The sequence below is a fragment of the Symsagittifera roscoffensis genome, chromosome 1 (assembly GCF_963678635.1).
Source record: "Symsagittifera roscoffensis chromosome 1, txSymRosc1.1, whole genome shotgun sequence".
NCBI lineage: Eukaryota > Metazoa > Xenacoelomorpha > Acoela > Convolutidae > Symsagittifera > Symsagittifera roscoffensis.
Genome location: NC_087062.1, coordinates 46,056,942 through 46,129,030, shown reverse-complemented (window position 1 = coordinate 46,129,030; position 72,089 = coordinate 46,056,942). Strand labels below are relative to the sequence as shown.

General features: G+C 32.0%; 1 protein-coding gene across 6 annotated transcripts; it reads left to right on the top strand.

Moving 5' to 3' along the window:
• The first annotated feature begins 41,916 nt into the window (after nt 1–41,916).
• On the top strand, nt 41,917–68,473 carry LOC134845098 (protein dachsous-like). 6 transcript variants are annotated; one of them, XM_063861969.1, is made up of 4 exons: nt 41,917–42,044; nt 49,536–53,380; nt 60,457–60,687; nt 67,451–68,473. In XM_063861969.1, exons 2-4 carry the CDS (start codon nt 50,509–50,511, stop codon nt 68,176–68,178), a joined length of 3,831 nt encoding a protein of 1,276 aa, XP_063718039.1. In that variant the 5' UTR covers nt 41,917–42,044; nt 49,536–50,508; the 3' UTR covers nt 68,179–68,473. The 6 variants fall into 6 exon arrangements, with proteins under 6 accessions (XP_063718039.1, XP_063718064.1, XP_063718047.1 ...); XM_063861994.1 differs by lacking the exon at nt 41,917–42,044 and adding an exon at nt 47,086–47,228; XM_063861977.1 differs by lacking the exon at nt 41,917–42,044 and adding an exon at nt 47,209–47,318.
• The last annotated feature ends 3,616 nt before the right edge of the window (nt 68,474–72,089 follow it).

The window sequence follows — 72,089 nt, the reverse complement described above, 5'->3', positions numbered from 1 at the left end:
CTCAGAATTTTGGCCATTTTTTTGTTGCTTCTGATGTAATTAAAAAATTATACTTAAGAGCAGAGTTTAGAATTAAGCTCAAAAAAATATTTTAAGTCGCATGATATTGAGACAATGATTCAAAATTTTGAACAAAAATATAGATTTTTCCACAATTTTCACTCAAAATTTCAAAATACGATAAAATACGATAAAATTTCTCTAGTTTGAGCTAAAAAAGGGGTTATATACGGCTCTGAACACTAAAATAAAAGCACTTATTAGCTGAATCAATATTGAACCGACTTCTATGGAAAAATACTCGTAATTTTCGAGTAAGTAAAGTAAAAATGAATAAAATATATCAAAAATTTTTCATTTTTTATGCTTTGATTTGTGTAATTAAGTGGTTTTTTGTTCAATTCAGGAAGAATTTACCTAGGAAAATAATTCAAAGAACAATTAGCATTATTCAGAGAAATCCTAGATCAAACTCCGTGATTCAAGTCTTCCTCAATTTTTTCTTAAGGATCAACCAAAACTGTACAAAAATTACTGAGAAGTTTTTCACTTAACAATAATCATAAGGCTAGGCTCATTGATGGGAAAAGACCATTTTTCTGCTAAAATTAACTAAAAATGGGGTCATTATTTTTCTCAAAAGTCTATTAGATTGGATGAAATTCAACAAAATCTTCTTCAAAACTGATGATTATCTCTCTGTTGCTTCTACAACATAAATTTCATATTGTTTCTGTAGAAATTTTCTATGTTTCAAGATTATTATTGCTCCCTGTTTAGTTAATTTTTTCGCTATTGAACTCACTTTGTGGGAAAATTATGTCAGAACTGTTGAATTTAGGAGGAAATCTCAATTGAACGATTAATTTGTTGGTTGAGATAAAATTAGAACTAATAACGTCTGATTATAGCTATGTAATTTTTAAAAGTTTTCCTTTAGGGCCCTTGTTCAGTTGCTACAGTAAATCATTTAAGCAACAGAACAATTTTTGAGATCAATAACTATCACTTTCTTGCAAATTAATTAGTAAATCAATTTTTATTCTTGATTTTTGTCGGAAGTTTTTGTAAAAGAGATAGAATTGGTGCTAGGTAAAGCAATCAAAAGTACATATATACTGGGAATACAAAAAAGGAATTTTTTTTAAGAGCAGCTCAATTGGTTAAAATCTGAATACCTTCGGAAGTACAAATACGCAAGGGAACCTAGCTCTTAATTTCTGCAACATCTATAAACTTTTAAAAGAACGCTTCTTAGAAAAACCGATATAAAAAAGTAAATCCAGGGGCAAACTGTAACAATTGAATAATTTTGCCAAACTTATTAAGCGAAAAACTGTATAGTTCTACCTAATTTTCTAATTGAAAACAATTGAAGCTAACCAGAACAAAATCTTTACTCTCTGTCTAATTGAAATTTTTCAAGTTAAATTTTCTATAAATAAAAGATCTTGCATCTGGTTTTACTATAGTATCAGTTCTTTTTAGAATTTTTTTAGAAAACTCCATATTACTTTCTCTAAAAATCTGTCTGCATCAATTTTTTTTGTTTTTTCTCTAAAACAAAGAAATATAGATCTTGAGAGCAAATTTTTTGATTTATGCTTCATGTATCATCTTCCAAAAGATGTCGGAGTTGAGTTTACTTCAATTAAATTATCCTCAAAACATTTGAATTTTCATACAAACTTACCTAACATATCAAATGATAACAAATTTTTCAATAAAATACACATAAATATAAATCTTCGACACTTTTTATGTTGGATTTTTTCTCAAGATGTAATTTATAAGCTAAATTTTGGTTAAAAAATCTCAGAACCACTAGTGGGTTAAATTGAGTTTGTATATCAATTTAGTACTTTCTACTTCATCTACTATCTTCCAACGTTATGCAATTTGAACAAAATTTTACTTGAAAATTGAATTTTAGATGGAAAAATGTATCATTTAAACGAAAGTTCTATCCTAAAAATCTTTAAATGGTTTTCTCAGCCTGATTATTTTATGTTGCTGTTTTAAATCTGAACTTTTTTATTGAAGTAAATTTTTGGTTCAGAATGATGTATAATATTATCTTGAAATTTCCAAAAGCTAGTAAAAACATTTGTTCATCTTTTCCAGGTCAATTGTCAATTGTTTTTCTGAAAAAGTCGAAAACAGGTAAAAACCACAATTCTTGATAAATCAACCCTCACTATCTGCTGAAAAATGCCCAACTCTATTAACACTTTTACAAGCACTTAACAAGGAAAACTTCAAATTGGTGACTAGGCAAAATGTTTGATTTAACCAATGTTTTATATATAACTAGTTTTTTTTACACTTTTTAACAAATTCCGAACCACACATTAGCATATGTTTTGCACTTTTACTACAAACTTATTGCAGCAAAATCTCCGCAAGCTTGCAACCAATGGAGTTTTTACTGTAGATTCAAGATTTTCAAATCGATTTCCATTGAAGTCTTCGCAACAATTTGAACTCAATTTTTGCTGCTTCTATCGTCATAAAGAACCTATCAATAGAAAAAATTAAAAGACAGAAGAAGAATTGTGATGAAAAAACTGTATGAATTTTGCCAACATTTTTTCGTATCTATCACAATTGTATAGATTTTTCAGATTCAGTAAAAGCAACTATTCATAGTATTTTCTCGTATAATTTTAACTTAAAAAACTAATTTTACCTTCTTTTGAAGTGTGTTTGGAGACAATTGAGCGTCTTTTCCATATTTAACATTATGTTGACAAAGAGAATGCTTCTTCTTGATATGATTAAAGAGTTCCTCGCTGCTGTATAAATGAAAGTTACAATTGGAACACTTCAAAACACCACAGGTTGTGCGATATCTTGACGAGTCTGTATGTTTGTATTCTCTGCCACACTCAAAATATGCAACTTTTTTGTTTCTAATCAGTGACGGCAGCTCAAAAAGTAAAGAACTTGAGAATAAATGGGTGATTTAAAAAGCCCTAGATTTTTGGATAAGGAGAGTTGAATAGCCTCATGAAAAGATTAAAAAAACAATTATGTAATTTTCCTAACCAATTGTTTTTAAATTGAAAGAAAATGGGAAAAATATAGTCCACTTGTGCCAAGCTCAAATGAAAATCATCCAATCTTACTCTGAACTTTTCAAATGTTTTGAAATCAACCAGTCAGAATCGAAATTTACTTATAAGGAAAATTTTTGTTTTTTTTTTGATATCAATCAATCAAAATCAAACTTTCACTCTAAATGAAGTGTGCAGCAATTTGATATCACAAAATCAAGCATTCCTTCACAGGTAATATTTGAGGTATTAACCAATCAGAATGAAGTGTTCATAGATTTTAAAACGTTTTTTATATCAGAACAAAACTATGTTCATGAAACTTCCCATTCAACGGTTTTTTTTTGAGTTTTTCTGACAAAACAAAAATATAAACTTGACACCACAGTGAAATAAACCAGATTTGTTGTCTGATTTTTTTTATTTTTTCGATACTCAATTCAAACTTTGAAATTTCGATCAAATTTTTTGCGATTCGTTCTGTTTCTATCCAGTGAAATAAAATTACCAAAAAATACATCTTTATCGCTTTCTCTTTGGTATATTGTAATACAAACAACCAGCAGGAAGCTTTGTGAATTTGGACAACTGACTAAAAAATTTTCTGAAAAATCTAGATTTGGTATTTGTAACAATCTCAAAACAGTAATCGAAATGATGTTTCTTCTTTTCATTTTTAGTTTCCAAAGCTCTTCATTTTTTTTTGTTTTTTTTGTTGATTGACCACTCAGTATGAGTTAACTCTTCTAAATAAGAACATTCTTGATGAATCTGGTAGTACTCTTTTTTTCTGAAATCTCGTCTCTATCTTTTTATCGAGCTTTCTGTGTTGTATACAAGTTAAAACTAATACAACCTCCATCAACGTCATCTGTCTACCAATTTTTTAGTTTTTGTAGTAAATCAAGCTTAAAATCTGATGAATGTCCATACAATCAATGTAATATAAAGTTTTGAAAAAATCATGACAATTTTTCCAACTACATAGATATTCTAGTTTGTAATTTTGTTCACAGAAAACAACTTTTACTTAATTTTTGATAAAAACAGTAATTAAATATGTTTTTCTGTAACTTTTGAATGTTTCTTCTTGAAAACATTTTCAAAATTAAATTTATTTTATTTTGAATGCTTTTCAACGAATAAATTTATGTTACTCATAAACATATTCAAAAAATATGTATGAGTCGAACCCATGATCCCTGGTGTACCAGTGGCATATTTAACCACTACGCCACGGGTGCTTTTGTGAATATTTGTGTTATATAATGTAGATTAATCAAAATTAAACACGACGAAACTGACAGTAAAAAACCAGTTGCTTTAATGGTATTATACATCTTTATCGATTTTGAACCTATGGAACATTTTTCCAGCTTGATCTTCCAACGGGAATAGAAAATAAGATCTGCAATTGATCTCCGAGTATGTATAGAATTGGTTTAGAAAACGAAAAGATACTTAGGATAACTTTCCGAGTGAAATCATTTTTTGGCTTCAAAACAATTTTTAGTAATTCGTAAATATGAAGCTCATAGACTGACAAAGTTTGTTTTTTTTTTTAGCAAAAAGACCGTTTGCGTTGTTGCTGCGCTTCCGATATAATTAAAATTGTTTTTTTTTCTAAGTGAAAAATCACTTTTAGAGACGAGAAACTACAACAGCGATATAAGTTGTAGATGTTGGAGGTTAAGTGGTGGGAGGCATGGGGACCCCATGTTTTAAGATACGTTAAAGATTTCAGGTCTGCATGCTATGCATTAACATTGAGTATAGAGTCTAAAATGTATTAAGATAGAGAATAAAAATTGTAAGGTTTCATGGTTTGTGTGATGGCAAGAGAATGATAAGAAAAACGAGAGTATTTTGGATTTTGTGTGGAAGTGTCTAGTTTTTTCGCAAACATTTCCGAGCATGTTATCTAATTGGAAAAAATTAATGGTTAATTACGTGTAGATTGTGGAATGAAGGTAATGTAAGTAGTTTTTGGTACATGGTAAGTCAATGATTAGAGAATTTGGGCAAAAATTGAGACTTTCAACAAATTTTTTCGAAAAAACTTCAAAACACGATACTTTTTGATATAATTCGATCTATTAACTATTTGATTAGATGATCATAATTTTCAAAAAAGTATGATCATCTAATTAAGGTTTCTTGTATGATTTGAGAAACTGTATGATAGTATGATTTGAGAAACTATGCTCAAATCTACTGAAATTTCAAAAAAATTCAAGTCTTTGGAAAAAATGCAAAACTTTCAATTTTTTGAAAAAAAAATAACAAAAACTTTTTTTTGCAAAAACGTTTTTTTTTGGAAAAAAACTGCAAAAATCTCAAGATTTTGGCCATTTTTTTTGTTGCTTCTGATGTAATTAAAAAATAATACTTACGAGCAGAGTTTAAAATTAAGCTCCAAAATTATTTTAAGTCGCATGATATTGAGACAATGATTCAAAATTTTGAACAAAAATATAGATTTTTCCACAATTTTCACGCAAAATTTCAAAATACGATAAAATACGATAAAATTTCTCTAGTTTGAGCTACAAAAGGGGTTATATAGGGCTCTGAACACTAAAATAAAAGCACTTATTAGCTGAATCAATATTGAACCGACTTCTATGGAAAAATACTCGTAATTTTTGAGTAAGTAAAGTAAATATGAATAAAATATATCAAAAATTTTTCATTTTTTTTGCTTTTATTTGTGTAATTAAGTGGTTTTTTGTTCAATTTAGGGAGATTTTACCTTGGAAAATAATTCAAAGAACAATAAGCATTATTCATAGAAATTCTAGATCAAACTCCGTGATTCAAGTCTTCCTCAATTTTTTCTTAAGGATCAACCAAAACTGTACAAAAATTACAACTTCTGAGAAGTTTTTCACTTAACAATAATCATAAGGCTAGGCTCATTGATGGAAAAAGTACATTTTTCTGCTAAAATTAACTAAAAATGAGGTCATTTTTTTCTCAAAAGTCTATTAGATTGGATGAAATTCAACAAAATCTTCTTCAAAACTGATGATTATCTCTCTGTTGCTTCTACAACATATATTTCATAATTTTTCTGTAGAAATTTTCTATGTTTCAAGGTTATTATTGCTCCCTTTTTAGTTAATTTTTTCGCTACTGAACTCAGTTTGTGGGAAAATTAAGTCAGAACTGTTGAATTTAGGAGGAAATCTCAATTGAACGAACAATTTGTTGGTTGAGATAAAATTAGAACTAATAACGTCTGATTATAACTATGTAATTTTTAAAAGTTTTCCTTTAGGGCCCTTGTTCAGTTGCTACAGTAAATCATTTAAGCAACAAAACAATTTTTGAGATCAATAACTATCACTTTCTTGCAAATTAATTAGTATATCAATTTTTATTCTTGACTTTTGTCGGAAGTTTTTGTAAAAGAGATAGAATTGGTGCTAGGTAAAGCAATCAAAAGTGCATATATACTGGGAATACAAAAAAAGAATTTTTTTTAAGAGCAGCTCAATTGGTTATAATCTGAATACCTTCGGAAGTACAAATACGCAAGGGAACCTAGTTCCTAATTTCTGCAACATCTATAAACTTTTAAGAGAACGCTTCTTAGAAAAACCGATATAAAAAAGTAAATCCAGGGGCAAACTGTAACAATTGAATAATTTTGCCAAACTTATTAAGCGAAAAACTGTATAGTTCTACCTAATTTTCTAATTGAAAACAATTGAAGCTAAGCAGAACAAAATCTTAACTCTCTGTCTTATTGAAACTTTTCAAGTTAAATTTTCTATAAATAAGAGATCTGCATCTGGTTTTACTAAAGTATCAGTTCTTTTTAGAATTTTTTTAGAAAACTCCAAATTACTTTCTCTAAAAATCTGTCTGCATCAATTTTTTTTGTTTTTTCTCTAAAATAAAGAAATATAGATCTTGAGAGCAAATTTTTTAATTTATGCTTCATGTATCATCTTCCAAAAGATGTCGGAGTTGAGTTTACTTCAATTAAATTATCCTCAAAACATTTGAATTTTCATACAAACTTACCTAACATATCAAATGATAACAAGTTTTTCAATAAAATACACATAAATATAAATCTTCGACACTTTTTATGTTGGATTTTTTCTCAAGATGTAATTTATAAGCTAAATTTTGGTTAAAAAATCTCAGAACCACTAGTGGGTTGAATTGAGTTTGTATCTCAATTTAGTACTTTCTACTTCATCTACTATCTTCCAATTTTATGCAATTTGAACAAATTTTTACTTGAAAATTGAATTTTAGATAGAAAAATGTATCATTTAAACGAAAGTTCGAAAATCCGAAGCAGAATTATTATCAAAAGCCTATCCTAAAAATCTTTAAATGGTTTTCTCAGCCTGATAATTTTATGTTGCTGTTTTAAATCTGAATTTTTTTATTGAAGTAAATTTTTGGTTCAGAATGATGTATAATATAATCTTGAAATTTCCAAAAGCTAGTAAAAACATTTGTTCATCTTTTCCAGGTCAATTGTCAATTGTTTTTCTGAAAAAGTCGAAAACAGGTAAAAACCACAATTCTTGATAAATCAACCCTCACTATCTGCTGAAAAATGCCCAACTCTATTAACACTTTTACAAGCACTTAACAAGGAAAACTTCAAATTGGTGACTAGGCAAAATGTTTGATTTAACCAATGTTTTATATATAACCAGTTTTTTTTACACTTTTTAACAAATTCCGAACCACACATTAGCATATGTTTTGCACTTTTACTACAAACTTATTGCAGCAAAATCTCCGCAAGCTAGCAAACAATGGAGTTTTTACTGTAGATTCAAGATTTTCGAATCGATTTCCATTGAAGTCTTCGCAACAATTTGAACTCGATTTTTGCTGCTTCTATCGTCAAACACAACCTATCAATAGAAAAAATTAAAAGACAGAACAGGAATTTTGATGAAAAAACTGTAAAAATTTTTCCAAAATTTTTTCGTATCTATCACAATTGTATAGATTTTTCAAATTCAGTAAAAGCAACTATTCATAGTATTTTCTCCTATAATTTTAACTTAAAAAACTATTTTTACCTTTTTTCGAAAAGTGTTTGGATACAGTTGAGCGTCTTTTCCATATTTAACATTATGTTGACAAAGAGAATGCTTCTTCTTGATATGATTAAAGAGTTCCTCGCTGCTATATAAATGAAAGTTACAATTGGAACACTTCAAAACACCACAGGTTGTGCGATATCTTGACGAGTCTGTATGTTTGTATTCTCTGCCACACTCAAAATACGCAACTTTTTTGTTTCTAATCAGTGACGGCAACTCAAAACGTAAAGAACTTGAGAATAAATGGGAGATTTAAAAAGCCCAAAATTTTTGGATAAGTAGAGTTGAATAGCCTCATGAAAAGATTAAAAAAACAATTATGTAATTTTCCTAACCAACTGTTTTTAAATTGAAAGAAAATCGGAAAAATATAGTCCACTTAGGCCAAGCTCAAATGAAAATCATCCAATCTTACTCTGAAGTTTTCAAATGTTTTGAAATCAACCAGTCAGAATCGAAATTTACTTATAAGGAAAATTTTGTTTTTTTTTTTGATATCAATCAATCAAAATCAGACTTTCACTCTAAATGAAGTGTGCAGCAATTTGATATCACAAAATCAAGCATTCCTTCACAGGTAATATTTGAGGTATTAACCAATCAGAATGAAGTGTTCATAGATTTTAAAACGTTTTTTATATCAGAACAAAACTTTGCTCATGAAACTTCCCATTCAACAATTTTTTTTGAGTTTTTCTAACGAAACTAAAATATAAACTTGACACCACAGTGAAATAAACCAGATTTGTTTTCTGATTTTTTTATTTTTTCGATACTCAATTCAAATTTTGAAATTTCGATCAAATTTTTTGCGATTCGTTCTGTTTCTATCCAGTGAAATAAAATTACCAAAAAATACATCTTTATCGCTTTCTCTTTGGTATTTTGTAATACAAACAACCAGAAGCTTTGTAAATTTGGACAACCGACTAAAAAATTTTCTGAAAAATCTAGATTTGGTATTTGTAACAAATTCAAAACAGTAATCGAAATGATGTTTCTTATCTTCAATTTTTGTTTTAAAAGCTCTTCTTTTTTTGATTTTGTTTTGTTGATTGAACACTCAATCTGAGTTATTTCTTCTAGATAAGAACATTCTTGATGAATCTGGTAGTACTCTTTTTTTCTGAAATCTCGTCTCTATCTTTTTATCGAGCTTTCTGTGTTGTATACAAGTTAAAACTAATACAACCTCCATCAACGTCATCTGTCTACCAATTTTTTAGTTTTTGTAGTAAATCAAGCTTAAAATCTGATGAATGTCCATACAATCAATGTAATATAAAGTTTTGAAAAAATCATGACAATTTTTCCAACTACATAGATATTCTAGTTTGTAATTTTGTTCACATAAAACAACTTTTACTTAATTTTTGATAAAAACAGTAATTAAATATGTTTTTCTGTAACTTTTGAATGTTTCTTCTTGAAAACATTTTCAAAATTAAATTTATTTTATTTTGAATGCTTTTCAACGAATAAATTTATGTTACTCTTTTACAAGATGCAAAAAGGGTAATTGTTTTTTAACAAGTATGCGTATTTTCGAAAAAAATTTTTGCAAGACGCAATTTTTTTTATGAGTTTTTAAACTAATTTTGCAAAAATCTAATTTCTTTTTTTATGCAAATGCGAAAAACGCAAATTTTTAGTGTAAAAAACTTGTTTAATTAACTGAAACTTTTTATTATTGGTATCTTCGAGTGCTATTTCCTATGTAAAATTATTATGTTAAAAATGTAAGAAAAAATTGAATAATTTTTTTTTGACATGCGAAAATTTATATATCAACAACACAAAGTTTCAGGTAAAATTTTTTTACAAGTTGTCATAAATTGTTTTCATTTTTTCAACAACAATGCAAAAAAATTTGTGGAAAACATTGCAAGATGCAAAAACTGTAATGATTTTTTTAACAAGATGGCGAAAATGTTCGAAAAAATTTCCTGCAAAGCGCAACTTTTTTCTTATTTTTTCAAAAAGTATTTGCAAAAACTTATTTTCCTTTTTATGAACAAGCACAAGTCAAAAATATCCTTGTAGAAAATTTTTAAATAATTGTTTAGAAACTATCATTATTGATGACTTTGAGTGCTATTCTCTATCCTAATACAATGTTTTTCTGATGTTTTTGATGAACATACATATAAAAAAAAGTTTTTTTAATTATCAAAATTAGAACAAAAAATTTCATAAATTTTATTTTTCAACAGTGCAAGAAAATCTTCTTACATTTTTCTTTAAAGTGCAAAAAAGTCTGAAGAATTTTTTTTGTACGAACAGGTTGTACGATGTCTTGACCAGTCTTTACATGTGTATTCTCTGCCACACTCAAGACATACAACTCTTTCCTTTTGATTCAGTGATGGCATCTCAATAAGTAAAAATGAACTTGAGAAAAAATGAGGGATTTGAAAATTCCCAAATTTTTGGATTAGATGAGTTGAATAGCCTCAAAAAATGATTAAAAAAACGGTTATGTAAACTTCTTAACCGTTTGTTTTTAACACGAAAGAAAAACAGAAAGAATATCATCCTAATCGGCCAAGCTAAAAAAAAATTATCCAATCTAACTTTGAAGTTTTCAAATATTTTGATAACAAGCAATCCAGCATTCCTTCATAGGTAATATTTGTGGTAGTAACCAATCAGAATGAAGCAATCAAAAATTTTTAAATATTTTTAGATCAGAACAAAACTATAATCATGAAACTTCCCATTCAACGATTTTTTTTGAGTTTTTCTAACAAAACTAAAATATAAATTTGACAACACAGTGATATAAACCAGATTTGTTGTCAGATTTTTTTTATTTTTTCGATACTCAATTCAAATTTTGAAATTTCCATCAAATTTTTTGCGATTCGTTCTGTTTCTATCCAGTGAAATAAAATTACCAAAAAATACATCTTTATCGCTTTCTCTTTGGTATATTGTAATACAAACAACCAGAAGCTTTGTAAATTTGGACAATCGACTTAAATATATTCTGACAACTCTAGATTTTGTTTTTGTAACAAACTCAAAACAGTAATCGAAATGATGTTTCTTATCTTAAATTTTTATTCCAAAAGCTCTTCCTTTTTTTTATTGTTTTTTGATTGACCACTCAGTCTGAGTTATTTCTTCTAAACAAGAACATTCTTGATAAAACTGGTAGTACTCTTTTTTTTCTGAAATCTCCTCTGCATCGTTTTATCAAAATTTCTGAGCTTTCTGTGTTTGTTAACAAGTTAAAACTAATACAATCTCCATCAACGTCATCTATCCACCAATTTTTTAGTTTTTGTAGTAGTTCAAGCTTTAAATATGATAAATGTCCATACAACCAATGTATTACAGAGTTTTCAAAAAATCATGATAATTTTTCCAAATACATAGACATTCTAGTTTGTAATTTTGTTCACATAAAACAATTTTTACCTAATTTTTGATAAAAACAAGAATTAAATATGTTTTTCTGTAATTTTTGAATGTTTCTTCTTGAAAATATTTTCAGAATTAAATTAATTTTTTTTTGAATGCTTTTCAACGAATAAATTTATATTACTCTTTTACCAGATGCAAAAAGGGTAATTGTTTTTTAACAAGTATGCGTATTTTCGAAAAAAATTTTTGCAAGACGCAATTTTTTTATGAGTTTTTAAACTAATTTTGCAAAAATCTAATTTCTTTTTTTATGCAAATGCGAAAAACGCAAATTTTTAGTGTAAAAAACTTGTTTAATTAACTGAAACTTTTTATTATTGGTATCTTCGAGTGCTATTTCCTATGTAAAAATATTATGTTAAAAATGTAAGAAAAAATTGAATAATTTTTTTTGACATGCGAAAATTTATTTATCAACTACACAAAGTTTTAAGTAAAAATTTTTTAAAAGTTGTCATAAATTGTTTTCATTTTTCAACAAGAATGCAAAAAAATTTGTGGAAAACATTGCAAGATGCCAAAATTGTAATGATTTTTTTAACAAGATGGCAAAAATGTTCGAAAAAATTTCCTGCAAAGCGCAACTTTTTTCTTATTTTTTCAAAAAGTATTTGCAAAAACTTATTTTCCTTTTTATGAACAAGCACAAGTCAAGAATTTCCTTGTAGAAAATTCTTAAATAATTGTTTAGAAACTATCATTATTGATGACTTTGAGTGCTATTCTCTATCCTAATACAATGTTTTTCTGATGTTTTTGATGAACATACATATAAAAAAAGATTTTTTAATTATCAAAACTAGAACAAAAAATTTCATAAATTTTATTTTTCAACAGCGCAAGAAAGTCTTTTTACATTTTTCTTTAAACTGCAAAAAAGTCTGAAGACTGTTTTTTTGTACGAACAGGTTGTACGATGTCTTGACCAGTCTTTACATGTGTATTCTCTGCCACACTCAAGACATACAACTTTTTCCTTTTGATTCAGTGATGGCATCTCAATAAGTAAAAAGGAACTTGAGAAAAAATGAGGGATTTGAAAATTCCCAAATTTTTGGATTAGATGAGTTGAATAGCCTCAAAAAATGATTAAAAAAACGGTTATGTAAACTTCTTAACCGTTTGTTTTTAACACGAAAGAAAATCAGAAAGAATATCATCCTAATCGGCCAAGCTAAAAAAAAATCATCCAATCTAACTTTGAAGTTTTCAAATATTTTGATAACAAGCAATCGAGCCTTCCTTCATAGGTAATATTTGTGGTAGTAACCAATCAAAATGAAGCAATCAAAAATTTTTAAATGTTTTTAGATCAGAACAAAACTATGTTCATGAAACTTCCCATTCAACGATTTTTTTTGAGTTTTTCTAACAAAACTAAAAAATAAATTTGATAACACAGTGAAATAAACCAGATTTGTTGTCTGATTTTTTTTATTTTTTCGATACTCAATTCAATTTTTGAAATTTCGATCAAAATTTTTGCGATTCGTTCTGTTTCTATCCAGTGAAATAAAATTACCAAAAAATACATCTTTGTCGCTTTCTCTTTGGTATATTGTAATACAAACAACCAGAAGCTTTGTAAATTCGTACAATCGACTTAAATATATTCTGACAACTCTAGATTTTGTTTTTGTAACAAACTCAAAACAGTAATCGAAATGATGTTTCTTATCTTAAATTTTTATTCCAAAAGCTCTTCCTTTTTTTTATTGTTTTTTGATTGACCACTCAGTCTGAGTTATTTCTTCTAAACAAGAACATTCTTGATAAAACTGGTAGTACTCTTTTTTTTCTGAAATCTCCTCTGCATCGTTTTATCAAAATTTCTGAGCTTTCTGTGTTTGTTAACAAGTTAAAACTAATACAATCTCCATCAACGTCATCTATCCACCAATTTTTTAGTTTTTGTAGTAGTTCAAGCTTTAAATATGATAAATGTCCATACAACCAATGTATTACAGAGTTTTAAAAAAATCATGATAACTTTTTCAAATACATATACATTCTAGTTTGTAATTTTGTTCACATAAAACAAAATTTACTTAATGTTTGATAAAAACAGTAATTAAATATGTTTTTCTCTAACTTTTGAACGTTTCTTCTTGAAAATATTTTCAAAATTAAATTTATTTAATTTTGAATGCTTTTCAACGAATAAATTGAAGTTACTTTTTTACAAGATGCAAAAAGGGTAATTGTATTTTAACAAGTATGCGTATTTTCGAAAAAAATTTTGCAAGACGCAACTTTTTTTATATGAGTTTTTAAACTAATTTTTGCAAAAATCTAATTTCTTTTTTTTTATGCAAATGCGAAAAACGCAAAGTTGTAGTGTAAGAAACTTGTTTAAAAAGTATAACTTTTTATTACTGGTATCTTCGAGTGCTATTTCCTATGTGAAAATTTTATTTTGTTGATGATTTAGAGCCAAAGACGTGTGATTTTGTCTATGATAAAAACCAGAACAAAAAATTTCATACATTTTTTTGTGTTAAAAATGTCAGAAAAAATTGAATAGTTTTTTTTTTGAAATGCGAAAATTTATTTATCAACTACACAAAGTTTTAGGTAAAAATTTTTTACAAGTTGTCATAAATTGTTTTCATTTTTTCAACAATAATGCAAAAAAGTTTGTGGAAAACATTGCAAGATGCAAAAACTGTAATGATTTTTTTAACAAGATGGCAAAAATGTTCGACAAAACTCCTGCAAAGCGCAACTTTTTCCTTATTTTTTCAAAAAGTATTTGCAAAAACTTATTTTCCTTTTTATGAACAAGCACAAGTCAAAAATTTCCTTGTAGAAAATTCTTAAGTAATTGTTTAGAAACTATCATTATTGATGACTTTGAGTGCTATTCTCTATCCTAATACAATGTTTTTCTGATGTTTTTGATGAACATACATAATAAAAAAAGATTTTTTAATGATCAAAACTAGAACAAAAAATTTCATAAATTTTATTTTTCAACAGTGCAAGAAAAACTTTTTACATTTTTCTTTAAACTGCAAAAAAGTCTGAACGAACAGGTTGTACGAACAGGTTGTACGATGTCTTGGCCAGTCTTTACATGTGTATTCTCTGCCACACTCAAGACATGCAACTCTTTCCTTTTAATTCAGTGATGGCATCTCAATAAGTAAAAATGAACTTGAGAAAAAATGAGAGATTTGAAAATTCTCAAATTTTTGGATTAGATGAGTTGAATAGCCTCAAAAAATGATTCAAAAAACCAGTTATGTAAACTTCTTAACCATTTGTTTTTAACATCAAAGAAAATCAGAAAGAATATCATCTATATCGGCCAAGCTGAAATAAAAATCATCCAATCTAACTTCAAAGTTTTCAAAAATTTCGATATCAAGCGAAATTTCGATATCAAGCGAAGTTTCGAGGTAATATTTGTGGTAGTAACCAATCAGAATGAAGCATGCAAAAATTTTTAATTGTTTTTAGATCAAAACAAAACTATGTTTATGAAACTTCCCAATCAATCCGTTTTATTCAGTTTTTCTAAAATAACTAAAATATACATTTGACACCACAGTGAGAGAAATGAGATTTTAGGTCTGGTTCATTTTTTTTTTCGACACTCAATTCAAATTTTGAAATTTCGATCAAATTTTTTGCGATTCGTTCTGTTTCTATCCAGTGAAATAAAATTACCAAAAAATACATCTTTATCGCTTTCTCTTTGGTATATTGTAATAAAAACAACCAGAAGCTTTGTAAATTCGGACAATCGACTAAAAGATACTCTGACAAATATAGATTTTGTATTTGTAACAAACTCAAAACAGTAATCGAAATGATGTTTCTTATCTTCAATTTTTGTTTCAAAAGCTCCTCTTTTTTGATTTTTTTTTGTTGATTGACCACTCAGTCTGAGTTATTTCTTCTAAATAAGAACATTCTTGATAAATCTGGTAGTATTATTTTTTTCTGAAAACTCCTCTGCATCGTTTTATCAAAATTATTGAGCTTTCTGTGTTTGTATACAAGTTAAAACTAATACAACCTCCATCAACGTCATCTGTCTACCAATTTTTTAGTTTTTGTAGCAGTTCAAGCTTAAAATCTGATGAATGTCCATGACTTTTTTCCAAACTTTCATACAAACTTACCTAATATATCAAATAATAATAAATTTTTCAATAAAACACTTATAAATATAAATCTTCGACACTTTTTATATTGGATTTTTTCTCAAGATATATTTTATAAGCTAAATTTTGGTTTAAAAAAATCTCAGAACCACTAGTGGGTTAAATTGAGTTTGTCTCTCAATTTAGTACTTTCTACCTCTTTTACTATCTTCCAATTTTATGCAATTTGAACAAAATCTTACTTGAAAATTGAATTTTAGATGGAAAAATGTATCATTTAAACGAAAGTTTGAAAATCCGAAGCAGAATTATTATCAAAAGTCCTCTCCCAAAAATCTTTAAAAGATTTTCTCAGCCTGATAACTGTATGTTGCTGTTTCAGATCTGAATTTTTTATTGAAGTAAATTTTTGGTTCAGAATGATGTATAATATTGTCTTGAAATTTCCAAAAGCTAGCAAAAAACATTTGTTCATCTTTTTCAATTGTCAATTGCTTTTCTGAAAAAGTCGAAAACAGGTAAAAAAACACTAATTCTTGATAAATCAACCCTCACTATCTGCTGAAAAATGCCCAACTCTATTAACACTTTTACAAGCACTTAACAAGGAAAACTTCAAATTGGTGACTAGGCAAAATGTTTGATTTAACCAATGTTTTATATATAACTAGTTTTTTTTTACACTTTTTAACAAATTCCGAACCACACATTAGCATATGTTTTGCACTTTTACTACAAACTTATTGCAGCAAAATCTCCGCAAGCTTGCAACCAATGGAGTTTTTACTGTAGATTCAAGATTTTCGAATCGATTTCCATTGAAGTCTTCGCAAGAATTTGAACTCAATTTTTGCTGCTTCTATCGTCATAAAGAACCTATCAATAGAAAAAATTAAAAGACAGAAGAAGAATTGTGATGAAAAAACTGTATGAATTTTGCCAACATTTTTTCGTATCTATCACAATTGTATAGATTTTTCAGATTCAGTAAAAGCAACTATTCATAGTATTTTCTCGTATAATTTTAACTTAAAAAACTAATTTTACCTTCTTTTGAAGTGTGTTTGGAGACAATTGAGCGTCTTTTCCATATTTAACATTATGTTGACAAAGAGAATGCTTCTTCTTGATATGATTAAAGAGTTCTTCGCTGCTGTATAAATGAAAGTTACAATTGGAACACTTCAAAACACCACAGGTTGTGCGATATCTTGACGAGTCTGTATGTTTGTATTCTCTGCCACACTCAAAATATGCAACTTTTTTGTTTCTAATCAGTGACGGCAGCTCAAAAAGTAAAGAACTTGAGAATAAATGGGTGATTTAAAAAGCCCTAGATTTTTGGATAAGGAGAGTTGAATAGCCTCATGAAAAGATTAAAAAAACAATTATGTAATTTTCCTAACCAATTGTTTTTAAATTGAAAGAAAATGGGAAAAATATAGTCCACTTGTGCCAAGCTCAAATGAAAATCATCCAATCTTACTCTGAACTTTTCAAATGTTTTGAAATCAACCAGTCAGAATCGAAATTTACTTATAAGGAAAATTTTTGTTTTTTTTTTTGATATCAATCAATCAAAATCAAACTTTCACTCTAAATGAAGTGTGCAGCAATTTGATATCACAAAATCAAGCATTCCTTCACAGGTAATATTTGAGGTATTAACCAATCAGAATGAAGTGTTCATAGATTTTAAAACGTTGCTTTTGTGAATATTTGTGTTATATAATGTAGATTAATCAAAATTAAACACGACGAAACTGACAGTAAAAAACCAGTTGCTTTAATGGTATTATACATCTTTATCGATTTTGAACCTATGGAACATTTTTCCAGCTTGGTCTTCCAACGGGAATTGAAAAGAAGATCTGCAATTGATCTCCGAGTATGTAGAGAATTGGTTTAGAAAACGAAAAAATACTTAAGATAACTTTCCGAATGAAATCATTTTTCGGCTTCAAAACAGTTTTTAGTAATTCGTAAATATGAAGCTCATAGACTGACAAAGTTAGCTTTTTTTTTAGCAAAAAGATCGTTTGCGTTGTTGCTGCGCTTCCGATATAATTAAAATTGTTTTTTTTTCTAAGTGAAAAATCACTTTTAGAGACGAGAAACTACAACAGCGATATAAGTTGTACATGTTGGAGGTTAAGTGGTGGGAGGCATGGGGACCCCATGTTTTAAGATACGTTAAAGATTTCTGGTCTGCATGCTATGCATTAACATTGGGTATAGAGTCTAAAATGTATTAAGATAGAGAATAAAAATTGTAAGGTTTCATGGTTTGTGTGATGGCAAGAGAATTATAAGAAAAACGAAAGTTTTTTGGATTTTGTGTGGAAATGTCTAGTTTTTTCGCAAACATTTCCGCGCGTGTTATCTAATTGAAAAAAATTAATAGTTAATTACGTGTAGATTGTGGAATGAAGGTAATGTAAGTAGTTGTTGGTACATGGTAAGTCAATGATTAGAGAATTTGGGCAAAAATTGAGACTTTTCAACAAAAATTTTCGAAAAAGGTTCAAAACACGATACTTTTTGATATAATTCGATCTATTAACTATTTTATTAGATTATCATAATTTTCAAAAAAGTATGATCATCTAATTAAGGTTTCCTGTATGATTTGAGAAACTGTATGATAGTATAATTTGAGAAACTATGCTCAAATCTACTGAAATTTCAAAAAAAATCAAGTCTTTGGAAAAAATGCAAAACTTTCAATTTTTTATTTTTTGAAAAAAAAAGAAAAAAAATTTTTTTTTTTGCAAAAACGTTTTTTTTTGGAAAAAAAAACTGCTAAAATCTCAGGATTTTGGCCATTTTTTTGTTGCTTCTGATGTAATTAAAAAATTATACTTACGAGCAGAGTTTAGAATTAAGCTCAAAAAAATATTTTAAGTCGCATGATATTGAGACAATGATTCAAAATTTTGAACAAAAATATAGATTTTTCCACAATTTTCAATCAAAATTTCAAAATACGATAAAATTTCTCTAGTTTGAGCTAAAAAAAAGGGTTATATAGGGCTCTGAACACTAAAAAGAAAGCACTTATTAGCTGAATCAATATTGAACCGACTTCTCTGGAAAAATACTCGTAATTTTTGAGTAAGTAAAGTAAAAATGAATAAAATCTATCAAAAATTTTCCATTTTTTTTGCTTTTATTTGTAAAATTAAGTGGTTTATTGTTCAATTCAAGGAGATTTTACCTAGGAAAATAATTCAAAGAACAATAAGCATTATTCATAGAAATCCTAGATAAAACTCCGTGATTCGAGTCTTCCTCAATTTTTTCTTAAGGATCAACCAAAACTCTACAAAAATTTTAACTTCTGAGAAGTTTTGCACTTAACAATAATCATAAGGCTAGCCTCATTGATGGAAAAAGACCATTTTTTTTTGCTAAAATTAACTAAAAATGGGGTCATTTTTTTCTCAAAAGTCTTTTAGCTTGGATGAAATTCAAAAAAATCTTCTTCAGAACTGATGATTATCTCTCTGTTGCTTCTACAACATAAATTTCATAATTTTTCTGTAGAAATTTTCTATGTTTCAAGGTTATTTTTGCTCCCTGTTCAGTTAATTTTTTCGCTATTGAACTCACTTTGTGGGAAAATTAACTCAGAACTGTTGAATTTAGGAGGAAATCTCAATTGAACGAACAATTTGTTGGTTGAGATAAAATTAGAACTGATAACGTCTGATTATAACTATGTAATTTTTATAAGTTTTCCTTTAGAGCCCTTGTTCAGTTGCTACAGTAAATCATTTAAGCAACAAAACAATTTTTGAGATCAATAACTATCACTTTCTTGCAAATTAATTAGTAAATCAATTTTTATTCTTGATTTTTGTCGGAAGTTTTTGTAAAAGAAATAGAATTGGTGCTAGGTAAAGCAATCAAAAGTACATATATACTAAGAATACAAAAAAGGAATGTTTTTTAGAACAAATTAAGAGCAGCTCTTTTGGTTATAATCTGAATACCTTCGGAAGTACAAATACGCAAGGGAACCTAGTTCCTAAATTCTGCAACATCTATAAACTTTTAAAAGAACGGTTCTTAGAAAAACCGATATAAAAAAGTAAATCCAGGGGCAAACTGTAACAATTGAATAATTTTGCCAAACTTATTATGCGAAAAACTGTATAGTTCTAATTTTCCTAATTTTTTAATTGAAAACAATTGAGGCTAACCAGAACAAAATCTTTACTCTCTGTCTAAATTTTTGTCTAGTTAAGTTTTCTAAAAATAAGAGATCTTGCATCGGGCTTAACTAAAGCATCAGTTTTTTTAAAATTTTTTAGAAAGCTTCATATTACTTTCTCTAAAAATCTGTCTGCATCAATTTTTTTTGTTTTTTCTCTAAAATAAAGAAATGTAGATCTTGAGAGCAAATTTTTTGATTTATGCTTCATGTACCATCTTCCAAAAGATGTCGGAGTTGAGTTTATTTCAATTAAATTATCCTCAAAACATTTGAATTTTCATACAAACTTACCTAACATATCAAATGATAACAAATTTTTCAATAAAATACACATAAATATAAATCTTCGACACTTTTATGTTGGACTTTTTCTCAAAATATAATTTATAAGCTAAATTTTGGTTAAAAAATCTCAGAACCACTAGTGGGTTGAATTGAGTTTGTATCTCAATTTAGTACTTTCTACTTCATCTACTATCTTCCAATTTTATGCAATTTGAACAAATTTTTACTTGAAAATTGAATTTTAGATAGAAAAATGTATCATTTAAACGAAAGTTCGAAAACCCGAAGCAGAATTAATATCAAAAGTCCTATCCTAAAAATCTTTAAATAGTTTTCTCAGCCTGATAATTGTATGTTGCTGTTTCAAATCTGAATTTTTTTATTGAAGTAAATTTTTGGTTCAGAATGATGTTTAATATTATCTTGAAATTTCAAAAAGCTAGCAAAAACATTTGTTCATTTTTTCCAGGTCAATTGTCAATTTTTTTTCTGAAAATGTCGAGAGCAGGTAAAAAAACAACAATTCTTGATAAATCAACCCTCACTATCTGCTGAAAAATGCCCAATTCTATGAACACTTTTACAAGCACTTAACAAGGAAAACTTCAAATTGGTGACTAGGCAAAATGTTTGATTTAACAAATATTTATATATAACCAGTTTTTTTTAACATTTTTTAACAAATTCCGAACCACACATTAGCATATGTTTTGCACTTTTACTACAAACTTATTGCAGCAAAATCTCCGCAAGCTTGCAACCAATGGAGTTTTTACTGTAGATTCAAAATTTTCGAATCGATTTCCATTGAAGTCTTCACAACAATTTGAACTCGATTTTTGCTGCTTCTATCGTGAAACAGAACCTATCAATAGAAAAAATTAAATGACAGAACAAGAATTGTGATGAAAAAACTGTATAAATTTTTCTAGATTTTTTTCGTATCTATCACAATTGTATAGATTTTTCAGATTCAGTAAAAGCAACTATTCATAGTAATTTCTCCTATAATTTTAACCTAAAAAACTAATTTTACCTTCTTTTGAAGTGTGTTTGGAGACAGTTGAGCGTCCTTTCCATATTTAACATTATGTTGACAAAAAGAATGCTTCTTCTTGATATGATTAATGAGTTCCTCGCTGCTATATAAATGAAAGTTACAATTGGAACACTTCAAAACACCACAGGTTGTACAATATCTTGACGAGTCTGTTTGATTGTATTCTCTTCCACACTCAAAACATACAATTTTTTTGTTTCTAATCAGTGACGGCATTTCAAAAAGTAAAGAAGAACTTGAGAATAAACAGGAGATTTAAAAAACCCTCACTATCTTTTTAAACGGGAGATTTAAAAAGCCCAAAATTTTTTGATAAGGAGAGTTGAATAGCCTCATAAAAAGATTGAAAAAGCAATTATGTAATTTTCCTAACCAATTGTTTTTAAATTGAAAGAAAATCGGAAAAATTTAGTCTACTTTGGCCAAGCTGAAATGAAAATTATCCAATCTTACTCTGAAGTTTTCAAAAATTTTGAAATCAACCAATCAGAATCGAAAATTACCTATAAGGAAAATTTTTTTTTTTTTTTGATATCAATCAATCAAAATCAAACTTTCACTCTAAATGAAGTGTGCAGCAATTTGATATCACAAAATCAAGCATTCCTTCACAGGTAATATTTGAGGTGTTAACCAATCAGAATGAAGTGTTCATAGGTTTTAAAATGTTTTTTATATCAGAACAAAACTATGTTCATGAAACTTCCCATTCAACGATTTTTTTTGAGTTTTTCTAACAAAACTAAAACATAAATTTGACAACACAGTGAAATAAACCAGATTTGTTGTCTGGTTTTTTTATTTTTTCGATACACAATTCAAAATTTGAAATTTCGATCAAATTTTTTTCGATTCGTTCTATTTCTATTTAGTGAAAAAAAATAACCAAAATATACATTTTTATCGCTTTCTCTTTGGTATATTGCAATACAAACAATCAGAAGCTTTGTAAATTTGGACAACCGACCGAAAAAAATTCTGAAAAATCTAGATTTTGTATTTTTAACAAATTCAAAACAGTAATCGAAATGATGTTTCTTATCTTCAATTTTAGTTTCAAAAGCTCTTCAGTTTTTTTCGTTTTTTTTGTTGATTGGCCACTCAGTCTGAGTTAACTCTTCTAAATAAGAACATTCTTGATAAATCTGGTAGTATTCTTTTATTTCTGAAATCTCCTCTCTATCTTTTAATCGAGTTTTCTGTGTTTGTATACAAGTTAAAACTAATACAACCTCCATCAACGTCATCTGTCCACCAATTTTTTAGTTTTTGTACTATATCAAGCTTAAAATCTGATGAATGTCCATACAACCAATGTAATATAAAGTTTTGAAAAAATCATGATAATTTTTTCAACTACATATACATTCTATTTTGTAATTTTGATCACATTAAAAATAAATTTAGTTAATTTTTGATAAAAACAGTATTTAAATATGTTTTTCTGTAACTTTTAAATGTTTCTTCTTGAAATTATTTTCAAAATTAAATTTATTTAATTTTGAATGCTTTTCAATGAATAAATTTATGTTACTCTTTTACAAGATGCAAAAAGGGTAATTATTTTTTATCAAGTATGCGTATTTTCGAAAAAATTTTTTGCAAAACGAAACTTTTTTTATGAGTTTTTAAACTAATTTTTGCAAAAATCTAATTTCTTTTTTTTGCAAATGCGAAAAACCCAAATTTTTACTGTAAAAAACTTTTTTAATTAACTAAAACTTTTTATTATTGGTATCTTCGTGTGCTATTTCCTATGTAAAAATATTATTTTGTTGATGATTTAGAGCCAATGACGTGTGATTTTGTCTATGATAGAAACCAGAACAAAAAATGTCAAACATTTTTTTTTGTGTTGAAAATGTAAGAAAAACTTTAACAATTTTTTTTGAAATGCAAAAATTTATTTATCAATTATACAAAGTTTCAGGTAAAAATTTTCTACAATTTGTCAAAATGTTTTAATTTTTTCAACAAGTATGCAAAAAATTTTGTGGAAAACATTGCAAGTTGCAAAAATTGTAATGATGTTTTTAACAAGAAAGCGAAAATGTTCAAAAAAATTTTCTACAAAGTGCAACTTTTTTTCTTATTTTTTTCAAAAAGTATTTGCAAAAACTTATTTTCCTTCTTATGAACAAGCACAAATCAAAAATTTCCTTGTAAGAATTTGTTAAGTTATTGTTTAGAAATTATCATTATTGATGACTTTGAGTGATATTCCCTATCCTAATACATTGTTTTTCTGATGTTTTTGATCAACATACATAGAAAAAAAAGTTTTGTTAGTGATCAAAACTAGAAGAAAGAATTTCATAAATTTTATTTTTAAACAGTGCAAGAAAATCTTGTTACATTTTTCTTTAAAATGCAAAAAGTCTGACAAAAATTCCTAAATTTTTGGATTAGATGAGTTGAATAGCCGCGAAAATGATTAAAAAAACAGTTATGTAACTTTCTTAACCATTTGTTTTTAACACGAAAGAAAATCAGAAAGAATATCATCCTAATCGGCCAAGCTGAAATAAAAATCATCCAATCTAACTTTGAAGTTGTCAAAAATTTTGATATCAAGCAATCGAGCATTTCTTCAGAGGTAATATTTGTGGTAGTAACCAATCAGAATGAAGCATTCAAAAATTTTTAAATGTTTTTAGATCAGAACAAAACTATGTTTATGAAACTTCCCAACCAATCCGTTTTATTCAGTTTTTCTAAAATAACTAAAATATACATTTGACACTATAGTGAGATAAATGATGTTTTTGGTCTGGTTCATTTTGTTTTTTCGACACTCAATTCAAATTTTCAATTTTCGATCACTTTTTCTCCAATTTGTTCTATTTGTATCCAGTGAGAAAATTTTTTATTTTGAATGCTTTTCAACGAATAAATTTATGTTACTCTTTTACAAGATGCAAAAAGAGTAATTGTTTTTTAACAAGTATGCGTTTTTTTGAAAATTTTTTTGCAATACGTAACTTTTTTTTATGAGTTTTTAAACTAATTTTTGCAAAAATCTATTTTTTTTTATGCAAATGCAAAAAACGCAAACTTTTAGTGTAAAAAACTTGTTTAATTAACTAAAACTTTTTATTATTGATATCTTCGTGTGCTATTTCCTATGTAAAAATATTATTTTGTTGATGATTTAGAGCCAAAGACGTGTGATTTTGTTTATGATAAAAACCAGAACAAAAAATGTCATACATTTTTTTGTGTTAAAAATGTAAGAAAAACTTTAGAAATTTTTCTTGAAATACAAAAATTTATTTATCAATTATACAAAGTTTCAGGTAAAAATTTTCTACAATTTGTCAAAATGTTTTAACTTTTTCAACAAGTATGCAAAAAATTTGTGGAAAACATTGCAAGTTGCAAAAATTGTAATGATGTTTTTAACAAGAAAGCGAAAATGTTCAAAAAAATTTTCTACAAAGTGCAACTTTTTTTCTTATTTTTTTCAAAAAGTATTTGCTAAATTTATTTTCCTTCTTATGAACAAGCACAAATCAAAAATTTCCTTGTAAGAAACTTGTTAACTTATTGTTTAGAAACTATCATTATTGATGACTTTGAGTGATATTCCCTATCCTAATACATTGTTTTTCTGATGTTTTTGATCAACATACATAGAAAAAAAAGTTTTGTTAGTGATCAAAACTAGAACAAAGAATTTCATAAATTTTATTTTTCAACAGTGCAAGAAAATCTTGTTACATTTTTCTTTAAAATGCAAAAAGTCTGAAGAAATTTTTTTGTTCGAATAGTTTGTACGATGTCTTGACCAGTCTTTACAATTGTATTCTCTGCCACACTCAAGACATGCAACTCTTTCCTTTTTATTCAGTGATGGCATCTCAATAAGTAAAAACGAACTTGAGAAAAAATGAGAGATTGAAAAAGCCCAAAACTTATGGACTAGAAGATATGAATAGTCTCAAAAATGATTAAAAAACAGTTATGTAATTTTCTTAACCATTTGTTTTTAACACGAAAGAAAATCAGAAAGAATATCATCCTAATCGGCCAAGCTGAAATAAAAATCATCCAATCTAACTTTGAAGTTTTCAAAAATTTTGATATCAAGCAATCGAGCAATCCTTCAGAGGTAATATTTGTGGTAGTAACCAATCAGAATGAAGCATTCAAAAATTTTTAAATGTTTTTAGATCAGAACAAAACTATGTTTATGAAACTTCCCAACCAATCCGTTTTATTCAGTTTTTCTAAAATAACTAAAATATACATTTGACACTATAATAAAATAAATGAAGTTTTTGGTCTGGTTCATTTTGTTTTTTCGACACTCAATTCAAATTTTGAGTTTTCGAACACTTTTTCTCCGATTTGTTCTATTTCTATCCAGTGAAAAAAAACTTTATTTTGAATGCTTTTCAACGAATAAATGTATGTTACTCTTTTACAAGATGCAAAAAGGGTAATTGTTTTTTAACAAGTGTGCGTATTTTTGAAAAAAAATTTTGCAAGACGCAACTTTTTTTTATGAGTTTTTAAACTAATTTTTGCAAAAATCTAATTTCTTCCTTTTGATTCAGTGATGGCATCTCAATAAAAAAAATTAACTTGAGAAAAAATGAGATATTCAAAAATTCCCAAATTTTTGGATTAGATGAGTTGAATAGCCTCGAAAATGATTAAAAAAACAGTTATGTAATTTTCTTAACCATTTGTTTTTAACACGAAAGAAAATCAGAAAGAATATCATCCTAATCGGCCAAGCTGAAATAAAAATCATCCAATCTAACTTTGAAGTTTTCAAAAATTTTGATATCAAGCAATCGAGCATTCCTTCAGAGGTAATATTTGTGGTAGTAACCAATCAGAATGAAGCATTCAAAAATTTTTAAATGTTTTTAGATCAGAACAAAACTATGTTTGTGAAACTTCCCAACCAATCCGTTTTATTCAGTTTTTCTAAAATAACTAAAATATACATTTGACACTATAGTGAGATAAATGAAGTTTTTGGTCTGGTTCATTTTGTTTTTTCGACACTCAATTCAAATTTTGAGTTTTCGAACAATTTTTCTCCGATTTGTTCTATTTCTATCCAGTGAAAAAAAACTTTATTTTGAATGCTTTTCAACGAATAAATGTATGTTACTCTTTTACAAGATGCAAAAAGGGTAATTGTTTTTTAACAAGTATGCGTATTTTCGAAAATTTTTTTTGCAAGACGCAACTTTTTTTTATGAGTTTTTAAACTAATTTTTGCAAAAACCTAATTTCTTCCTTTTGATTCAGTGATGGCATCTCAATAAGTAAAAATGAACTTGAGAAAAAATGAGAGATTCAAAAATTCCCAAATTTTTGGATTAGATGAGTTGAATAGCCTCGAAAATGATTAAAAAAACAGTTATGTAATTTTCTTAACCATTTGTTTTTAACACGAAAGAAAATCAGAAAGAATATCATCCTAATCGGCCAAGCTGAAATAAAAATCATCCAATCTAACTTTGAAGTTTTCAAAAATTTCGATATCAAGCAATCGAGCATTCCTTCATAGGTAATATTTGTGGTAGTAACCAATCAGAATGAAGCATTAAAAAATTTTTAAATGTTTTTAGATCAGAACAAAACTATGTTTATGAAACTTCCCAATCAATCCGTTTTATTCAGTTTTTCTAAAATAACTAAAATATACATTTGACACTATAGTGAGATAAATGAAGTTTTTGGTCTGGTTCATTTTGTTCTTTCGACACTCAATTCAAATTTTGAGTTTTCGAACACTTTTTCTCCGATTTGTTCTATTTCTATCCAGTGAAAAAAAACTTTATTTTGAATGCTTTTCAACGAATAAATGTATGTTACTCTTTTACAAGATGCAAAAAGGGTAATTGTTTTTTAACAAGTATGCGTATTTTCGAAAAAATTTTTTGCAAGACGCAACTTTTTTTTATGAGTTTTTAAACTAATTTTTGCAAAAATCTAATTTCTTCCTTTTGATTCAGTGATGGCATCTCAATAAGTAAAAAGGAACTTGAGAAAAAATGAGAGATTCAAAAATTGCCAAATTTTTGGATTAGATGAGTTGAATAGCCTCGAAAATGATTAAAAAAACAGTTATGTAATTTTCTTAACTATTTGTTTTTAACACGAAAGAAAATCAGAAAGAATATCATCCTAATCGGCCAAGCTGAAATAAAAATCATCCAATCTAACTTTGAAGTTTTCAAAAATTTTGATATCAAGCAATCGAGAATTCCTTCACAGATAATATTTGTGGTAGTGACCAATCAGAATGAAGCATTCAAAAATTTTAAAATGATTTTAGATCACAGCAAAACTATGTTTATGAAAATTCCCAATCAATCCATTTTATTGAGTTTTTCTAAAATAACTAAAATATACATTTGACACCACAGTGAAAGAAATGAGATTTTTGGTCTGGTTCATATTGTTTTTTCGACACTCAATTCAAATTTTGGATTTTCGATCACTTTTTTTTCCGATTTGTTCTATTTCTCTCCTGTGAAAAATAATTGACAAAATATACTTTTTTATCGCTTTCTCCTTGGTATATTGTAATATAAACAACCAAAAGGTTTGTCAATTTGGACAATCGACTAAAAGATATTCTGACAAATCTAGATTTTGTATTTGTAACAAACTCAAAACAGTAATCGAAATGATGTTTCTTATCTCCAATTTTTGTTTTAAAAGCTCTTCTTTTTTTTTGATTTTGTTTTGTTGATTGACCACTCTGTCTGGGTTATTTTTTCTAGATAAGAACATTCTTGATAAATCTGGCAGTAATCTGTTTTGCTGAAATCTCCTCTGCATCGTTTTATCAAAATTATTGAGCTTTCTGTGTTTGTATACAAGTTAAAACTAATACAACCTCCATCAACGTCATCTGTCCACCAATTTTTTAGTTTTTGCAGTAGTTCAAGTTTAAAATCTGATGAATGTCCATACAATCATTGTATTACTGAGTTTTGAAAAACTCAGGATAATTTTTTCAGCTACATATACATTCTAGTTCGTAATTTTGTTCACATAAAACAAAATTTACTTATTTTTTGATGAAAACAGTAATTAAATCTGTTTTTCAGTATTTTTTTAAACAAATACTGCAAAATCAACTGATAATTGGTTAGTGTTTTTGTCAATTTCGATTAAATTGTATAATGTGACTTTTCCTTAGATATCCTAGCTCTAAATGTACACTTCAATAAGAAAAAATAGTTTTGAACCAATAATATTTCTATTATCAAATATACAAAACATCAAAAAGCTTTACTGAGGTTTACAATTATCAACAAACTTGAAATCTCCCAAAATTGCAGACAGTTCTCTGAATTCATTCAGAGTACAATTGACATAGTCAACTTGCTTCAGTGTCTCGCTCTTTTTTGCAGTGAAGAGTCGAATCTGAAAGTAGGGCGGCTTCTTCACATTGTACTGCTTGATTGTGAGACAGCCTCCTCATGTTGTATGTTTCTAACTCATATACTCTGTTACAGATGTAGATGTAGAGCTCCTGATCCATAGTTGATTGTTTGCCAGATTTGGCTTCATATATCGGTACGAGTCCGAGATTTCCAGCAACGTGAATAAAAGTATTCCGGATTGCCGATGGTGCTTCTCCTTCTTTTTCACTGAGTTAGACTTGTTGAGAATTTTCAAATCGTCTAAAATCAATTATTTTTAATAGTTGAAAGCACGGTTCGAAGTATTTTTAACCCTTGTAGAATTTGTGGAACCAAGCAAATCTCCAAAATGATTTTTGATTTTTAGAAAATTCAATATAGTTGGGACTGTCAACTTCTCTTCGTACGTTTTTGAAAGCAAACTGATCAGATGAAGAGAAATGAAACAAATTATTTTGAGATTAAAGGAAAATGGAATGAAGCAGTAGGAGTCATTGCGATTTCCATAAATGGTAGTAGTACCAAATATGAAAGGTTTTGCATGAATTTTCCCTTAATGGAAATTGCGTAAGCGTTACTACTACTATATACATCCACTTTTTTCTGCAAAAATCATTCTTTCCAATGGCAGCTGCTTTGAGTCAAGTTCTTCCCAGCTTTTTTTAATTTTCTGTTTCCAACGAATCTTACCAAAAAAACATAGTAAACCAAGAGAATTGATGTGTTTACTATGTTTTAACTTCTTCAAGAAGTATGCAAAAAATTGTGGAAAACATTGCAAGTTACAAAAAGTATAATGATTTTTTTAACAAGTATCCAAAAATTTGGAAAAATTTTCTGCAAAACGCAATTTTTTTGCAAAATTTTTTTAGAAATTTTTTTAAGTTTCTTCTTCTTAGGAACATGCGAAAATCAAAATTTCATGGTAAAAATTTTGTTAAATTATCGTTTGGAAATCATCAATATTGATGAATTCGAGTGCTACTCTTGATCTTAATACATTGTTTTTCTGTTGTGTTTGGTCAAGATATGTGTAAAAAGTAGATTTTTCAGTTGATTTTTTCTTGATTTTTTTAACAAGTGCGCTCGAAGCACTGTGAAATTTTTTGTATAGAGCGCAGATTAGTGGAAAGTTTTGAACACGTTTGCAAAAAGTGTAATGATTTTTTAATTATGAGTGTAAAAAAATGTCGAGAGTGTTTTTACGGGATGCTAAAATTGATTTAATTTTTTTACCATCTTTGCAAAAAACATTGTTAAAATTTTTGCCAAGTGCAAAAGTAGTTTGATTTTTTATCCTTGTGCTTTTTTAACAAGTTTTTCTATAGAATCTTACCTTATTTCTTTTTCCTTATCTTTTTAAAAAATATATATTATTTGCAAAAAAAAAATAAAATACAAAAAACAAGACAACATACAAATTATTTACAAATCAAAGAGTTGTCGAGCAGCTGAGTTCTCAAAATTTTATAATTTCGCAATGGAGCCCAAAGCTGGTTTTGTCTACATCGCCGGTGATTGACTTGGTGGTTCGGTGACTGGCGTTTTTGGCTCACAGAACCCCTCATCCTCTCCTATGGTAATTGGGATCTCCACAGACTCCTCTTATTCCCAAGGAAAGAGGAAGTCGTCGACTAGTTGAGCCAAATATCTAGAGTCAAGAGTGACGAGGTAGTTCATTCTCACATTCTAAGACACTTCCTCCATCATTTGCATTGTTCCAAGTTAGTTCTGTGTGATGGATACTTGTGTCATATGATGTTCGTTGAAATCCTTTCGCCTCACTTTCACCATCCGCCAGACTTGGATTGGATTGGGATGTCCATTCGTGCCAGAAAATTTCCAGAGACAATTTCTCGCACTTGAATTTGTGTTAGATCAGGCGACAATTGAACCGAGTACACAAGGTTGGTGTTTATGCGCTGAAAAGGTATGTAACTTCAAATATCCAAGTTAGATCATAAAATAATCAACGAGAAGCTTAAAGAAGTCTTCAACAAGCTCAATTTTGCCGCAAAAATCAACTATTCTCTAGGGTTCGTTCTTCGAAATTTCGAGGCTGGGGAATTTCGATAATTTTACGCCCATGAAAACAATATTTTGTTCAAAAAAATTGCAATTACTGTGTACGAAAGCGGATTTGATAACAATCTAAGGAAAAGTAGAAAAAATTCATTTTGTGGAACAATGTACCCAAGAACGCCAGAACACAAAATGGAGGTTCAAGGTGATCACAAATGTGACAATTTTTGCTGCTTTGCTAAATAACATTTCAATGGGATGTCCGGAATCTGTTTTGCCCGAACCTTTACTACGGCATACGGAAGCGAACTGTCTTTTGTGTAACAAAAACAGGGAACCATGATAAAATCATTTTTTTCTTTTCCCCGCAATAGCCACGTACATGAATAGTCACAATTATCTCAGCTCTCACACTTCTAGATAGTTTACAGAATTTATATCAAAAATTGGTTATGATCCTAAAAATTTTCGTGGAGTTTCTGCAGAAGACTTAACTATTGTCGAAGAAATTGTACAAAGAAACATCTTTATATACAATTTCGATATCTAAAAAATGAAAATATAGGAGAACTAGCTCGAAGAAGTATTAGAAGAATGGATAAAACAGTCAAATGACGACTGAGATTGAACAATCATATCGTTCATACAATTGATATTAATTCTTTCTTCAAGTGCGTCCAGTGTTCTAGTTGTGACACTTCCTTCGAAAGATCTGAGTTTCTAAACAAACATCTTCTGAGATGCAAGGATCGGGTGAGACATATTTACCCAAAGAACGTGTATGAGCTTCGAGAAACCTTGTTTGAAAAAGTAGAAGGATTCAACCTTTCAGTTTCTGAAGAAAACAAACTTCTTAATAACGTAGCCCTTCTCGATTTTGAGTCGATTTGTGTTATACAGAGGAACGGAAAGAAACACAAACTACAATCTGGATTGGAAAACAACTTCCAATTTCAGTCTCTATATCATCGAATCTGATTGATGAACCCATCTTTTTGTACAACAAGGATTCACAGAACTTGATTATTGATTTTGTAAGGATGAGGAGAAACTTTCAAGATATTGAAGAAGCTGTCAATGAAAGAATGAATAAGACTTTTGATCAGCTGAACGAAAAGGGTAAAAGTAACATATTTGAAAGCGAAGACGAATGCATTGAAGATTCGGAAGAAGCAGATATGTCAACACAATTCTTGCGAATTCAGAAAAATCAACTCATTGATTTGAAACAACACCTAAAAGATATGGAAATACTTTACTTGTTTTTGAATTTAGCAGCGTTAGATATGATTTGAAAATGATCAAGTCCTACTTAATCCCTTTTTTGATTCGCGAGAAAGAACAAGAAGCATCAGTCATCAAAAAAGCAAACGACTTCATTTCCTTCAAGTTTGGAGATCTACAATTTCTCGACATAATGAAGTTTCCAGGACAAATACTCTGGACTCCTTTCTCAATGCCTATAAAAATAGCAAAACTAAAGCATTCTTCCCCTATGAGTGGTTTGACATTCCATACAAGCTTGATTTTCCCGAATGGCCACTGTATGAAGCATTTTTCAGTTAACTTAGAGACAACAATCCTCTGATTAAAGATTTCATTGATTATGAGAAGCTGGGAAAGAGTGGGTTTGACAAACAACAAGCACTGAAAAAGCTCCAAAATAAGACTGTGCCGCCAGATTCGATAATTACAATTACTTACGAGAGACTTGGAAGAAAAACGGAATGACTGTGTTCAAAGATTTTTGAAGTGGTACAATAACATGAATGTAGTTACAACCCTGGAGGCAATGCAAAAATGATTCAGTTATATCATAACAAGGGGATAGATAAGTTGAAGTTTGGAGTTACTCTGCCAAATCTAGCAATCATATGTCGACATAAATCTACAAATTACAAATTTTTTCCATTTTGCTAAAAAAAATAAAGATTTGTGTGAAAAAAAAACGAAAAGACATGAAGATGGGCCTTCCAATGTGCTCACTCAAAAAACTGTAGTTGATGAAACTTTCATCCAAAATTCATCACACAATTGTAAATCAATCGTAGGAATTAATGCAAGTCAGCTCTACCCTTTCTCAATATTTCACGATGTGCCAACAGGACTGTTTACGAGATGGAAGTTTGACACAGATATGCAGAAATTGAAGTCTACACATAACCGATCTCGCAATTTTGAGAACATGGACATGTCTTCTTACCAGGAAACCAGACCAGAATGTAAAATTGAGTGTTTTTCACATCTGGTTAACAGAAAAAAATCGACTGTTTTAATGTTGATGTTTACTGTGATCACTGTAAAATAGTATTCAACGTAATGTTATGCTTTTACCATTTCTGTTCATGTCAAGAAGCGTGTCCCTTCTTAACAGAACAGAATATTGAGCGAGGAAACAAGAAGAGAGAGATGAATGATATGCGACGAGAATACATTAAAGAGGAAGGATCAAGGTTTTAAAAAAGTGGGAGTCTGAGTGGTGGGAAAATTTCAAAACCAATGACAAAATCAAAAACCATGTCTGAACCCCTTTTTCTTACAAAAACCTCTTTTTACAGATTCCCTTCTAGCAAAAGAATAAATGGATCTCTTTTTGGTAATGTTCAACGCGACTTAGTTGTTCAGATGAACTGAAATCAAAATTTGCAACTTACTGTTTTGTTCAAGATTCTTCTCGGAAATGCTTCAAAAATTTCGTTCAGTCAGTTGTTGATGGTAGAAGAGAAGGAGATGAAAATATTTTTTCAGGAGCTGTAGCATAAACTATGAAGCTTTTAGGCCATTCCTCGTATGGATATCGGATCATGGATAGACCCAGGCACACAACTACGAACTATCTGAACGATGAAAAGACTCATAAAGTGATCAATGAGACCTTGTACAAAAGATTGAATGCAGTTGAAAAAGACTTGTATGAGTTGGAGTTGTAAAAATCAACCAATGAGCACCGAGAGCCATCATTGTTGGTTTTTTCATACTTCAGTATGCGAAATTCAGAATGTTGGAGATCTAGTATGACTTTTTTTGACAAATTCTATGATTAAAAAAATTTGAAGAGTTGGAGAGGCTCACTTTACTTAGTTCTTGCTGAAGAAATCACAGTATCCAGCCAGATAAGAGCTATTTGGGAAAAATTGAGGGAAAATGACTGTAGCGACTCTTTCAAGGCGGATGCAAAATCCAATTTCTTCACTCGAACTTGTTGCCAAACCCATAAAAAACATAATAAACGGGAGCCGGGACTTTTAAAAGAGGAATTTAGATGTCCAGAGATGCTCTGTTTGTGTAGCAAAACTTATTGCTGCTATGACTACAAGTCAGACAAGTTCATATTTATCAGCAAAGGGTTAAACAAACGAGTTCTGGATGATTCTGGATATGGAGTTATGGCAATTCATAGGCGAGTTCTCGATGAGGCAATTAACCTTGCATCTACTAACAGAGGGCTCAGAACTATAAATCTTATGGTTGCAACATATGAACAGACAAAGGAAAGACTTGGTTATTTTTATCCAAAAAGACAAGTTCAAGATAATGGAAATCTTACAAAACCATTGAAGTTATAAGAAGTGATCTGATGTAAAAAAAAATTTTATACTGTCGTTTTATATTTTTTTTTATTAAAAGGTAAAATATTGCGGTAAATGTAATATACAATGCAGTGATTTTTATACTTCTTTGTAATTTAATTTTTTTTCGAGTTTTCAGCATAGTATCACTTAACAGGAGCACTGCTTTGAAAAGTAGTATCCTTTTATAAAATAGTTAATAGAATGAACAATACCATATATAATCGTGTTTTGAAGTCTTTTTGAAAATTTTTGAGGAAAAAAACTCAACTTTTTCCCAAAAACTCTAACCATTGACTTACTATATACCAAAAACTATTGACAAGACTTTTCTTCCACATTGTACACGTAATGAATCATTAAATTTCATTTCGATTTACATAACACGCGCTGAAAAGTTTGCGAAAAAACTAGACATTTCACACAAAATCTAAATAATTTTCGTTTTTCTTTCCATTCTCTTACCATCACACAAACCATTCTAATCCCTAGTTTAATCAATTGTAGACTCTATCCCTAATGTTAATACATAGCAGGGCGGACCGGAAATCTATGACGTATCTTAATACTTTTTGAACTTCTGAAGCTATGCATTCTAGTGCAATTAAGTTTGTATCTTCTGCGAAGAGAAACATCTCAGTATTTTTACATGCACTTGGAAGATCATTCATATAGATGAGAAACAACAGAGCACCTAAAACTGCGCCCTGTGGCACACCGTAAACATTATGTTTCCAGGAAGAGTTTGTTCCAGAAATTTCTTCCCAATGTTGACGATTACTTAGATAACTGCTAAACCAATCTGATGCTTCGATTTTTATACTGTATTTATTCAATTTTTTGATTAGCATTTTATGATGAATAGTATCACACACTTTTTTGAGATCAAGAAAAATATGTTTTTTGGCCACTTTTTTCGTGTCTTAACCTTTAAGTTACCTGTACTAAAGTGTCAGTACTACTATTTTTCGGTCTGAATCCAATCATTTGGTTGTAAAACAATTTGAATTTCTCCAAATATGCACATAATCTAATGTTCTTAAATCGTTCATAAACCTTACTCGAAACATTCAGTATTGCAATTGGACAATAGCTGTTTTTCGTCGTTCTTTGATCCATTTTTGTGCAATGGCAAAACCTTTGATTTCGCTACTTCATTCGGATATTTGCCTTCATGAAAGAGTAGATTGATTGATTTAGATAGAGTTGGCAAAATTACCGAGGCTGCCATTTTGATTAAAAGATTGTTTATATTGTCTTTGCTCGAAGAATTTTTCGGCAGTAAGTTATCAATGCATGCAAAAAATGATGAATTGATTATCTCTGCAAGAACAAAGAGAACTCTAATTCAGAAGAGTTCATGGAACTTTGAAAATTCTTATTTTTTGTATAGTTAAACCCATGCTTGCAAAGAAATTTTTGAAGTGTTCAACCACAGTTGAAGGTTGAGAATGCTCTGTGAGAATGCAACAAAAGGAAATACTGGGTTTTGCTAATGCGTTCGATTGTTTTCCTATAAGGTCATTGAGAAGTTTGAAAGTTTATCTGGAGACTCCGATACGTTTTTTGAATTTTTTGAAATAAAATGTCTGTTTTGAAGGTTTTTTTTTCTCTTTTTAACTGTTGCTTCCTTCGCTTTAAATGGTATTAATTGTCCGTATCCTTTCATCATTCACTTATTTTTTTTTAAATTATTTCTCCTGTTTATCAAGTTCCTTTTTCGACTTGTAAACCATTGAGGTGGTGTTTTTTTATGATTTTGCTGTATAATAGGTGCATACTTATTGAGTGTCTTTTGAAAAAGGGGATGAAGTTTGCCATAATTTTCATTATTACCAGACTTTTTAAAAACCTTTGAACGAGAATTGAGCAAAAATAAGGAACATGTCAATTAGTTCGGAGGATTTTGAAAATGAGGTATCTTTGAAATTTTCAAGGTCTTCTTCCAATTCTGCTTTTCTGGAAAAGTTAAACTAATCGGATAATGATCAGAAAAATCTTGATGTGCGAGGACATTTACTTCTGCATTATCCATATCTCTCACTGCAAAATGATCGAGAAAATTTTTGGATACTGATGACACTCCTGTTGCCTCTTCGACAACTGATTCAACAACATTTGAGTTTACCTTGTTCGGGTAATTTGCACTTATCAAAACGGCTTTTAATGTATCTATTTTAAAATCTGCTCATACAATCTGTGGTATATGAGATGATGAGCACTCGAGAGGGGTATCTGAGTTTTCAATCAACTCAAACTCGTTAATTCTTGGAGCGCTATGCATTACCCTTATGACAAATTGGAAAGCAAGGAAACCAAATTTTCGCCGATATAGCAATTTTTCAACACTGTTGATCCTCTTCAGTGCTTGAATTATTACACATCCACCTCGCAATTCACCAGAGTTCACTCTGTATTGATCAAAACATTTTATAAGTAAAGCGTTGGAATCATCTTGAGTATTTTTTTACCATGCATAATAATGACGGCGGAGGTTCAAGACAATATATAAATGCTTCAAGTATTCAGCATGTTTTTTAAAGTGACCTAGCGTTTATGCGTAGCACAAAAATTAAAGCAGATGTATTTTTAATCGTACCCATTTTCAACTGAAAAGGGAGTTTCTTTGTGAGGGGATGAATTTCTAGCAATTTTAAGTGCGCGTTGAATAGCGCTAACAAAGGCTTGTGCAAGAGCAGTTATTATGCCATTAGTTAGGCTACTTTGAATTGTTTCTTCAAGTGGTGAGACCATGAACTTTCTTTTTGGTATCAGTACGCTCCTTCCTTATTCGGGTTTTCTTTGCAGCGATGGTGGTAGCTTAGGCGTTTCAGTTGTTTCGGCCCACGTTTTATAGTTACGATGGTGTCGGCTTCTTTTAAAAATTCTTCCGGATATTTATCTGTTATGCTAGACTGGGGGAAACAAAAAATTTAAGCTCATCGCTGAACTTCACTTGAACCGGGTTTAGTTAGAAGCTATTGGCATTACGGGCGTATATATTTTGTTTGTTTGTTTGTGTATGCTGGTAATCCCAACTGTCCAGCTTTTCGTTTTGTTTTTTAGTCTCTAAGGGCTAGGCATTTCTCGACCATGATAAGAAAATTTCTCAAGTTTCGAACGTTTTTCAGCCATCTTTTCCTTCTCATACTACATCTCTATCCCTATGAAATATGAATTTAACGACCACTGGTGATCGTGAATTTCATTTCAAGGAGTGGGAGGCGGCTATAGTGTTGACGCTAACATTGACTTCCAGATAGTGACGCGTGAAATTGAGTATATATGACGTCGGGTTTTCACCATAGTGAAGGTTTACAAAAAGTAAGCAGAGCTTTCTCGATTGTTTCTCTACTTCTATAACGCGTTCTGATAATTCGTGCATATTACCATCTTTCTCTCTTATTGGATTTTGTTCGTTTCTATAATTGATTTTTTCCGTAGTTTAAATTCGATCACTTCATTGAGTTTCTGGAAAAGAAGACTCTGTGCCTCTCCTTCGGTTACAGTTTTGAGTGATTTTTTGATATGAGTGTTTTTTGATATAATATCATTTACATCTTCCATCTCTGAAACTTTTTAATGAGTTTATCACAACAGTTAGGCTGTAGAAGTAGAATGAAGAACGAAAACAGTTGAATGAAAAGAGCGAGTTTAGCGATTGCCAGTTCTTTTGTGGAACGAGGCAGTGCCATAGCCTGTTTGATCATACCTAGAGTGGTGAATCGAGATACTTGTTGAAAAAGTATTTGAACTGAGCAACTTTGCAGCGCTTTCATCAGGCATGGTTTTCAAACGCGAACCGTTTTTTATCCCACTTAGCATGACACAAATCAGTTAGGATTAGTTTTGCAAATAAAAAAAAACAGCCCAAATATCGAAATTAGTTAAAAATTTGGCTCAAAAAATGGCAAGAAAAAGTTTCAAGATTTTCAAAACCGGACTTGTTTTAAGTACTATTACTACAATATAACTGTTAAAATTGCTCCCAAAGTTATTCGACGGATATTCTCAAAAAAGATGGGATTTTTGTTTTTCTTCGATTTCTGAATTCACAAATTGACCAAATTCGATATGGAATTAACAGAAGTGACAAAAGCAATTTTGGTGTTCCTTGTGATTAACACTATTCTATATCAACAAATATTGATTTAAATCAATTTTTTTGAACTTATGTTTGATTTAAATCTCACAAATTCATGACCATATCTCAATGACACCAACAAAAAAGGGAATCTGCCAAAAAATTAAGCAATCTCCCCCAATCTTCTTGGATAAAGTTTGAATGATATGAAATCATAAGCCAGATTCTCCAACACATGTGGAACATCAAAATTTGCAAACAAAATACCAAAAATCAAAAAGTTTCTTTCCGGTTTTTTAAAAAATCACCAAAACTGATGCGTACAATACCAATTGTTTTTTCTCTCTTATAAAAATGATATTGCAAATGTGGCTGCGGACTGAACAGAGAACAGTTTTTGATATTCAGACACGAATTTAGAGCGCCAACCCTGGTAACTTGCTTTACTCGAAGCGATGGTGCAAAAAAAATTGCAAAAAAAAATTCATCAATTTATTTTCATCAATTTTTCTCGACACTCAAATAAAATTAAATTCAATCGGTCAATTGAATGCGTGCTTTAACAAATTAACCATCGATTTGCGTTTGACAACGCCCGTTGGCTCGTAGAGATTGCTCAGTTGATCGAAAAAATTATTTGAACCGATTTAGTTCATTCTAAATTGAAATAAAAGCATAAAAAGACTTAAGATACTTGAATCTGAAAAAAGACAAGTAGGTAGATTTTAATCAAGTTACAAGGAGATTTAAAATAAAGCAAGCTATGTTATTACAAACATTGAAAACAAAATTCCAAACAAAATTCAATTACAAACATTGAATACAAATAGGTCTTTTTGAGAAGAGTTCATAGAAAGGCAATTTAATAGGAGAATGGTTTTCAAGCAGAAATTATATTAGCAACTTAACAAAACCCGCGTTTTTCATGAGAACGTTTTTTCAATTTTTCATCCGGAATCGATCTTTCAGTCCAATGACTATTTTTGGTACCTGATTTTGCGTGGAAAAATAACTAAACACACCCGAACACGAAGTTCCTCCCCATTTTCAATGGTCGGAACAAAAATTGCTGACAAAAACTGTTTGATGTATTATGAATACAGTTCAATCGGATACGTAAAAAACCGATTATTGAAGTTAACTTGTTAAGCCTTTCGAACATATAATAAACATAGAGGCGAAGAAGAGCTTCCCACCACCTGCGATAAAACAAACGTTAAAAAAAACATGAAGTCGAAACAAATGAAAAGAACCTGGTGAACCAAAATGTTTGTAGTCTTGATAAAACACAACTTGGGGCCAGCTTAAAACTGGTGATAGGGGCTGGTATTTTCTGAGTTTGTTATGCTGATACGAAATGCGTAATTTCAAAATTTGGACTTTACGAATATATTTTTTTAGTCGTTTCTCAATAAAAGTAAGTTGATTTCACGAAAACCAAAATTGTTTTCTGCCCAGAACAAGTCATGGCCACTAAAGTGGAGAAGATTCCCAAATTTGGGTTCTCGGTTGAACATTTAACCTCAGTATTGGTATGGTAAATCGAGTAAATTCAAAAAATATCTGAAACACGATCAAAAATTCAAACTTTTGACATTTTTTTAAAAGCCGTTATTTTAAATATGATTGAATATCTAATTAAATAAGCCGTTAACTTTTGAACATGTCTGTTTTTTCAATTACAGCCTTGAGATAAAGTTTGGCAGTATAACTATCCAGAAAAGTTCAAAAACGGTAAATCAGAAACTTTTTTGAAACAATTTGTGTCTAGCTCCCTATCCAAAGGTCTTAGCCAAAACCCAATTATGAGAAGAACCCAAAATTCTACAAATGTGGCATCAGTTTTCTAATAAGCACAAATAAATATTTTAAAAAAATTTAAAATATGGCACAAAAATTATGATTAACAGTCAAAAAATCCAAATTTTGATTTTTATCCAGAGCGATAACTTCTTTTGTGAAATAATTTCACGTTGCTGCTAACGAAAGTGAGCTTTCCATACCCATTTTTTTCCATCTCAAATTTGGGATGTTTGTTTTCGAGAAAAGCCTAAAAAATTCAAACAACGCTCAAAAAAAAATTGACTAAACTGAGGGCCATAACGTTCTAAGTAATTCTTTTAGGCGTAGCTATTTAGGCAGGGGAGCTTTATAACCCAAGTTCTCTCCATTGAAACCAAATTCTCAGACTTGAGAGAAGATTTTTTATGAAAAGGAAGAAAATCAAAAGTATGGCTCAAATTATTCCACAGACTTTTTGGATGGCTGTAGATTGAGGGCTAAAGTAAAAAGAGACCAAAGTAGTATGCAAACACACAGGGGAATATACACGGATAAAAAATTTTCTTCTTTAAATAATGAAAACTTTTGCAAAATTGATACACATTCTCAAAAAAAATTTAATAAAAACCAATCCCATACATTTTCATAATAACTTTTAATATGAAGTAGGAAAAATAGGCAAACATGCTAAGCAAGGTATTTGAGTTTTGAATTAGCAACAGAAAAACATTTAAAAAACAAAAAAAACGACAATCTTTCAGCAGACACAAGTTAAGCCAAAAAAATGAATTTATGAAACTCTCTTCTTTTGAAAGATACCATGATACTTAATTACAGCAAAAACAAGCCGTGATTTGCCAATTAAGCGGATGAAATTTTTGCAGATAAACAAAAATCGGACAACTCAAAACTTACCGGAAAAAAAATAATCATACTTACCGGCCGGGATTTGAGCCTGCTGACCATAAAATGCAACGGCAACGGCGACTGCGCTACTTCTAGGCCAAAAGCAAAAGAACCTGGAAGTTGTTAAGATTGAATAACAAAGCAAGCTGAAAACTCATAGAATATAATTTCGGGAAAAAAATCTAGTTACCGATTGCCAAACACTTGTTTTCGCAAGTGTAACAAGAACCCGGCTTCTAATAATTGTTACTTTTCTTAAATTGTCGGGCCAAAGTCTGCCATAATTTTTTGTAGAAAAAATGCATCAAATTTTTTAAATTATTTTTTCGATTACTGAAGCGGTTAAAGAGCAAAATTTAGAAATGGTGTTTTATTCAAACACTGAGAAAATTTTTTTTGAACGCAGAACTAGTTTTTCTTGATGTTTCAGGACACATGTAAAGCCTAGAAGTTACATAAGTTGGCAGATCGCTTTGAATTGGAACATGCAAACGTAAAAATTGTGACGTATTTGGGCTTGTGTTTTTTTTTAGTTTTCTTCCTTCCTACAACATTAATCTCACTTCTAATCAGCAAGGTTCTATTGTGTCAGAAAAGGTATTGTTTTTCATTGTTGACTGTATCCTATAGCTTATTATTATGCCATTATTCTTCTTCTAATTCCATTTGTTTTTTCATTAGTTCTCTTCCTCAAAGTATTGTGACATTGTAAGTCACTTCCGAATGTATCCAATTTCCTCCGACTGACAATTGAAAAGTATGACTTCATTGCTTTGTTCAAATAGATGGGATAGGAAAACGGCTGATTTAGAGCTGCTGTCTCTAAACATACAATTGACCACGTCAATCAGCCGTCTCTACGGCACACTTGGGTGCGCTTTTTCATTACTGAAATTAGAGAAGGGAATAAAAGAAAAAATGAAGCTAAAGAAAAACCGTGAAACTGTTTTCTCATTAAAACTTAAAAATAGTTACTAATTTTGATATAGCATTGGTGATGGGGAAAAGATGGAGCAATAAACAAATTGACTAAAAGGTGAGCATTGTTTTATATTTAGTTCGGTTTGATGCTTTCGCTTAGCTTTTAGTGGTTACCATTTCAGAACAGAAAGTGGTTTTGTAAAATAAAAGATGCCTTAGACTGTGGAAAAAGCATTCATCATTTACGATGATTCGAACAAAACATGTTTTACGACCAACCGTTTCCTTCATGTGGTGTTTGTAAAGCCTCTTTTAAAAATGATTCGAGTTTAATTTTACACTCAAGCGCTTTTAAATGAACGTCACTTTTTCAATACGCCTCCTATTCATCGCCATTGTATTTGGATTGTATTTGGATGGTAAGCTGATGAAAAATACGATTGATGTTGGAAGCTGATGAAAAATACGATTGATGTTGGAAGTTTGTACGAAATCGTACAATCAGTCGCTTTGGTTGAGAACATCACTTTAATTTAATCATGAAGCTCAAATAAAAAATTGAAAAATGAAACCAAGTTTGTTTCCGACATTGTTTCCATAACACAAAAATAGAATAGTTCTGAAAGAGAATAAAAAATGAGTACTTAAATCGCTTGGTTCGAATCGAGTCTTTTTATTCAAAAAGTAGCACCAAAGAACAAGGCTAATCTTTTGTCTTTTTTGCCAGATCTGCTCATTAAATATAAAAGCATGAAAACCTCTGCAGACTAGATGAATGATTTAGATTTGCGGAAGTTGGTTGAAACTGACAGCAGAAAGAACGCACAAACTGCCAAGCGTTTTAATAAAAGAGAAGAGAAGCTATTTGAACAGTTGACCACCACCTAAAAATCTATAACATGAACCTACTACTGCAAAAAAGTATCATTCTTACACAGCTGTCATAAAAACAGCGTTTCAGACAAAAACTTAAATCTGCATTCTTTTTTCTTATAACTAATGGACGATAAGAATAAAAAAAGAATGCTCAAAAAAACTTTATGCCAAATTTCTTATGAGGCTATTGATTCTGGTAGAATTCAATGTAATTAATAATAAATACGTGCACCGCAACTGCAATAGAAAAAAAAATTAGTAAAAATTGCTTAAGTCGTACGAAAATCCATGCCAACGCAAAAAGTTGACGCAAATAAGCAAAAACTGATTATCCGAAAGTTATATTTTTTGAAGCACGGACCCTAACAGTTCAAAAAATGAACAAAAACCTCAGCGCCAAAGACTCAGATTTGAACGACGCTTAACTTGATTGAACAGTTTTCAATAAACCTGATGTTAGGAGTCAAAGAATACAAAATATTTAAACTTTGTTGAGGAAAAAGACACGTTACGAGTCGGTCAAAACAAAATCGAACTTAAGATAGGAACGTTTTTGAACACAAAGTCGAACACAAAACCGTCACCATCGAACACTAGTTCAAGCACAAAGTCAATTCGGTCGAATCAAAGTCAAACAAAATCACAATTTTTTATCACAATAACCCGCCACTTACCGTGTTGTAAGAACGCAAAATAATGCGCGTTAATTATCCCAAATTTTCCAAAGGGCAATTTTAAAGCTCAATATAACAATAAAAAAATTGCTCCGGATATCAAAATCCTTAAGATCAAAAATTTCTCAGAAAAACTATTTTGAACTTCGATTAAGGTCAGAATGAAAAAAAAAATCGGCCCAAGCATAGATTTTCGGTTTTTTTTCGGAAAATCGGTCCTACAAGTCTGCTCGTATCACAGTGAAGCCTTGAGTGATCTGACTGCACTTTACGACCAATAAAAAAAGTATTCACTTCAAAATAAAATTAAAATTAAAGTTTAAGCTTTTGAAAACTATTTCCGCGCATGCTATGTACAAAAACAAAGTGAACGAATTCGCATTAAAAAGTTATTTTTAATGGACCAATAGCACGTCTCAGTTCATTTCGGTAAGTTTCCTAAGAGAGAGTGAATCTATCGCTTACGCAAAAAAGGCACAAAATATATCGCGCGTTCATAATCAAAAGTCGTCAAACTGACAATCGTAAACACTTCCATAATTTTACAAACAAATGACAACAAGTAAAAAAAATTGACTTTGAATTCAAGACAACAATATTTTTTTTAGCTGATATGAGCAATTCTGTCAAAAAATGCTTGTAAAAACCAATCCCAACATAATTAAGTTGTCAGTTGTCACTTTCTTTGAAAGTTGGAACCACAACCCATTATGTTTGTGGTTGCGACCATTTGGAAAGGAACTTTGCGTTCGGGTGTGTTTTTTTTCGGTTTTTTTTTGTTTTCCGCTGAAAATCAGGTACCACAAATCAGTATCGGAACGGGTCGAATGATATGTCATAAGTAGGCTTTTTTGATTTTAGTTTAAGTTCGAAAGAATAAAGCGAGCGATAAGGCTTACAATATAATATTTTAATAGCTGACGAGCGTACAATAGCCTAATTTAAGCAGTGAAAATTTAATTTTACTCAAGTAAAATTAGTTTTTTTTTAATTGTTTAGCTGATTTTTGGAAACAAAAGCTTCAAAAGTTAAAAAAAACTGTTAAAAAAATAAAACACAAATTTGAAATTTTTTGACTTTTTTGTTTTTCGAGTCTATAATTTTTAAAATTGCTGATAGTATTATGACTGTCAAAGATGCTTGAGATTTAGTTTTGTGTGCAGCTTCTTTGATCACGTCGGAAAAAAACAACCCTAATTTGCAAAAAAAAAATTGTTGTATTTTTAAGAATATGTCGGAAAATTCTGTGCTAATTGGACAGTAACCAATTATCCTTGTGTTCAGTTTAACAGTAGCTTGATCAACATAAACGCAGACGATATAAAAAGCTGAAACGAGGAGGCTCACACATATTTTGTATTAGTAGTAAGCATTGTTTTCGACAACGACAGAAATTGCCACCATGTAAAACAGTATGTTAGAAAACAAACAGATTAATCAAAGACCATTTAAATGACTATTACAACAAAAATAATCACTGATATAATTAGTATATAGCTTTTAACAAACTTATTGGACAACGTCTTAAGTTTTTGAAATGATTCTGAACTTGAGACGGTGAAATAGCTTTAAAACTACAATCGAGTTTTCAAAACTGTATTCAAACTGTCAAAAAAGCAATGCAAAATGATTGCACTTTTCAGAGATTATCATTTTTGTCTATTTTTAAAAGCACAATAAAGGAAAACTTTTCATTCAACAGCGATTTGCCATGTCATTTTTCAGAGCAAAAACACTCATAAATCGCCGACAAAAAGGCAAATGCGAATCTTCAAACATTACGAGACCAAACTGTGCATTTTGTGCATTGTAAGCGGATTCCGCAACAAGGAAGCTCCCTTTGTTCTTCTTTTGTTCTTTACTTTCCTTTGATCGTTTCGGACGCTTTTTCCTCAGGGATTCGACCCCCTGCCGACCCAAAGGGCCCCCCTTTGATACTTTTTAAGAAATCCATTTTTGGCCGACCGACCCTAAAATTTTTCCAAAGACGTCTTCGGCGCCAATATATACTAATTTTGAGGGGGGACCGCGCGCCGAAAAAACCCAATTTTTCGGTCAAAATTTTCCAAAAAGTGCCTAAAAACGCCTTTTTTGGCCTGTTTTTTCAAAATTCTGCCTGCGGCGCAAAAAATTTGACCAAAATTGGGACAAAACCGTGCTTTGGGAGAGCTCGAAAAATCAATTTGGTCGACCTAAAAAATTTTTTTTTGAAAATACGCCCCCCCCCTCGAGAAAATCCTAGATCCGCCCCTATCCAGTGCACAGTTTGGCCTCGTAATGAAGAAGTTTTCATTTTGTTTAAATTTGAAGGCCTTAGTTTAAGTTATTTCAGAAGTTTAATATTTTGTCCGATCAATTTGTTAAGAGATATAGTACCTTCATGTTTCATTAAGTCAAGGCGATAGAAAGATATCAAATTTCTGGTCGACGCGGTCGAAACAATATATTTTTTATCGAGCTGCTCGAAATATAAACCTCAAACTTACACACCAGATGTATAAATTGTAGTTGGAGTAATGAAAAAAGATCCTCGCTTCAGAAAACCTAAACGTAACGCTTTGGAAAACGCGGATTTTCGATCCAAGCATTAATTTTTCTTAAATATAGCAGGTTTCTGAATATTCAGCGTCACTCACACAGCTACTGGCTATTCTTACTTAATATTGGTCTTATTGCATGGCTAGCAAGGCTAGGGTAACATGGCTAGTCATTCTATTTGTACACCAAACAGTCTTCGTACCTATTCAGATAAGCTAGTCTCTATTATCATGATTGTTTATTTTAGCATCTATACTCTAAGGGGGTCCATTCCACTTATCTAACTAGCTTTATTAAATTACATATTTGATCATCATATACTCATAATGGAAAAATCGTCATCAATGAGACGAAAATCCAGAAGAATTGACTTTTTCTCTTGCATATTTGCTTTTTTCTTTTCCTAAATTCTCAGTAAAGAAGTCGACCTGACGGTTGTATGAGTTCAACTAATAACGCTTCCCTTTCATATGCAAGATCATAGGCCAGCCAGACAGCCCTATCCAAAGGCCTTTTGTTCTCTAGAAAAGTGTTTGAAATCTCTGGGCAATTATTGTGATCAAGCCATTCCCAATCTGTTCAATCAATTTGCCCCTTGTCCCCATGCCGCTTTTTAAGCTTTTTCATGCCAAAGGTCACGTGTTCTGATGTTTGTTCAGTTCATTTTCAGTTGTGTTGAGTTGGCAGCCTGCAGCTCCATCAGAACGGGACTTTCCTGCCCGCTTCAATTAGCGTCTGAGGCTTAAAAGACAAGCCGTCTTAAAAGGTTACTTAGCTTCCTAAAATCTGTACTGAAAAGTGCATTCAAGAAGTGCCCTTAGCCTAAAAGTAAATGTGGAGAGCATATGAATATGTATGTCAAAATGCGTATCATGGTATGCTACAGTTGGTTGATTTTCGGCTAGTCAGACCAAGGGTGTGTTTCCCATTTGCTCTTGATTAAGGTGAGATGGTACAAAGAGCACAATTGGTGCAAAGATTGTCTTTTCGATTCCCCATCAAAATGCCGGTGTTAATATGCCACCCACCATATAAAACATATTATAACATATGTACCTCTCTACTCAACAGCAGCGTATTTGACTATGATGGATGGATTATTCTCTTCGTAGCAAAGGGGCACATCTTTAGTGTTAATACTACCCGCAAATTCTATCTTACCCGCCAAATAACTACGCCCACAGGGTTCTTATTTTTTGCTCCTTTCTCTGGTAATGGTAAACAAAAGCCAAGTAAACTCTGTCAGATTACTTCCTGTACTCTAAATTGAAAAGCCAGGATTAAGCTACAAAAGCAACAAGGTTGACTCTTTCAATTGGGCTCTGCGACACTTCCTTTCTAATATTGATTAGTTTCCTTTTTAGTATGATTCTATTTTTTTCTTAATTTTAATTTTTTTTTCTAAAATGAATTATAAGAGTCCGATTCGGCTCCTCCTTGTCTAAAAAGGATTGTACTCCAGTTTAATTTCCGTAACAATGACTTCACGATCGACTGAATGAAAAAATACTTTCAATTTCAGCGCTGCCCTCTACAAATTCCCATGTTTAACTAGCAATAGTCAATCGCATTTTTCAAAGGAAAATTATAAATAATTACCTAGAAACCGCGGAAAATAATCAACTTAGAATCCATATAAAAAAGGGTTATTGTCAATTTTACTTGTATGCAGCTCTTTTCCTGTTCGATATTTGCGTAGGGGGAAAGGGTTAAAAGAGAATAAAAATTGATTGTTTGTTCATACTACTACGAAGTAGATCCAAAATTGAAATAATTACGGGAATTTATAGTACTTTAAGCGTCTCGTTTATCATCCGTTTTCCATTTTTGACGCTGTCATCATTCTAATCCTTGTGATGTACTCAGGGCAATCTCACATAAATTTACTAAATGCAATTTTAGCAATGGGATTTTCCGCATGACTGGGCACGGATTTGTGCCGCATTTTAAACACTTCATTTTGGACAAGAATTCAAAATCAGAAAATCCTATTTCAACCCATGCAAAAAATCACTCACAAATCACTCCATTGCAATTTTTCGTCCAAAAAGCACGAAAGACCAATAATTGAAGACATTTAAGCTGAAGGCTATCAATCTCCATAAAATTAACATCTAAATTTTGTAGTGGCTTCAGTAAAAATCACCCTGATCGTCCAATCTAGATCTGGTACTGCTGTCGTGCTAATTGCGAAATTCAAGCCCGGGTATTATTTATGCACCCATGCTATTGCATTTTTGTTCCTGGGAGACAATAGGTATACATTTTTGCTATCTGACTTTCTTTGTACTTTTTTCAATTCGACTTGAATTAGCGCAAAATCAGCTTTTCTCTTATCTTCTGATTTTCTTTCTTATCAACTCGGTGCATTCCCGGTCCTAAATTGGCTTCCTGGGATTTTCTATTCATCTGAATTGAGGAAAAATACGAAAAAGTTAGATGAAAATAGATTTTCTCCTAATTATTCCGTGGTCTCATTTACCATATCAGGATTATATAGTCACGCGAAACGACAAACTCGATTAGAAAGGTAGTTAATATCACTAACAAAATTTCATATCTTAATTTTCAATCTTTTTGAGTTTTGTCATTCTGATTTTGAAATTTTTCATTGGCATCATCGAACTCATCTGCGAGCGTCATTATTGTAGTTGAACAGAAAGGAAAAAATTGGGAAAGAGTGAGATTCGGAGAAAAAACACTTTTTTGTTCTTTCCTTTCAGCTTTTGGACATAACGCGTAACTCGATCTGATTTTCTATTAATTTACCCCTCAAATTCCCCTGCTCTTCACTCGCGTGACAAATTAATTTTTCACTCCAAACGCCCGCGTCAGATTAGAGGAAAAATGAACAAAATTTGGCGAATTTAAGACGTAAAACTGTTTAATAGTTTCCTCTCAGAAACAAAAAAGGAAACAGGAAACAGTTTTCCCCTCCGCTTTTTTAAAAACAAAATTGTATCCAACCAAAATAATCAGAATATTTGAAAAAAGAGAGCTAGAAATAAAACCGATTGAACACGGAGTGTTATCTTAACAGCAAAACGGCATTAATGGTATTTTAATAGAGGCAAACACACAATTTATGCTCCTGAAGCGAGCGAACGAATAACGGAGTATTAGCAAAGCAGCTTCCCAATCTTTTTTCCTTCTTACCATTTTACTTACCATTCATAACAAATTTTGTTAATCTCCTAATAGCGTTTGAACTCGCTACTTATCCTTTCAAGTTGCGAGAATCAAGCTGTTAGTTGAGTTGGTATTAATCTGTTGAGGCTATCTTATCACCATCAACCCCATATTGACTCCAAAGATTGGACGGTCTGTAGAAACTGAATTAAACTTTAAAGCAGGTGTTAATCTTCGAAATCAAATTTATTGTTTTTTCAGCACTTTTCTCTATTTTACTGTATAATTTTTTTGTTTCAAGCAGCTTCTAATGAGCTGAAAAGAGTGCTTTAGAGTCTGTTTGTTTGATTATTGTTTTTCAATAATTTCTCATTTTCCCGTTGTTATAGCTGAGACGAGAGGACAAATTGAAAAGCAATATTAATTCTAATCCGATCTCTCTGAGGGAGCAGCAGTGAAGAGAGAGAGGGTTGTGTGCGTGTGCGTGTGCGTGTGGGCAGTGAAAGTGAGTCTAGTAAGTAGATTGTGTTGCATCTGAGGAAGGGGAGGACGGGACGACGGAGTCAGGGGTAGGCACAGGGGCAGCTCAGAATTAAAGTCAAGTCCAATCAAATCAAACGACAGTAAAAAAGGAATTAAAACGGAAAAGAGTGGGGGCACAGGAACGGAAGGGGAAATAGCTAGCCTGCTTCGCTCTTTTTTCTCTCTCTCTCTCTCTCTCTCTCTCTCTCTCTCTGTATCTCGCTTCGCCCTACGTTGATGGATGGGCCCATACATTGTGCTGCAGTAGCAACAAACGTTAATGAAAATGAAGAAAATGGAAGAGAAAAACCACCACCCCACCACAATCTCTAACACTAACAACACCCATACATTTGAGCTCAGAAGCAGCAGCAGCAGCAACATCAGCGAAACCGTTAATTTACAACTGGGAAAACAGTTTTTTTCTTTAAAACCCATTTCGCTTTCAATCAAAATTATAGTTCGATATTTCCAATAGCGAAAACGTAAGCGTAAAAAGCTTTTTATTTGTCCCATTTATCGCTCAGGAAAAAAAAGGAAGAGAAAAAAAAGAAGACGTGAAAATCCACATTTCATCCAAATTAATTTTCTGAAAATTCCTCTCTCGTTTTATTTCGCATTAAAAACATTGCTTATTTTATCCACCTTAGCTCGCTTATCTCCAGTCAATTTATCAGTTTATGACTTTTCAATTTTTCTGTTCATAAATTCAAACCCTAGAGCGCCATTCCGTTCAAGTTTTCCATATATTTATTACTCTCTATGATTTAGGCCATTCCCAAAAACAGCAGCTAATTTTACAATTTTTGTTACATTAAATTAGGCTTTAGATCTCACATAATGCAATCTAAGAATCGATTGAAAGTTACATACTTTCTGTTGATTATAGCGCTGTTCAAATTGAATTCGTACGTCGAAAGCTCCTCGCTGTCGGAAATTCGACTATCAGTTGACGAGAACTTGCCACCAAATGTAATAGTGGGTGCTCTGGGAAGAGACAAAATATCATACGAAGATACTTTAAAACGAGACAAGAATTTCACATTTGTTTTATTGGACTCTGGGGAGCTCCAAATCCGAACCCGGACTACTCTCGACCGTGAAAAATGTCCGGAAGAGTTCTTCGAAAACCACCAATGTGTTATTGCCGTTCCACTAATTTACAGCAACGGTTACTCGGATGTTTTGATCACAATTAATGACGTTGACGACAACAAACCGAAGTTTGAGAAGGAAAGGTTAAACCTCTGGTTTCCTGAAAACACGATGGTCGGCAGCAAGTTCCCCGTCGACCAAGCTTTTGATGACGACTCGCCCGCGAATGGCGTTTTGGATTACGAGCTAAGAGAAGTTAACGTATTCGACGAAGACGCAGTCGGTGTTTTCCGACTCGACAAATGGACGCGGCAAGGTGATGGCGCCATAATGCCTCGACTTGAACTCGTGCGCGAACTAGACTACGAACTGATTCAGAACTACAGCCTCGAGTTGATCGCTGTCGGAGCCGAGTACCACTCGGTGCTACCCATTACGATTCTGGTGCAGGATATTAACGACAATTCACCACAGTTTGGCCACTCAAATCTGCACGCGCTCATTCCAGAAGACGCAAAAGTGGGCTCAATAGTGTCTAGTGTTGAAGCCACCGACATAGACTCAGGCGAGAACGGACGAATCGAGTTCAAGTTCTCGGTGGAGTCTATGGAAAGCACAGGATACTTCGAAATAGACAAAGACACTGGCAACATTTACCTAAGAGAGTCTCTAGAAAATAAAGGCGGAACCAAGCACAGTATAACAATCATTGCCAAAGACTGCGGCGAAAAGCCCCAGACTGACATGATGAACTGGAACTTCGAAATTGAAGATATAAATGATTTCAAACCTGAAATTAAGTTTCGTCCCACCGGGGGCTGTTATCGCAATGGATCCTCTTATTTAATCCCCGAAAACTACGGCGAGGATTCAGGAGGAGGTCGGAATAAAGTTCTCGGTATTTTCACAGTTGACGACGAGGATAAAGGTCTTTTTGGAGACACTCAGTTGTACATGTTAAACGGCAGTGAGTACTTTGAGCTAGTTTCAACTCGATCTAATTCGTATTTGTTCAGACAGAAGTTCAGTTTCGATCACGAGGAAGAACCGACTGAGTTCGCATTGATGTTCACGGCCCACGACTGCGCCTCGGCTATTCAGACTGCGACTTATAACTGCTCTCGGCTGGTCACGAATCAAACTATTGTATTTGAAATTGCTGATGAAAACGATAACTGGCCTCGATTTGAGCAGCACAGCTACGAAGCTTACCTAACCGAAGAGGAGTCTATTCGTGAACTTATTCAAGTCGTTGCCTATGACGAAGACAGTGGATTGAACGGGGAGCTAGTATACTCCATAAGTAGCAAGAATCAAGCTTCTAGTTTTCTGAAAATTGACTCAAAAACTGGCTGGATAAGTACTGTTACACCTTTGGACAGAGAGCAATTAGGTTCTGAAATCGATATTTTTGTGCGAGCATCTGATTTGGGAAGTCCACCCAAACATGCAGATACCAAGTATCGGATCCATCTGAGTGACACGAACGATAACCCACCGAAATTTCAGTCGGCCGACAGCCAAACTTACCGACTGGAGCTTCGCGAAAACGAACCTGCAGGTGCTTGGGTGGGAAACATAGATGCTATTGATCCGGATACGGATAACTCGGATGTATACTACGAATATGAACCAATATACCAATCGGACAGGACTTTGTTCAGAATTGACCGAACAACAGGGAAAGTGTTCTCTCTTTATGAGTTCGATTTCGAAGAGGTAGCCAATCAGTATTCGGATTACAAAGAGCAGGGATACTTTCTGTTCAAAGTGCGAGCCACCGAGGAAACAAGAACACTCAGAATTGGTCATGACGGGCACAGTGAAATTGAAGTGCAGGTTCGAATAACTGATGACAATGACAACCCGCCCCAAATTGATTTCACGCGAACTGAAGTTAACGCCATTATTCCTTGGGATGCGTACAAAAAGTATCCAATAGTCCAAGTATTCGCTAGAGACAGGGATACTTCATGTAAGCTTACTTATCAAATCAGAAAGAGCTCGGCAAGCCATAGGTTTCAAGTAGACAAAGACACGGGTGAAGTATTCACAAAGAATGATTTGGGTGTTTATTCCGACATCGCAACTTCAGATCAGGACTACACAATCACAGTCCAAGTATCTGATGGTCAATTCGTAGCACCTGTCCAGATATTTATTCGTCTGTCGGCTAATTGGACGCTGTTCAACCATAGCATGGCTGCCAATGAGAACAAAATAACAGAGTTTGCTAACTTCATCACCGAAATTCCTCGAATAGCTCTTTACTTGACAGCTCTAGTTATTTTTGTTGTCCTGAGTCTTATTTGTGTCTGGGTGGCGTTGATCATCAGGTTCCGCGGGTCGACCCACCGGCGAATGCGGCGTGAGAAGAAGAACAAGCAGATAGCAATGGATATCACCCTCCCTTATCATCACACGCATAATCATTTGCAGCTGGAGACGAAGCGCATCTCAGACGCCTCCTCTGGTCTGTATGCACATCCCTATAGCAAGCAGAACAGTGGCGTCAAGTATGGAAACGGACACTTGTCAGACCAGGAGAGTCCCACCGACTCACAGCTGATGAGCAGTCATACTATGTCCATGCGCAATGCATATGCAGATGCGGACGGTGAGTGCGAGCATCATTCCATAATTCACCTGTGTGCCGAATAATCAGGAGAAGATCTTATTGTTCTGACCATTGAAATTGGGGAGGAACTTTGTATTCGGGTGTGTTTTAGTGTTTTTATTTTGTTTTTAACACAAGCATGTACCACAAATAATCATCGGAGTGGGTTGAGCTGGTTATAATCATCGGAATGGGTTGAGCTGGAAAATTTTTGGAAAAATTTTCCAAAAATTTTTCTCAGTATCGATAGATGGTTTGAATTTTTTTTCTAATTTCGAGCGAATAATACAAGAGAGCAGGCTTGAAGTAGGCTTTATAAAATAGTTTAGTTTTGAACTTAACTTATAAAACTAACGATTACTTAATTTTAATTGAGTAAAAATTGTTCTCAAATATTTCACATTGATCCTTCTTGGGAATAGAAATTTAAGAGACGAATCCAAAAATTTATCTAAACTTTTCTGAATTTTGTTTTTGAGTTTTTTAATTTATTTTATGTGAAAAACTGTTGTCAAACATACCTTATTTACTTTTACTATTCTTTTTTTGTACGTGGAAACGAATTATGTGAACAAGTGATCAGTTGGGGTGTCGATTTCGGTTTCATAAGAGCTATTTGTTAGGGAGAGAGTGCCGCCAAAAAACGCGATCTAAAACATGGTTTGGTGTCATATCCTTTCAGAGATGTGAAAGCTTAAGATAGTGCTATCCCAGAGTCTTATAGTGGGTATGAGTATAAGGGCATCTGATTAAGGAAAAATAACATCTCTAAAAAGGCTGGTTTTTGCTCATAAAATAACAGACGGAATTTTTAAATTTAAGACTTAGGGTAACTGCGGTTTGTATAATTTATTTACTGCTCCGTAGTGTTGATTTTTCTTCTTTTTGATGAAAATCTGTGAAAACCCAGCGTTGCTTACCTTGTTAATTAATATTTCATTTGAGTTTACGCAGTAAAAGGTGGAAATCAATCGGAGCTCCCGTGCTGTTATGACTCTCGTATACCTGGTTTTCACTTCTTAACAAGTTGGATAGTCCCCTCGAGTCAAAAATCAAAACTAATCAATTAATTTCAAGGATTTCCGCATTATCAATTTTCTCTGATTTTAGCGCCGAGTCTGCTTTAATTTCCCATTATTCCATTTAGGCGACTAGTTCAAAATCACTTTGATCTTAAGCCGCCTTGACTTTCCTAGCATTAGCTGCATGCGTCATTTGCCCTGTAGCAAAAGAAAAAATTATTTTTTTCCATTTTCTTTGTTTTTTTTTCAAATGATTTTTCTTCCTTAAGTCGCATGCTGTCTCTTCTTTGTACATGCAACTCTTCGGGAAGATTAAACTGAATCAGTATTGCATCACCGTTGCACCTCGCTGCTTGTACCTTTGTTAACATTTTCTCAAATTATTCCCCTGGGCAATTACACTGCAATCAGCGCCGGTATTGAGAAAGTGCATTTAAATTCAAACATAACTAAATCATCATTATTTCACTAATGCATGGTTGAAATGTTCAAATGGGTTTGCAAGATAAGATAAAATTGAGAAACATTGGTCATCATCTAGCGCCTTTTGCGATTTAGTTTCTCCCCAATGAGGTGGTACCACAAAGCTCAAGTTACCATCAAGTAGCGGGGAAATGAATTAGTTCAGGGTATTCATTTTCGATGTTCACCCATAGTCTCAATTTGGTCGTACTGTACCAAATTTACTTGAATACCTGCAAAAATCACAAACAAAATTTTTTCAAAGAAACCTCACTTATAGGTTTTGAAGAGTTACTATAGTTTAATTCGAGTGTAGAATTATTTGAATGTCAAATTGTAGACCCCCTTTTAAATAGTTTTTGCGTCATCATATTTATATTTTTGAACTTACAATTGAAAGGGATAGACTGAAGACGTATAGCATGTCACTAGTGATTTTGATCCTGTATTGACCGAATTGCACAAAAAAAAATCTTTTTCCCAAAAAAAAGTAAAACTGCTTGCATCAATGCAAAGCCCTGAACCTTCCGATTGCTTTTATACGTGTCAGATGTAATTTATATTCAATATTGGTAAAACTTCACAAACTTGGCAAGTCACATATTTTACACTTGATTTTATTATATTTGAACCAATTAGCTTACCTTTTTTTATTCAGAAAGGCTTTCGTAGCCGTACAAATTCGCCGCTAACGCTAAGTTTTTTCGTTTATATGTCTTTTACCTCACAAAATTGAGCCAACAGGGTTGATAATGAAAACAACATTTGAAAAGTTTTTGAAGTTAATTTTTCATTACCGCTGGAACCTTTAGGTTTGCACAATTTGAGAGGAACCCCTTAAACGCAATAGTTTGCGGTAAAAAATTTTTCTTGAGTGACTATTGCTCTCTATTACTCTGATGGAAATTTCCTTGGGTACAGAAGCTTGTTCAAGCTTCAAACTAAAAGAAATGCTTAAACAGAATCAATTTTGATGAAACTCACTACCTTGCAAAAGTCTATTTGTATCGATTTTCATCCTTTTTTGGCAAAAAAAAAATCTTTTTTTTTTCTAAAAAGATACATTTTTTCTACCGTAAAATGCATTGAATCCATTGTAAATCGGTGTACGATCCTAAATGCGCTGCCAACCAACGTTCGATTTCTGTACAGTATATTACCTGTGTAAAAATCATTTTAAATCAATTACAAGCTCAAGTTTGTCAGTGCGGGTAGGACATCCATCCATATCGATTGGATTGAAAAAAATGTCAAAAATTGTTAGTTAACAATCGAGCCTTGTTGAAAGAAAAATATCCTGAGCACAATTTATTTTTGCAATTTTTATAAAAAACGAAGCAATCCCAAAAAAGATAAATTAAAGCAATCCAAAACTCTTTTAGATAAATTAAAGATATTTTTTTCTTTTTAGTGTAACTGAAAATTTGAGTTGTATCAATCGTATTTTGCATTTCGGGAGCAAAACTCTATAAAACTTGGACATAATTGAGAAGAAAACATAAAATTTTTTTATTTACCAGGGTGTACAAAGCTATTTTGAAATTTTTCAAAGTTTTCCAGATTTATTTGACAAAATGGTTATGAGCTTTTATTTTGTCACACTTTAACAAAAAGAAGAAAAATTAGTAGTTCTCGCAAAAATGCAATTTCTGTTTTTGATTTGTTTTAAATTCAAGTTGGTTCATATTAAATTATTTGATTGAACTTCAAATTAATTTATAAAATTGAATGAAATAGTTTTCCCCATATTTGTTTAATTTTTTCGATACCACTTTTTCGATACCGCAAAACCCCCGGGTCAATAAAAGGTGCATACGTTAAACCTCACAATTAAGTCTTTCTTTCATTATAAGATATCAACTCACTCCCCGCCTTAAAATTTCATGGATAAAAATCTATGAATTTTGAGTTTCATTCTCAGTATCTTAAAAAGGGAAGAACATCAGATATAATCAGCTAGAAATAGGTTATTTTACCAGTATTTACTAAAACAATAAAATCTATTGCAAATCATTTAAAATCAATTTTTTTCACTGTTTCAGATAAAGACAAGGAAATTCAATTTAAAACAGTTCTCAATGCAAAGAAATTTTGGCACTTTTTAAACTAACTTTAACTGTAAACTAACTTGGTTACTTGTAGTTCAATAAATTGGCCAAAAATTGGAAGTTATTGGCAAAAAATTTTCAAAACTGGCGTTTTTGCATGTATTCCCAACAAAATTGACCATAAATTTTCTGCCAAAACGTTTTGGGGCCAAGAAATACGACGGTGTGGGATGGTAAGGGAAAAAAAGGCAAATATTGGGAGCAAGGAGGGTTTGGTGGCAAAGGGGCAAACGTTGAGTAGAGGGGAAAGGAATTGTTTCGCAGTCTGAGAAACTTCAGTTTTAGAAATTGTGCAGACAAGATTGTACACTGTTTTTGGTAGACAAGGCTGTTCTGCAAAAATCTGTAATACTCATTTGATAAAAGCAGAAATGACTGCAAAATTTTGCACGATGCGAAACAAAAATAAAAGGTTAAAAAAAATCATTTTTTAGTGAAATTTCAACTGTTTATACTTTCAAACCGTTTGTCATTTCAAGTTGTTTATACTTAGCTCTAAATTTGATAAAACAATGGATTATAATCGATTTTTGATTTTTTGTTCCATTTTTTTTGTCTGAGGGGGGAACATGAGAAATGATTAAGATTTTAGACCACGAAAATCCATTATAAATCGTTTTGTTTACTTTTCAAGGATGCGGGTCCGTAAATCAATCAAAAATTAGTTGAAAATCTCACTTTTTTTGCAAATGAATTGTCTTACTAAAAATGTTTTATCGAACTGAACCGGTTGACTACCCTGGTTGACCATCCTAAAATTTTTTTAATTTTCTTTAAGATTTTTAGGAAAATTCCGCTATCTTACAACTTTCTTATACGTAGTTTTTCCTATAGTTCAAATAAATCGTTATTAACATTTTGAACGTCTTTTATGTCGTAATAACAGAAAAAAAAACAATTTAGGAACTTTTTGTTTTCTTTCAAATTTATGCATGTAAAAATTTTTAGAGAGTAGTGATAATGTATGCATTTCGCACAAAAAGCTCCGAGACGGAATATTTGATTTATTTTCAATGAATCTCCTAATTATAAGTAATTAGAGATTGAATTTATTTTGGAGGCAATAAAAATTCAACTTCGACGAATGATGTCATATAGCTTCGGACGTGTTGTTTGTGGGGTTCAGGTATATATCCACAAAATTTCTGAATTTCTGCAAAAATTAACTTCATTTTGTTGGTGTGTTTTTTCAGTAAACTCATGTAACAAAACGAGCCGTTTGGTCTCTGAGTTTCTGTTATTGTATCGAGAACTTTTGAAACAAACTTGCAAAAAAATTGAAAATTTTTTGTGAGAAAAGTTCCAATCTTACAACTTTGATGATAGGAACGTCACTATCTTACAACCTTCTTATACGAAAAAGACTCTATCTAGCAATAATTTTGGATCCTAATGTTGAAAGAGAAGTGATACGATTTTCATAAGAATGTTCTAAGATAGCAACTTTTGGTCAACTCGGGTAGTAGTCTCGCATAAATTATTTCAAAAATCAGCTTAAATCTTCTTTGTAGGTGTTTAATCTCACTTATCTTAAATAGCATATCCAGAATATGAGCTCCTGCTTGAATTATCAACTAGCTTAACAGCAGTTATAAAACTAAATTTCGCAATTTTAAACAAATAGCGTAAAAACGGCTCCGAAATCTTAGTCACACCAATGGGAAATAATTGTTTCAAAACTTTATTTTCTCGCAAAAAAATAAACACCAAGTAATCGAGAATACGCATCTTATGCCATCGAAAGCTAATTTTTTCAAAATTTTTTGCATAGAAAGAAACAAAAACGCTATTTTAAAAAAGGCTAGTCATACTAGTAGTTTCTTTCGTGAGCAAAAATTACGCAAACGGGTAGATAGCTCAATTGTTACTCTAGATATGTTTACAACCAATTGAAAATGGGTTTAGTTGCCTGAAATAATCTGCAAAATTCTTCAAATTGTTGTAACAATAAAACTAAATTTAACAAGCTTCAAAAAGTTTTCACAGAGATTAAAATCACCGAAAGATGAAAAAAATGTTTTGTTTTATTTGAAGAAAAGACCAAACATTTTTTTCGTTAGGATGCTGCAAGGATAAATTTTTGGCTTAGGAAACAAACTTAGAGCCCAAAAACCGGCTCAAAGTTTTTCTTGCAGCGAAAATAGCTTAAAAATCTTTAAAAAATAGGAAACTGTTTTTCTTTAATGCTAATGTAGAAAATTGCTTCATTCGGTCAAGCAAATACTCGCCACTTCAACCTCAAACTGCGTACTCCTGATTAATAGTATCTTTTGTAATGTGTTGGGGTGAGCTAGCTCAATTGGTTTTTACGAGGGATTGATCTGATAATTATATGAATCAGAAACCGAAACTATTTTTTAATCGAGATATTTTCAAGGGAAATTGATAGTGGCAAAAATTAACTAAAATATTTCTGTCTCTCCCCCCCCCCTCTAAATGAAATCGCACGGTTGATCCAAATTATTAGTTTGTAAAAACTCAAAAAAAATCAGGGCCGAAAGTTTTTTTTCCCCGAACAATCAGTGCTTGATTCTGATACAAAACGAACGGCCTTTTTTTAATTCAAAACTAGATCCTTCAAAGATAGGTTTTTATTTGCTCATCTTAATAGGCTTATATTCCTCTTTTCATGATATAAAATTGACGACTGACTTTTTTCAAATACAATCAGTGCTCCTTAAATTCCAATTCGCCCCTCAGACCAGTACAACCCATAGCTGTTGGCCTTATCCCTATTTTGTCACTCACTCGTTTTTTGTCAAAATTATTACTCATTCTGATTATAGGGGAGAATGCTGGACATTATCGTTGTGACATATAGAGTGATATTAAAAGGTCAAAAAATCTTATTTTTTTCAATTAATGATTTTTTTGGTGATGTAGCTCTTTCCTGTTTGCATTAATATATTTCGAATACTTCCTCATTTAAAAAGGGAACTTGTCAAATATAATAAAAATGCGGCCTTCTTTTTGACGTGTAATTATAACTGTGCGACTTTTCCTGATACATTTTGCCAATTTTGACAGGAGATTGCAGCAGAGTAGATACTTTTTGCAGTAGAAATTGGACGGTAAATTCATCAATGTGTCATGGAATGGCATGTACTTAATTTCACGCCCTGTTGCTCTGCAGCTTATTTTTCTAACCATGGCAGACTTTGTACAAAAATTGAAGGACAAGTTTCGAACTGCGAACTGCAGTCAGTCAAAAAGTGGCGATAAAAATAGAACCAGAGGGAGATCAATTGTGCATTGATAAAATCGAGTTCCTTGTCCTCATTTGATAGCTAAAAACGAACGAAAATATCAGCTAGGTCGTTTTTACTCAGTCGTACGTTCAAGTTTCAATAGAGCAACTTCCGAGATTATTAGGATAGTTACCTTGTGCCCAGTTTTTGACTCAACCTAATTACTCCCGTTTTGTCCCTACAGATGGTTTCAAATTTCCAAAAGTTCAATTGCCTAACTAATGGCATTGATTTAGGGTACGCACTGGGCCAGCAGCAGTTCCAGAAGCAACATCAGCTCCAGGTGCACGACAACAACGGCAATAGCAGCAGTAGTCATCACTACCTAAGCCACTCCCACGCCACCGGAGGCACCCTGCCCCTACCCCACCACCAGCACTCTGCATCCGCCGTCTACACTTTCCAGATGCCCCCCTCCGCCACTACCACTCCCGAACCCAACACCAACAGTCTCACACTCACTAAAGGTGAACAGAGCCAATTAATTTGATATATATATATATATATATATATATATATATATATATATATAATGCACTATTTTTAATCACTAAGCTCACTCAGGACAAAAAAAATATCTTTCAAATGGTATAAAAAATTTCGTCAAATTTGTTTAATTAAAAAGTCGAAAATTGACTGAATAAAAAAACCGCCCAAAGCATAAACATTCCGGACTTTCTTCAAAAGTCGGAACAAATATATCACCTTGTTCATAACATAGCCTGTGTGGGATGGTTTCCGAAACAAAAATTTCAAAAATGCAATTTTTATCATTTTTTAAATCATTTTCTAACGCAAACTCTATTCCATAGACCTTAAAGGCAGTCGTAACATTTCAGGTCTTAGCTCTCCTTGATACAAGCAGTCTTGTTCTTTTTCTGGAGAACATATTTTATGCTGAGAGAAAACCCGCTTGAAAGTTGTCATCGGTTTAGCTTGAACAAAATTCTGCTACCAGAACTTCTATCACGGAACTTCGGGTAGTGTCAAAAATTATATCCTCTCTATGGCTGCTTGGGTAAGTGTGAAATTACAGATGAAGAGGTTTAAAACCAGCGAAATTTGGCTCCGTAGTTATTTTTTCTTCAATTATGTTTTCTAATTAGTTCATTCGAGCAAAACAATCTACTGAAATTTCTACCCAGAATGAACGGGCCGATGATTAGCGGTAATTTCATCCTGGGAATGCATTGTGAGTGCATTTTAATTGGAATAGCATCACATTCCACTTCTTTATCATCCATTTGAGATAATAATGGGGGAGGGAGGGGAAGATTTTTTTCATTAGCCCAAAGGGAAGTCCATCTCCGCCTTACGTGGGCGTCCATTTGCCTCAAGGGTCTAGTTGTAAGCGATAAGAGAAAATTGGACTGTACTGCACTAAAATAATTGTACTATTCTGTCTTTTTTGTCATAATCTTGTCTTTAAATAGATATATTTGTTATGCTTAGGTTGCAAGAAAATAGTAATTAACAGCGGCAAAAAAGGGGCCACATGAAACTTGAAAAAATTCTTGTTCATTTCGAGCTATGATGGTTAACTTCCAATTTTATTTTTGCTAAAAAGTTCATTTTTGTTCGAACTAAGCTCTTTGGTATAACAGATCTGTCTGCAGGGATTTTTAATTTAAGCTGTTTTGCTCCTGCCCACTTATCTTGGTGCATTATTTTTCCTATCTTTATCCGAAAGTACTCCTTAATCTAATCTCCTTAATTTGGTTTTATACGTTCACCGAGGATATTTTAGATTCTTTCCAATTTTGCAGAGTAATGAACAAGAGGCTGTTAATCATAGCACACTTTTATAGGCCTTAAAATAAATTAGACAGAAGAGACTTTTTGCCTGAAGGAAAATTAATCAGCATTATAAAACCTAGGTAAGAACACGCGGTCAATTTTTTAAAGAAAGAGCCTATTCAGTCTGAACGAGCAATTGGTTTAAAAGAATAAAAGTGCAGGATCATTCGTTAAAATTTGAGAACGATGAGGCTATGTAAAAAAAATCAAAACGATTTTCTCGAGTTTTCAACTCGAGGCTTTTTCGGCTTATTGTGAAACAGTCTATTACTGAGGCCCACATAATAGCTGCTAGAAAATTAAGATTGAATAAAATTAAAATGGATGATAGAGCCAAAGATAACCTGTCAGAGGAGATTGAATTTTAATTTGAAATACAACTCCACGGCTTCAAAGTTCAAACTAACATTGTGATTAACTTGAGAGCAAAATCATTTTAGTGCAGAAAAACATCGCAGAAAGTATAGAGCTAACAGGTTAATAACAGGAGTTATCAAAAACAAGAAAAAGAAAACATCATAATTTCTGTGCAGAAGCAACACAGCCTTTCTAAGCCTTTCATTGTTTTTTTCTAAACAATCAAAACCTAAACTTTGGATTGTTTTTTTTTCTAAACAGTCTTCGATTGTTTTTTTTCTGTCTGGGCTTTGTTTTTCTTTAAAACGCAAGTTTTTTTGGCGTAGTTTAAGCAGCAGGAATTGTGCGGCACAATAGGAAAGTTTTTTCCCGACAATTTTCACGAAAAATTAAAGACTGCTCGTATTAGGGTGAAATTCGGATCTACTTAACAATCTCCCTCTCCTTTCAAGAAGGGGGGGGAGGTTGTTTAGTAGATACAAGAGGGGGGGGGGGGGGGAGATTGTTAAGTAGATCCGCTCTGCCTCCGCTCATATATAGTTGCGAAAAAGTTTGCTATCTCTAGACGAATGCCATTGATGACGCACTTCAGCCGAACAAGACTTCGAATCTGGGATGCGTACAATAAAACGATGTGTCAGTAAATTACCAGATCAGGAAACCGATTTATCCAATAATTACATCAATTGCGGAATTAAAAATTTATTCAATAAATCTTTATCTCTGCTAGAACAATCATTTTAAAACTACGGGGCGCATGGGAAGAGTTATTTTAGGTCGTTTTCTGATTCAATTTTTGTTTTGAGGAAAAAATTTGTCATTTTGTAAACATCTCAGTGTATAGCTAATGTGATTACGTAATTGAATCATAAATTTTCGGTTTATGACCTGGTCCGCCCGTTTTCGGCTTACTGATACATGCTTACCGATCTACCAGCTCAATTCCAAAATCTACTTGCGCGGTTAATATCTACTTGCATGCGTCTTGATTCCGATTTAAGATGGAACTGTTATCAGCCGCTCCGCAATTCTGAAACCCACTACAGAAGAGTTAAGCCATTATGTTAGATTTTTTGCTCCTTTCCTAGCTTCTTTTGGGTCCATGGATGTTCCCATTGGAATAATGAGAGAAAACTAGCCAATCGAACGGAGATAAAAGGTAGTAGAAATGAATCAAGAAAACACCAACTTGACGAAAGGCTGAAGAAACTGCGCATAGAACTAAAATAGCTACTTTATTGCAGGTCTGACTTCTATCCGACAGGTGCGAGGAACGAGCATTCAGAGACTGCTCGTTGATCGAAAATATTACCTTCCTCCAATTACATACCAGCCTTTCTCACGAGACATGGCGAAGTTTTGCGAAGGTATTACCATCGTATGTCTTTGTGTACTAGAAAACCCGGTTTAAAAACATTCCAAGCTAGCGTCTATTGCAAAAGCTGTTTCAACAAGCGCCAAAAAACGTGTTCAATCGTCTCGCCGGAATATTGATTGAGCTCCTAGTCTAGTGATACAATTTTCAAGCAAGAGCCAACGCCTATGGATTTTACGACCTCAAAATGGAAAGCTTTTGAGGTCGAACAAGCAAAAAAAGCCTAACGGTTTTTTCGGAATGTCTGTGAAAATTTACATGAAAAGGCCTCGAATTTGTTAACACCGTATATATTAATGGGTGCCTGGCCATGTCTAAAAAAACTCCACGGACAGTTGAGATTTTAAGGATTTGACAGTTACAACCTCCCGTTTATGGCGCAAGACACAAATAAGTTAATTGTTGCAAAGAATGAACTCTAATTTCACGAAAAATTAAAGACTGCTCGTATTAGGGTGAAATTCGGATCTACTTAACAATCTCCCTCTCCTTTCAAGAAGGGGGGGAGGTTGTTTAGTAGATACAAGAGGGGGGGGGGGGGGAGATTGTTAAGTAGATCCGCTCTGCCTCCGCTCATATATAGTTGACGGAGCTGTAAAAATTAATAGAATAATGCGCATATTCATTTTGTAGAGATATTTTGCAAGTAACTCTCTAAGTGGTGACTGCTATCAAGTATGATGGAGTGTTTTGCTCTGATTTGCGTTTCAGAAAGACGCCTCATGCGTCTCGTTCGTTGGTCGGAACAACCACACCGTGGCCTATGAAAGGGCGAGAATTGCAACAGAACTCAGATTTTCAAATGTTTCTAGAGCTTAAAAATTTAACCTCTGAAGTGCATGCTTTTTTCGTACAAATCGCAATCCCAATTTCAATTTTGCATTTTTAAGAATTGAGGGTTCAATGATCTTAAGTAATGCTTCCCTGCGAGGCGGAAGTTGGGATAAACTATGAGAATGAATGCTAATGATTTAATAAACGAGCTGCATAGGTGTCTGCTGGTGACAGATTCTGGTGATATCGGGTTGACGACGAAACTAGAAGGGAAACTGTTTTTTATCAATTGGAACTTTATGCCTTATTTTAGTGCCTACATTGTGTAGAAACGTTTGGTCAGACCGGCCAAGCATCAGTTCTCAAGAAATTCAAAATCTTGAACCGTGGGTTCAGCTCTTTCCGGTGGCGATCATTTTCGGTGGCGATTAGTCGATTTTAGAGAACCACACTGACTTTTTGCTGGCTCTGTATATTATCAAAATGGTTTATTGAATGAATCGTTCAAGTTAGGCATAAGATACCTAGTGCTTCCTAGTTTTCATCCAAGGGTGTTCTTTATCCATACAATCCTTCTTCCAGCCAAATTTGTCGGTAAGATGTAACAACCAAGAGAAGAATATGAAAAGTCAAAAAATAAAGCTTGACCATTTCTATCGAAAAAGATTTTAATCCCGCTAACTCTCAACTCTCTCACTCACACCGAAGCTTAACAAAGCCTCCAGTTCAATTTTTCTTCCAATGATTTTCCTAATCTTTTCTTTTTTCATGTTTAATGTGAAGATATCTCTCATCATTGAGTTTTCTTTAGTGCCAAAATGACAACCACGGATAAGCTCCTTTAGTGCTCCGATAAACTGCTGCATATACGCGTTTACGTCAACTATTCTTTTCTATGGGTGTTTTGAAAAACATATTTTGTTTCTGTTTTCTCAGCGATGTTGATAACTACGACACTATAATTATTCTGCGAAATTACCAATTAGGTTATTTTTTGATACACCAGGTCGAACTCTACTTTTCGCGCAATTTTTTCTAGTTATCGCAGAATGTCTTTCGTTCGTTAAATGAATTTTTAAATGAACTACGATTGCAGTTCAATTCAAACCACAAAATTATATGAAATTTAGTTATCGTTTTTTTAACCTTTTATTTGTTTGAGAGGGGACGAATTTATAAATGAAGAAGGATTACTCATAGGTTCAAAAGGCTTAAGAACAATGACGAAAACTTAATTAAAAGTGTTTTCTTTTTTTAAAAGTTTACTTTTTGAACTTCCAAGTTTAAAATTGTTGCCAACTCCAGTCACCGTCGGTGGCGTGAGTTGGGAAACAAAACACATTTCGACCGCGCCACAATTCTCATCCCATTATTTTGCCCGCCTTTGTCCCTCGAAAGAATTCCGCTATCTCATTATGTATTTCACACAATGACAAATGCACTTTCAATTCTCCGCTTTTTTCCCAAAGGGGAGTCGCTTATTTTGGTTGCATTGAACTTGAAGAAGCGTATCTGCTGCTGCAAACGACCATTTCTATATTTTCATTTCAATAAGACCATTAAAAGTCAATATAAAACACGTTTTCTACTTAAACAGCAAATTTAGTGAGTGGAGTGGTGGTGGCAAAAGTGGCATTATTTGCACAAAAAGTGCTAGAACCACTATACAACGGACACATTTTTACTTGAGTTTTGCACTTAATTTCAATATTCCCCCCACTGTCGTGCGCTATAATTAAATTTGTAGATTTATTCCTGAAAGTCAATTTTCCCATTTCGCCACTTCTCAGCTTGGTGTGAAATGGAAACCTGAATAAGTCAAATTAGCCCCCTTCTATCCCCAAAGACATCCCATCAGAAGGAGAGGAGGTCGAAGGAAACAGGAAAGCCCCACACGATGACTAACTATTCAAAAGACTATAACAAGAGCCATGCATTTAAAATTTGCATCTGACATAAATCCCCATTCTGACAACTTCAGCCAACTTTCCATTTAGCATTTTAGCTAAATAAATCTTTATTTAATAATATCAGCCAACATCTCAGCAACTAGTAGCCTATAAAAACTGGGGAAAGCAAAATTGAGTTATGGCTCTCTCATGCGTCATATACAAATAGCAGTTGAAAATGGAACCATAATAAGCATTCGAGCGTTTTTTTTTCAGCTCCAACTTGGTTTTAATGTTATAAAACAGGTCATGCTTTATGCTTTTGAATAAAGACGATAGAACATTTTGTAGCATTTTAAGTGTCTAATGAAGTCCCCAATCAAATGATTGATGGAAAATCCTATCCTTGTATCTTTTCTCATGCGAAGCTCTTTTGATACCTTTGATGTGAATTAAAAAGCTGTTTGATAATAAATACAAACACACCAGTAAAAAACAAACAACCTGGCTACAAATGGTTGACCTAGCGGATACATCAGTAACTTGTTCAAGTTTTGATTTCAAAATATGCTACAGACAGTGGCGTGCGCGGTTTTTGAGGGGGTGGGGGCTGTTGTTAGAATGGTGTTTTTCTGAAAAAGTGTCAAAATTTTGTTGAAATTTTTTTGACCAAATTGATTTTTGCGAGAGCTCTCAAATTTTATTACAACCCTATTTGCACTGTTGTCAAAAACAGCATTTTTGGGCTTTTTTGGATGTTTTCGGGCGCGTTACCCTATCAAATTCAGTGTCCATTACCTCAAAAGCATTTTAGAAAAATTTTATGGTTGGTCGGTCGTTGGTCGTCCTTAAATAGCTGTCGTAAAATCAGGGACCCTTTGGAAAAGTTTGGCAACCAAAATTGAGGGGTTGGTGTGACAGCTTCTTCCCTTCACTTCTGTATACATTTTTTTAAATAATCCCCTATTTTATGAGTTCTAAGATTCTGCTTTCAAAACTTTTTTTAATAAAACCTTGTGAAATATTAAAAATGTTTAGGCCGAAAAGGTTCCCGCAATGCTCCACCCGTTGTGGAATTCGGAGATCACAGGGAACAAGACTTTTGGCTACCCAGGTCTCTTGATTCCCAGAAGAACTCCAGTCAGAATATCTACTCCGAAACTGACAAAAGTGGAACTGCACCTTTGATGCGCATCCAGAGACCTGGAAACATATGTAATCCGAATAGATCTAGTGCAGCCATTGTGAGCGAAGGCGACCCTAGAAGCTCTCCTTTGGTCGTTCCTAGGAGTGCGAATCGAGGAGGCGACACGGCAGCGAGTGAGGGAGGAAGTCCCACATCCAGCTGTGGGAAACTCATCAACCCGTCCAATCAAATTCTACAGCCGCCATCTTCAGGCCACGAGAAGTGGAACCTTCCGAGAGATAACTCGTTCCGACACGCTCACAGCAACAGCCAGTCTTCAACTGCTACAATTCAGAGACAGCGAAACTCAATGGATTTGGACACTATAGACGAGGACTTGCAGTCAATCAACATGGCAAATGCAAACATCAGCAACAACAGCGGCAACAACAACAATCCGTCGGCTAATTTACCCGATCTGTGCCAAGATGTTCATCACAGTAGTTTGGAGAAGCAACAGCAGCAGAATCAGCAGCCAGATTGCCAGCGCCACGGATCCTTGCCAAATGCCGCTCTCTATCTGGCAGGCTCGGATAGCGGCACGCAACTGACCACAGTTGGCAGAACTGCTATCGTTTAACACGTAAATATCAATGATTTATGTCTCTATGTTGCAATGAAATGAGATTTTTGGTTATTTTTGAAATTTTGTAGAACCCTTTTGAAGTTCTGTTTATAGCCATGGTTTCTAATCGATGTCGTAGACTTATAAAATATTTTTTTCTGTTTGTTTGCTCCTGATTTAAAGATAATGATTGTCGACGTTGATTAATATTGTAGATAAGCTAAAATATAGCTTCTTTTTTTGAAAATGGACGATTCGATGTGTATGTTATATATTTTTGTTTTTGTTCTCAATTTATTCAAATTTTGCAGATTTTTTTGACAAGGAAAAAAGATGAGATTCGCATCCCTTAGAAATTCAAAATATAAGTTACAGTCGAGTATGAACAAAAGCCAAAATCATCAGAAAAACATAATGACAAAAATTAATCAAACTCTTCAATAGCGGGTATGTAAATGGCACAGAAAACTAATTACAATATAGAATATTCGATACTTAGTTATTTTATAAAGAACTCTTTTCCTAAAAAAGAAGCAATTTTTTTTGTCTTCAAAAACCCGTAACCAAAAAAAAATGAAGATTCTTTTTCAGAGGCGAATAGAACACAAACAAAAGCAGTCGAAAAAAAATGTAAAAAGTTGAAAAAAACTGGGTCGACCAAAAAATTGTACACCTCGATAAAAATTAATTCATTCTGGACAAACATAACAAGCAAAACTTAAGCCGACAAAACTGAGCCGACAAAACATGAGTAGACTAAAGAGTACATACTGAAAAAAAACAAGGTCCTGCCTTGGGAACGTTGGCCAAGTGGGAACAAGCTTGGAAGTTGTCACCGTTCAATAATAGGGCATTAAAACGGTAAGTTTTGCAAGGAGATTTGTTTACGGAAAAAAAAACTCTAGTTCCCGATTACAAGACTATTGCTCTCGCAAATGTAGAGAAAAATCATTTTTTTCGAACCCACAATTTTTTCACACGATTAGGCAATGTTGAAACTTTCGAAGCACTACAATATGTAGTGGTGAAAAATTCAGTACCTCTAAAATTATAATTTATAATACAAATTAATCACCAGATGACCGGAACAAACGCTCTAAATAGGTAAAACACATAAAGCTTACTTTAAGGCAGTTAAACCTATATCGATGTTGAAAACATCAAAAGTCGAGATTAGTCAAAAGTCGACATCAGTAGCCTTAAAACTAGACTTCATAGTCAAGAAAACTACCGAAAAGACGAATTAGCAAAAATGACTAACTTGACAACCATTCACAGAAACCATTCTGCGGCTACGCAAAAAGCTTACTATAAATTAAAAAATTGCGCATTTTGATTGCTTTTTGATTTTTCCGCGGAATTTTTGTTCTCGGTATAAATTCCATTGTATGCAGAGTTTTCCACTAATTTATAAATATTTGTTTGTTTTGCTTACTAGAAAACTTGGTTATCTAAAAACGTCGAAAAATCAGGATACAATGTTATTCATAATGAAAAAAAAATTCCGCGGTAAAACTTCAAAAAGCAATCGAAAAGCGCAATGAGTCCCCATTGAAGATGAAGATGAGCCACCATTGGAAAGGTTTTACAGTTTTTTTTTGGCGTTTTAAAAAACAAGAAATACAAAATCAAACAAAAAACTGACGAACAAGTTAAATTATAAAGTAGAGCTTTGCAATTTTCGGCGCTGCCCACATTATAAAAATGGGTGTCCTACAATTTATTGACATACAATTTAACTCCGTACATTTTAACACTTACTCATTTCACTACTAAACAATTTACATCGACAACAATATAACTTCTATTTTCCAGTTTAACACAGTACATTTTAACACCCAGTCATTTCACTATTAAAATTAATGCTGTATGAATTCCTTATCTTAACTCTTATCACACCACCCATTTAACACACGCACCATAATGAAAAACTTGGTTTATCTTAGTTATACATGCTAAAAGGAGGCTTCCCAATTTATTTAAGACTCTTATCTATAAGTTTGTAATTTAGTTTCAATCAGACTTTTCGCTAAACCATTATGATTACTAAAAAAAGCTGCTTGTGCTAATTCATAACAATTTGACGTAAAAATTCTGAACAAAAATTAAATTCTGACAGTCACTTTATACTTTACTCAAGTGATAAACAAACGCAAACACAATAAACACATTATGGTTGAGTCTTCTTTCGAATTCACAGTTTCATCTAAACACAAGCCAATTCTTATAGCGTGGGCCATCAATTTTATTTCAAGCGAAAAAATAAGTTTACAGAAAACTGGATTTGCTCAAAATATCAAACACATAAAAGTCGAGCAACTGCCATTACTGAAAATAACGAAATAATCGAGACGCGTGGAGAGCATAACCACGACATTTCAGCGGGATAATTGTTTCGAATGCATTCTTAATCGTACCTTTTTTCCGACCAGTTCACGAGTTGGGAAAAACCTATGGAGTAGGGTCTGTTTTTATTCAAGGTTTTATTTTCAAATACTTCAACGAAAGTTCGGCCGGGGCTCAAATGGGATACTAATTTAAAAACTTTAAAATCATGATTCGATTTTTCTAAATCAAAAACTGGTCGCAACAACCAAAAATTTGAAACTTTTTTTTAAATGTTCGAACTTCTTTGCTTGAAATTTTATGGCCGGATTTTTTCAAATAGTTGCACTTCTTAAACAGTAACGGTATCTCTGTAAAATTTTGTGATAAAACGAAATAATGTATTTGAGTTTTCGAAGACTTAACTACTTTCATTGTTTTCCCGTGAAAGATAAAAGAAAATAAATTTACAAAAATGCCGAAATTTGGCTCAAAATCCGCCCTGGATTATTATTAATTGTTGCTGTTTATTTTGGTTGTCTTGATTTCTTTTGAAACTAAATCACTTCTAGGCTGCAGTAATTAAACAAGTTTTCCGCTAGATTTTCCAAAGCAATTTGTCTTCACCAACTTCATAAGTTAGTTTTTTTTTGCAAAATGGGTCAACGTACTTTTTTTTGGATAAATTATAAATGCGTGTGACGCAACTATCTTTGTTGCCTTACTCTATAGCGTAGTCTTATAGATATGAGCATATTTGAGTAACACTTTTCGTTGGTTTCAATTTGATTGAAACAGAAGCAAGGAACAGCTTTGAACTACGATCCAAAAACAGTGTAAAATATAGCAAAATAAAAAACAAAAAAGGTAGACACCAGTTGAGTCCAAAAATTGAAAAAGTTTTTTTTCTTAGATAAGAATAAGTTTTTACATTTTTCTTAAAATAAAAACAAATAGCAACCTTCTTTTTTCTTCAAACGGCTATAAGTTATAACCCTTGTAGCCATCAGAAACTTCTAATCTAAGAAAATGAAACTTAACAAATCTTGGAATTCAAGTACCTGCTCTATTCAAACTTTAGATATTGATCTCAAATGATGACAAAAAAGTTCACAAGAAAACTGCACGCATCGGGAGCAAAATTGACAAATCTATTTGGTCAACTGATATTTCAGTTTTAGAAAGCAAAAAAATCAGTTTTCAAAAAAACATGTGAGAAAATATGTCGAGTACACATGGGCGGAGCATATCGAGTAAAAAAAGTTGCCAGTATTATATTAGTTTCGAAAAAAACTTATCACAATGTTTTTTCTATCTTATGAAATAAAAAATAACCACAATAAAACTAGTAGACATGTATTAGGAAAACAAGAATCGGGCAGGGAAAAAAGTCTATTTAAGTCAAAGAAAATTCAAATATACAACACATCGTTCTCACGGCGCAGCACTTGAGACAATTTTTAGGCTCTGAAACCAATATAATTTAAGCAAAAATTTATTGAAGCCAAAAATAAAGGAAATAAAAATGAAATTGCTCTCATGAGGAGAAAACTCCATGCTTTGGAAAATCAATCCAAACATAAACAAACAGAAAAACGATA

Bases quoted from the DNA above. Each gene is read 5' to 3' on its own strand.
- LOC134845098 (XM_063861969.1), top strand. From the start codon at position 50,509: ATGCAATCTAAGAATCGATTGAAAGTTACATACTTTCTGTTGATTATA. The intron at 53,381-60,456 runs GTGAGTGCGAGC...GCATTGATTTAG, and splicing joins TGCATATGCAGATGCGGACG to GGTACGCACTGGGCCAGCAG. The intron at 60,688-67,450 runs GTGAACAGAGCC...AAAAATGTTTAG, and splicing joins CAGTCTCACACTCACTAAAG to GCCGAAAAGGTTCCCGCAAT.